Source organism: Rhincodon typus, chromosome 22 (genome assembly GCF_021869965.1).
Source record: "Rhincodon typus isolate 14 chromosome 22, sRhiTyp1.1, whole genome shotgun sequence".
Taxonomy (NCBI): domain Eukaryota; kingdom Metazoa; phylum Chordata; class Chondrichthyes; order Orectolobiformes; family Rhincodontidae; genus Rhincodon; species Rhincodon typus.
Window position 1 is genome coordinate 35,221,999 of NC_063353.1, and position 63,502 is coordinate 35,285,500.

Sequence of the window (63,502 nt, forward strand, 5' to 3'; positions counted from 1 at the left end):
CCTCACTTGATCTGGCTTAAACATGACTCCAGACCCACAGCAATGTGGTTAACTCTCTGGAATCGCCTAGCAAGCCACTCGTTTTATCAATTGCTACAAAGTCTCAAAAACGAAATTAAACACGATGAACCACTTGGCATCAACCTAGGCACCAGAGATGACAATGGCAAAATCAGGCTTGACAACTCTGCAAAGTTCTTATTAACACTTGGGAGCTAATGCCAGAGGTGGAAGAAATGACTCACAGATTAATTAAACAACAGCCTGACATAATTATATGCCTGAAAAAGTTATAACCTTTGCTTTACTTCTTTCAGATGACGAAACAACAGTAGAAACTGAGCTGGATCTTGCTGAACTGACCTTGGATGAGGCAAATCAACAAAGGTTTAAAAATATTAATATTTTGACTGAAGGCAACATGATAATTGATTACCAAAATCAAGCAGAAATATTAGAGAAGCAAGTTGAATTACTGGACTTTGCTTCAAATATAGAAGCCTCTCTACAGTTAATTCAGCCTGCTGCCTCAATAGCCAATTTTATTTTTTCCTTCATTTTGCCAAGTGATTTGGTTTTAATTACAAATCTAATGCAATTAAGGTTAAATCAGATCAATGGGAAATTGGATAAATTGTTAAATAATTTAAACCTCATGGAAACAAGCATCAAATCTTCGATTGCATTTAACACATTCATCTCAACCTACATGGATTGGGAGTATGCCATTAGGAATGGAGCAGTGAAACTGAGAGATATCAGACACCAAATGGGACTAACACGAGACAAGAGGAGGCACAGGAACCTTGCTCTAGATTATATAACATACTACAACAGCAATCGACTAGAAAGAAAAATGATCAACTTATACCGTGTCTCAGTTACAGCAAACAACCCAACCAACCGAAACCTGTTTGATCTCTTCATTGAGCACCAATCTTGTGATGTCACTCAATTATCAGGTACACAGTATCATTCCTATTCTTTGTTTAAGTGAATATTCATCGCAACATATGAGCACAGAAATGTAGGAATATCAGAACACAGGAACATAGTGACATGGAAAATAGAAAATAGGAAGGCAGGAATATAAGAATATAGGAACACAGAAACATAGGAACACAGAAACATAGGAACATAGGAACACAAGAATATGGGAACATAGGAAATGGGAGCAGGAATAGATCATTTGGCCCCTTGAGACAGGAACATAGAAAATAAAAGCAGGAGTCGAAGTGTTTGCCACTTGAGTTTGCCCTGGCTGATCTTCTACATCAACACAACATTCTTACACAAACTCCATGTCCCTTGCTATCTCTAGTAGCTAGAACTGTTTTACTCTAGCTGTTGCATTTACACAATGACAATGACAATTCAGCAATTGTTGAGGGTAACGAATTTGAAGACCATTATGTAATATTTAAAGTCAAAAGAGTTTAGATAGGGCAACGAGAAAGAAATTTAAGGCAACTGTAGTGTCAATAACTGAGCAGAACATGTTTAAGTTGTTTGGTAAAATAACCAGAGGCATTTTGAAGAAAGGCTTTTTGATGTGACGACTGTATAAGAATATACTACCTGATAGGGTAGTAGTATATGAGTTATGGTAAGTGCTCATGCTTTGAAGGAGAAAAGTGACTTTCAATCAAACTCCTCCAAACTCGGTCTGATCCAGGCTAATGGTTGGAGACTGATTGTTACGATTAGTCAACAATTCCACTATTGTTGTATTGTACAGGGACATGTATAGTAGAAGGTAAACTGGATGGCTTTTCTCTATCTATTAATTCTTATGTTCTTTCAGAGTAAATACAGCTAGATTTTGTTAAAAGTTTTAGAGATGTCTACTGTTGAACTGTGTCAGTAGAGTTGTGTAAACAAGCTAAGAATATTATTCATGAAGTAGACATATTGACAGCTGTTTAGTAGAAGATCATGGATTCCATTTGAATTTGTGTCCTTTCAGACATGCTGGGCTTAATCTAATAGGGAGAGTGGGTCTTGAAATCCATGGAAAATGGGGTAGATGCATCAAGGCTCCTGATTCACTATCATCTGTTTTAGACTGTCATAAAAATCAAATACCACCCTAGTATCACATTGAACAATTGATTTTGTTAATCTGCATCAGTCATTGATTAGTGCTGTTCGAGAATTATAATAAATTATAATAATCATAATTAAAATGGAAATAAGTCTGTTATAAATAGAGAAATAGTGGAGAGCAGGATTATAAGAGAGTTTCTTTCCATGAAGGATTAGGATGGATCTTGTTTTCCTAACTTATTCCCTTTGTTCACATTAATCTCATCTTTTCTAGGCCTAATGATCATTCTTAAAAACCTGATGACAAGTGCTGCCCAGCAGACCATGACTTACTACTACTTCAGGGGTGAGAAAACTCGCAGCCAGAGCTGGTATGAGAACATAAAGGTGTATCTCTTCCAAATGCGCCAAGAGTTTCAAAAACGTGTCTATTTTTGTATGAGAAACACAATTGACAATGCAAAGAAAGAAGTGGAACAGAGCCTGGGAAGACCAACTGTCCCCTTGCCTGAGCTCTTTGTACAGTTTATATTAAAGAAGCTGTCGGTCCTGTTTCCGTGGTATGCTTGGGGAGTTGCTGAGTTTGAGCAGATTTTTGGTTCGTCTTGTAATTCTGAATTGATGAGGAAAGGCACCAACTACTTCTTTAAGAATGATGGACAGCAGAAGCGAAACATCCTGGTAGTATGGCAGGATGCCAATCAAATCTCAAACTGCATTGACATTAGTCGCATGAAAACACTAGTCCCCTACTTGCGCTGTGATAAGTGTAATAATAATCACATCCAAGCTTCACAAAATGTCCTGACCAAGACATGCTGTCCAGAGGCTTTAAACCTAAGATGTTATAGGAATAATATAAACCTGACAAAGGGGTTGCAATGGGACTGGATTGCAGTTGATACTGATGCACACAGCAATAGGTGCCAGGAACCAGAGGCCTGTAATAATCATGGCAGTTGTCACTCTGTCCCTGATACAAGCCAGTTCGTGTGTATCTGTTATCCAATGTATGAAGGTAAGACATGTGATAAAAGAATTGTTTCCAACTATGACATTTTAAGTCACTTGGCCACATTACGTAAAGAATTCATGGTTGCTAATGGGTTTCCCACTGTAGTGGACATCTACTTGGAACTACAGAATGGATTGAAAGCTAATTTGAACGAGATAAAAGATGCTCTTCAATACACACAGGACTTGGTTAAACACTCAGAGATAGTGTATCAGGCCAGCTACATTGTAAAACTTTACCTTGACTTAAAACAAAGAAAGGTGAGTCTTGTTAAATTTGGAGAGTTGCTGGAAAAATTCTTGCAGATTAATTCAGTGCATTATATTACTTTCAGACTGAAAGGAATTATACTTGGTGAAGGAATAGCAGATGTAAAAGGAGAGGACATTTTTAATGCCTTCAAGAAAAACTATGTCTCTAAATTTAAGAATGCATGTACAAAAACATATTCTACTGTTGTAAACAATTTGAAAACAAATCTAGTTTATCTTGATGAAGCCATTGGTGAGGCATTGTTAATGTTCAAAAAATGGAAGATTCAAAAAGGACAATCATTTTCATTTAAGAGTCTTGGCTCATTTGTTGATGAATTCAAGACTCGGCAGAATAGCTATCATACCTATTGGAAGAATACAAGCTGCCCTTCACTAATAGTTCCAGATTTAATTGAAAACTTCTGTAATGAGAAACTTAGTTATGAAAATATGAGTGTCCAACTTAGTTGCTCAGATCACAAAGTCCCATCCTCTAGTTCTGTGCAGTGTGTCAGGAGGGAAGGTCAACTTGTGTGGAGTACAGTTCCAAAGTGCAACTACCAATGGGCTGCATGGGGAAGCTGGAGTGCCTGTTCTGTTACCTGCGGGCGTGGTAAAAGGTATCGTACACGTGAGTGTATGGGCCACGAGACAAGCCGCTGTGGTTCAGCATCCAGGCAGGAAATGGTCTGCAATGAGAAGAAATGTTGTCTGTCAAAGGATGGAAATTATGAATGTTCGATTGGACAATGTATCCGTCAGTCACAATTGTGTGATGGAATAAAGAACTGTTGGAATGGGGAGGATGAATCCAGTTTGATATGTTCTAAAATAATCCAATCTGGTGACACCATAGCTCTCAAAAGCTCCTGTACAAAAAACCATTGGCTGAGTTGCCACTGCCATGTTTGTCCCATTTGGTATAAATGTAAGGTCCGCCCTTGTCCAGGATATGAAATGAACCCAAATGAGTGGAGTCATGAATGTTCACATGAGATTTTTACCATAAAGTCAGTGACAGGTGGTTTCATTCGCCATGGTGATGAGATTGCTATTTATTCGCAACAAATGGCTGAGTGGTTGAGCTGTGAACCTGGAGAGTGGTGGTGTAAAACAAGTCCTTGTCTAGGCAGTATTGACAGACCAAATTTGAATTCTTGCACTTGGGACAGATTTTATATTTTCTCAGCTATGAGAAAAAGTAATTGTTCATTAGATACATCCTCCTTATGTATTGGGAACAATATTCAACATGGGGATACTGTATTCATAAAGCCCATTATTGATGACAAACAATGGCTCACTGATGACTCCAAATTCATTACGACTGATACGTGTCCCGGGAAAGATATTTTTGCTGGATCATGTTCTTGTAGGAGCTGGACAATCTACAAAAAGTATTAAAGAACATGCTTCATGTCCAGCTTTCCTCCACTTTGTTGGTAACCAATCTGTTATTTAAACTCTTTGAAATTTCACAAGGGTTCTCCAGTTTCCTACTGTATGCTTAGATGCCTTCTATCTCTATAGTTTCTGATTTATCCCAGGCAAGGAAGAAACATTTTCACATTCCTTGCTCTTCACACCCCACGTCACAACCGCAGGAGATTAAGGATAAGCAGGAATTGCAACTCCTGGTCTTAGTGTTGTATGTGTTGGCCAATAGGCTGATACACAGGAGGTGCACCTCATGTATTTGTTGGGGATGATAAATTACCAGGGATAGAAAGGAACATAAAATTAATTCAAGGAAAGAAATTGATTGATTTAACTTGATTCAAAATAGTAATGTGGAAAATTCTAGGACTTCAGGTTGACAAATCTCTAGTACCTAATAATTTCTGGATGAACCAATTAAAAGAAACAAATAAGCATATTGCCAACATGTTGCAAATCTCCCTAATTCCTGAATTCCACCCTCAGATCTAAAAATTGCAATTAACATTCCACAATTTCGCCAAGGGAGAGAAACCATAAAACCACAGACCTGTCAGATCTTTGGGGACAGAGTGATGGAACCTTTGAATAAGTGCCAACTGACCAATGAGATTTAGCACAGACTTGTGAAGTATCCATTATCTCTGATTAATCTGGTTGAATTATCTAAGTAGGTGTCACTTACAAAGCAGATTGTGAAGTATCAAAATATGTCCATGTAGAGCTGTTAAAAATGTTCGATAAAATTCGGTACAGAGCTTTTTTATTACAATATAGAATGGAATAAGGACAACTGTAGGACCTTAAGATATAACAAGAATTAAGCCATTCAGCCCATCGAGTCTGCTGCACTATTCAATCATGGCTGATATATTACTCAACCACATTCTCTTGCTTTCACCCCATAACCTTTGATCCCCTTGCTAATCAAGAGCCTATCTACCTCTGTCTTACATATACTTAATGACTTGGCCTCCACAACCTTCTGTGGCAATGAGTTCCATAGATTTACCACCCTCCAGCTGAAGAAATTCCTCCTCATCTCAGTTCTAAAAGGTGAGGCTATGCCCTCGGGTCCTAGTCTCTCCTAATAGTGGAAACATCTTCTCCACACCCATGCTATCCAGGACCTGGATTCGTAATTAGTTGGAGGCAAGAGATATGGATAAAGGCAATATTATTTGATCAAAGATGTGACAAACCACATTCCCCAGGGGCTGAATTTTATGTTCTATTGAAGTCTATTGAAGCATGCAGATAGATTAAGGGAGTGGGCAAAATCATGGCAAATGGAATATAATCTGGGAAAATGTGAGGTTATGCACATTGGCAGGAAGAATAGAAGAGCTGAATATTATTTGAATGGAGAAAGACTGCAGAAATCAGAGAGAAATAGTGTCATCATGCATAAATCACAAAAAGCTAACATTCAAGTTCAGCAGATAATAGGGAAGGTACATAGAATGTTGGCCTTTATTTCAAAGGAAATGAAGTGAAAAAATATGGAAGTCTTGCTGAAAGTATACAAAGTATTAGTCAAACTATACCTACAGAATGAACAGTTTTGTGCCCCTCAACTAAGGAAAGATATTCCGGCATTGGAGGTAGTCCAGAGAAAGTTTGCTTGGTTGATATAGACTATGGAGAAATTTTCTTATGAGGAGACATTGAATATATTGGTCCTGTACTCACTCAAGTTTAGAAGAATGGGAGGCAACCTTATTGAAACATTTCAGGGTAGATGTTGAGAGGTTGTTTCCCCTTGTGCAAGAGTCTAGGACCAGAGGCATAATCTCAGAGTACAGACTGCCCATTTAAATCAGAAATGAGGAGGAATTCCTTCTCTTAGAGGGTCATGAATCTATAGAATTCTGCACTGCAGAGGTCTGTACAGACTAGGTCATTATGAATATTTAGACTTTTAATCAGTAAGGAAATCAAGGGTTGTGGGGAAAGGCAGGAAAGTGGAGTTGAAGATGATCAGATCAGTCATGAACTCAATAAATGGCTGAGCAGACTCATTGAACTGAATGGCCTACTTCTGCTCATATATTTTATGGTCTAATAGTATTATAAGGAACTTAAAGCAATTACAATCACCAATGAAAGGTTACTGAGAAAATTATTAAACTAAAAGCTGTCAAGTCCCCAGATCCTGACAGAGTTTATCTCAGGATCTTAAAAGAAGTGACTTTCTGACATAGTAGATGCATTTAATTTTCCAAAACTCCCTAGATTTTAGAATAGTCCCAATCAGGAATGTCATAACACTCAAAGCTATGAGCCACGTGCTGGAATGTGGGACTATTTTAGATTTAGAATCGTTTTTGTCAGTACAGGCTAGATGGGCGGAAGGGCCTATTCTGTACTATATAATTCTATTAAGTTAGAAAATGGCAAATGTAATTCCTCTATTTAAGAAAGTAGGGAGACAGAAAGTGGGATATTAGAGGCTAACTGGCTTATTATAAAATGCTGGGATCTATTACCAAAAAGGTTACAGCAGAGAACTTAAAAATTCTCAAGGTGATCAGTCAGAGACAATGTGAATTTGTGAAAGAGATTCATCCTTAACTAATTTACTGGAATTCTTTGAGGAAATAACAACCAACATTGGTAAAAGGGAACCTGTGGATATGGTGTACTTGGATTTCCATGAGGCACTTGACAATGTACTACACTTAAGATTATTACATACAACGAAAATACCTGGTGCAGAGGGTAGCATATTGGCTTGGATAGAAGATAGGCTGGACAACAAGAAATAGAGAGTAGGCATAAATGGGTCATTTTCAGGTTGGCAAAATGCAACAAGTGATGTGTCATAGAATTAGTGCTAGGACCTTAACTTTTACAACTTATATTACGACTTGGATGAAACCATCAAAGATATGGTTGCTAAAATTTGCTGATGTCACAAACCTTGGTAGGAAAGGAAGTTGTAAAGAGGATATTGGAGTTCCCAAAGGGATATAGGTAGGTTAGATAAGTGGGCAAAGATTTGGCAGATGCAGTATAATGTGGGAAAGTGTGAACTTGTTCATTTTTGCAGGAAGAATGGAAAAGCAGTATATTACTACAATGGAGATAGAGTGCAGAACTCTGACGTAAAGAGGGTTCTGGGTGTCTGGTAAATGAATCACATAAAATTAATGTGCAGGTATGGCAAGTGATTAGGAAGGCAATTGAAATGCAGTTGTTTATCGCAAGAGGAATGGAATATAAAAACAGATGTTTTGCTAAAATTCTACAGTGAGACCACACCTAGAGTATTATGTACAGTTGTAGTCTCCATATTTAAGAAAGGACATTATTGCTTTCAAAGTCATTCAGAGAAAATTCACTCAACTAATTTTGTTATGAGGAAAGATTGGACAGTTTGGATCTGCACCTAATGAAGATTAGGCAAATGAAAAGTGATGGTTATTCAAACATGTAAAGAGACTGGACAGGATGATTGCTGAAAGGATGTTTCCCCTTGTGGGAGGGACTAGAATTAGGAGACCCAGTTTAAAAATTAAAGAGACAGATGAGGATTTTCAGAGGATTGTGAATCTGTGAACTTTCTTCTCCAGAAAGTGTGGAGACAAGGTCATTGGGTATTTTAAGGCATAGTTAGATAGTCATTTGATTAACAAGAGAGTCAAAGGACAGTAGGGCCAAGCAGGAAAGTGGTGTTAAGGACACAGTGGTCTTAGGATCAGCAATGGTCTTATCAAATGATGTGCAGGCTCAAGGGACCAAATGGCCTGCTGTCTCTCCTAATTTGTATGTTTATATGTTCCATTGGCAGCAATACATTCAAGACCCCATGGATTGGAATTCCCTCCCTAAACAGTCCCATAACTCATTCTTCCTTTAAGATGTTCGTTAAAACCTACCTCTTAGACCAAGTTGTTGATTAGATTGTTCTTGTATCTTCTTTTGTGGCGCTATATGAAATATGGTTTAATAAACCTCCTTCGAAGCGCCTTGAGATATTTTACTACAGCAAAAGCATTATGTAAATGTAAGTTGCTGTTGATTTTATTTAAAACATCATGGACATCCTGAAGAGTGATAAAGTACTTTATTCATAGAATTTACTTTTCCATTAGAGTTATACAAGTGACTTTTCTTATGATTGTATGTGATTGATTTAAAATGGATCAACATACCAAGTCCATTTCCATTGCCTTTGCTAGGATTTATAGAAGGTCATTAATAATCATTTTGGCTTAGATGTGCAATCATTTTTGATGCTGGATTTTAACAATAATCAGTAGTTCAATTATTTATTCAAGAGTTTGTAAATTCAAAGTCCTGAACATGGTTGAAGTGTCCTAGTTTTTCCAGTGGGCATCATTTAAACAGAAATCAAAGAGGTTAATTGTGGACATAAAGTAATTCATCTATGTGATAAAAAATTCTGTACCAAGGTTGTACGTGGATGAAGAGGGCTCTTGTGGTGCAGTGGTTGGGTGTCCGTACCTTTGAGCCAGAAGGCCCAAATTAATATCCCATCTGCTCTATAAGTGTGTCAAAATGCATCTGAACAAATTAATTAAAAGTGTCCACAAAATACACAGCCACAGTGAATAGCTGAGGCAAATAGAAAAATGTATTTATTTGAGCTCTTGAGGTGCTGTGGTAGTGTCCCAATCTTTGAATTAGGAGGCCCAGGTTCAAGTCCCACGTGCTCCAGAAATGTGTAATTGCATCTCTGAACAGATTATTTAGAACATATCTATCAATGGAATAAGGAATATTGATATGCATGGTGATTAACTGGCAAACTTTGATTTTAAAAATCCTCAAATTAGTGCTTTGTCCTTTTTTTGTAAAGTGTTCAAAAAAATTTTAAATAATGACAAATACCTATTGCCACAATAAAACTACAATTGTAGCTGACAATAAAATGTCTCCTATTTTTCTTTGTAAGACCACAATTATTCAACTGAAGTTCTCTTCAACACACAGCTAGCTGAACTGTGTTCAACATCAACTATCAGTCCTCCTGTTGTTCACAGCAAATTACTTCAAGCAAACCTGAGACACTGGAAGGTGGAATGTTAGACCTCACCTGTGTACAGTTCAGTGCACCATACTATAGGAAGGATGTGAATGCATTGGAGAGTGTACAATCAGGGGAGGCTATGGCCTAGTGGTATTATCGCTGGACTGTTAATCCAAAGACCCAGATAATGTTCTGGGGGACTCGGGTTCAAATCCTGCCATGGCAGGTGGTGGAATTTGAATTCAATAAATATCTGAAGTTTAGAATCCATTGTCCATTGTCCATTGTCAGGAAAAAACCCATCTGGTTCACTAATGTCCTTTAGGGAAGGAAACTGCCATCCTTACCTGGTCTGGTCTATATGTGACTCCAGACCCACAGCAATGTGATTGACTCTTAACTGCCCTCTGGGCAATTAGAGATGGGCAATAAATGCTGCCTAGCCAGCAATGCCCTCATCCTGTGAATGAATAAAAGAAACATGGAAATGTGGGTGAGGCAGGTTCAATTGAGGCATTCAAGAAGGTATTGGATGATTATTTGAATAGAAATAATGTGCAAGGTTTGGACAAAGCAAGAAATTGGCACGAGGTAGTGATGCTCATTTGAAGATCCATTGCAGACATGATGGGTTTAAAAGCCTCTTCCCATGCCATTAACAAATCTGTGATATATGATCAGTCTCCGTGTTCCAGGAAAAGTAAATACTGAGATGTTGCAGCTGCTAAATTAGGTGATACTGGTAGCAGTTGATAGGTAAGCGGTTGATTTTGAAATGATTGGCTTTGCAGGTCAGCTGCCAGATCTTTTTGCTGTTTCCTTTTGACTGTGCTTTTACTAGGTTTCTGAGCTGAGCAAAGAAAAAGATTTCCTTTCTTTTTACTTGAAATTCACGGTGTTTAATGGTTGTCCTCAAGCTGTTGTCTTCAAACCACACTAGTCCATAGATCAAGGTTGAAAATGACTTTTAACCCATGTTCTGATATAATGTTGAAAGATGTTGATACAAACATGCAGTTTGTGACATGGCACACAGGAGATGGCTTTCTGCTGAGAGAGGTGGTAGCCACAAGAGATCACAGGGCAGTTTTTTTTATCGACTTGCCTCTTTCCCTTTGAATGGTTGTCATTTGAAATTCCCTTGACTCTTGTAGGTGTGACATTTCAGGGTTTCTTTGTAGACAGCCAATAAATTTATGTTTGCAGTCATCCTTAGGCTGTATGTTCTCCTCTTAAAAAGCACAGATTGCAATTAAAAATTAAATAAATCTGTAAGTACTTTGGGATATCCTTTGTCATGGCAATTATTATTGCCTCCTCCAGTGCTTTCCAGCATCACAGATACCTGTCTTCAGCCAATTCGACTCACTCCACATGACATCAAGAAATAGTTGGAGGCACTGATTACTGGAAAGGCTATGGGCCCTGACAACATTCCAGCAACAATAGTGAAGACTTGTGTTACAGAATTGCCACACCTCTAGCCAAATGTTCCAGTACAGTTACAACACTGCCTTCTACCTGATAACTTGAAAAATTGCCCAGATATATCCTGTAGACAAAAAGCAGGACAAATCCAACACGGCCAATTACCGTTCCATTAGTCTACTATCGATCATCAGTAAAGTGATGGAAGGTGTCATCAATAGTGCTATCAAGCAGCACCTGCTCAGCAATAACTTGCTCAGTGACGCCCAGTTTGGGTTCTGCCAGGGTCACTCAGCTCCTGACCTCATTACAGCCTTGGTTCAAACATGAAAAAAAGAGCTGAATTCCAGAGGTGAGGTAAGAGTGATAGCCCTCAAAATCAAGCCTGCATACGAGCGAGTGTGGCATCAAGGAGCCCTAGCAAAACTAAAATCAAAGGGAATCGGGGGCAAACTCTCCACTGATTGGAGTCATACCTGAGGTGTAGGAAGATGGTTGTAGTTGTTGGATTTCAGTCATCTGAGCTCCAGGACATCTCTGCATTGTTTTCCCAGGAACATTTTCAAGGCAGCATTTTCTCAGATGACTAACACTAGTTAAAACCAATTGTCTTTGCCTATGACAAGCTAAAGCAAATCCAATAACTTGAACACTTGTACCAATCCAGAGATCCCAAATGGAACTTCATCAATATTTCTGACAATTAGTTAAAGTCCATGAAACATTCTTTCACGTATTGAGCATCAGTTTTCTGAAATATATCAAATTCTGACCATTCATCATAGGCATTTAATAGATCATCCTTCAAGTGGATTTCATTCAGAAACTCTAATATAAGGTTAAAACTTTACCACTAAACAACTGGTGGGAATCCATCTATCAAAATATTTCATTCCTGATTTTATTTCTTGTACGAAGTAATAGCACTGAGGCCATACATTTTTCTGTTTGGTAAAATTGTAACTTATGTAACAAATGGGGAGTGGGGGAGCATTTTGTGGCTGGTGACCGTAATACTGTGAGTTTTAAGATATTCATGGATAGGGATAACAGCAGTCCTTAGATGAAGGTGTTAAAGTGGGGGAAGTAGGAACTGGAGAATGTTGATTAGAGGCAGCTGTTTGAGGGTAAATCTACATCAGACATGTGGAAGTATTTCAAATGACAGTTGGAGCAGCACATTCCTGCAAGAATGAAGAATACGTGTGGCAAGTTACACGAACCTTGGATGACCAGGGATGTTATGTCCTTGGTCAAAAAGCAAAAGGAAGCATACATAAGGTCTAGGAGGATGGGGACTGATGAAGTTTTTTTAAGCATAAAAATAGGAAAGAACTTAAACAAGGAATTAGAAGGGCTAAAAGTCATTAGCAAACAGGATTAAGGAGAATCCCAAGGCTTTTAATACAAATATAAAAAGCAAGAGGATAGCCAGGGAAAGGGTTGGCCCACTCAAGGACAAAGGAAGACATGTATGTGGGGAGCCAGAACAGGAAGGTGAGATCCTAAATGAATACTTTGTGTCGGTATTCACCAAAGAGAAGGAATTGGTGGAGGATAATCTCAGGGAAGGGAGTGTCGAATTTCTAAACCAATTTGTTTTTAAAGAGGAAGAGGTATTGTGTGTCTTAAAAAGTATTAAGATAGATAAGTCCCTGGATCCTGATGGGATCTACCCCAGAATATTGAAGGAGAAAAGAGGACAAATTGCTGGAACATTGATGGACATCTTTATATTCTCTTTGGCCACAGGTGAGGTCCCAGAGGACTGGAGAATAGCTCATGTTGTCCCATTGTTTAAGAAGGGTAAAAGGGATAATCCAGGAAATTACAGGCCTGTGAGCCTGATGTTGGTGGTTGGGAAATTATTGGAAAAGATTCTCAGGGACAATATGTACATGCAATTAGAAGCAAATGGACTGATTAGCGATGAACATCATGGTTTTGTGCGGCAGAGGTCGTGCTTGATCTAGTTTTTTGAGGAGGTGACGAAGATGATTGATGAGGTTAAAGCAGTTAATGTTGTCTACATGGACTTCAGTAAAGCCTTTGACAAGGTCCCTCATAGCAGACTGGTACAAATGATGAAGTCGCATGGTATTGGGGTGAACTGGCAAGATGGATACAGAACTGGCTTAGTCACAGGAGACAGAGGGTAGCGGTAGAAGGATGCTGTTTGCAATGGAGGGTTGTGAGTCGTGGTGTTCCACAGGGATCAGTGCTAGTGCCTCTGCTGTTCGTGATCTACATAAATGATTTGGAGGAAAAAGTAGCTGGTGTAATTAGTAAGTTTGCAGACAATACAAAGATTGGAGGAGTTGCGGATAGTGAGGAGAATTGTCAGAGGATAGAGCAGTATATAGGTCAATTGGAGGCATGGGCAGAAAAATGCAGATGGAATTTAATCCGAACAAATGTGAAGTGATGCATTTTGGAAGGTCAGGTACAGGTGGAAATTATACAGTGAATGGCAGAACCCTTTGGAGTATTGATTTGCAGAGGGATCTGTGTGTGCAGGTCCACAGATCACTGAAGGTGGCAGCCCAGGTAGATAAGGTAGTGTAAAAGGCTTATGGCATGTTAGCCATCATTGGAAGGGGCATTGAGTATATGGATAGACAAGTTAAGCTGCAGCTTTATAGAACTTTAGTTAGGCCACACTTGGAATATTGCACACAGTTCGGTCACCAAACTTAAAGAAGGATGCGGATGCTTTGGAGAGGGTACAGAAAAGGCTTACCCAGATGTTGCCTGGAATGAGGGACTTAGCTATGAAGAAAGGTTGGATAGGCTGGGTTTGTTTTCACCAGAACGCAGGAGTTTGAGGGACCACCTGATAGAAGTTTATAAGATTGTGAATGGCATGGATAGAGTGGAAAGTATGAGGCTTTTTCCCAGCGTGGAGGGGTCAATTACTAGGGGACACAGGTTCAAGGTGTGAGGGATAAAGTTTAAAAGGGATGTGCATGGAAATTTTTCACACAAAGGGTGGTGAGTGCCTGGGAATGCATTGCCAGAGGAGTTGATGGAATCAGACACAATAGCAACATTCAGGGAGCACCTGGATGTATACATAAATAGGAAGGGAATAGAGGGATACTGATCCTGTAAGTGAAACAGTTTCAGTATGGAAGAGCAAACTGTGTCAGTGCAGGCTTGGATGGCCGAAGGGCCTGTTCCTGTGCTGTTCTTTGTTCTAAATCTAATGATTATACCATTTGGACTCCAAGAACATTGGAGGAAATCATTTCCCAACAATTTAAACTTGCTTTCTGTCATTTCCTATAATGACCATTCAGGTTTCATTGGGAATTCATATTTATGCCCAAGCGGAAAAAAAAAATGGAAAATATAGAACTGCTTGGACATCTTCCAGATTGAAAAGATTTATTTTTCAAGGAATGAGGTCAACAGTTTGACATGGGCTGTAAGCCATTTGCTGTTTATAGAAAATCAAGTGATTTTGGAGAAACACGAGTAAAGCTTTCAAGGAGGCAAGACGTATAGTTTGTGGCCCTTACTGGAAAACCTGGTTTTGAAAAGAGTCTTTATGAGCTAACAGTGGCTTCACAGTCCTGTCTAGACTTAGTTTTCTGTTTTACAGACCTAAGTAGACAGTAAGAAAAATCTCAGAAGAAGCGACAAGTCCTTCTATCAGTAAGCATTCCTGGGAATCTGGTAAATTCCCAAGTGTCAGTATTACTGACTACCTTTTAAGGCTTGAAAAGCTAAACTTCGTCCACTTTTCAAAAACTTAGATCGATTTTGATTTAAACCAGAACTTCCATGAGTCTACAGCTGTCAATATTCCATCAGCAGGAAATCTGGTTTACTGAGAGGTCATCATATATTTTTTAAAAAGACCAAAGGGAAAAAAAAGAAATACCAGATGGGCCTAGGATCTGAAAACAAAGGATAGAATGTTGAAAAAGAAGTATAGAATCTCTACAGTGCGGAAAGCGGCCATCTGGCCCATTAAGGCTGCTCTTCAGAGGTCAGTGCAGTGGACAGGAGGCACAGAAGATAGTTGCAAAGGAACGTTCATTCTTCATCTAAGCTCCAGAATTTCTTCACCAAAACTCACAACTTCCATGTCCTTTATTAAGAAAACTTTAAAACATACATTTTAATATTTCATGCGATGTGGTAACACAAGATTAAAGACTCAAGTTGTTTGGGAACTCATTAATGAAGAAGTAACATGAAACTTGAAACAGTCTCTCTTTCTCCCTCCATTGATGCTGGTAGATCTGCTGAGTTTCTCCAGAACTTCATTTTTATTTCAGATCTTCAGCATCCACAGTACTTTGCTTTTATTTGAGTATTTAATTCACTGCCATTTGTCTTCCAAGGAATTCTATGATGATTCTATGATTTCTGCTCTTCTCTCCATCACGTTTTCAAGTATCTCGCTAAATACCAAAAAGTCACACAACATACATATAATCTGTTATCCAAAATATTAAGGTTGTGAATATGCAAACCCTACATTCTGGGTAATACAAAAAGCGAGTGAGAAACTTGAACAGATTACTATTTAGTGTCTAGAATGTGATTGAAATTTGTAATGACTGTAAGAGTTTACTGTGAAATTAAATTTGACTGCTTTAATTCAATTGCTGAAAACAAAAAAGTGCTGGAGATCACAGCTGGTCAGGCACTATCCATGGAGAAAAAACAAGCTAATGTTTTGAGACCAGATGACTACAAAACACCCCAAGTCCGTGTGCAAGCATAACCCTGACCTTCCCGTAGCCGGTCATTTTAACACAGTGTCTTGCTCACATGCCCACTTGTCCATCCTCGGCATGGGCCAATGCTCCAACGACTCACAGTGCAAACTGGAGGAGCAACATCTCATCTTCAAACTACATAAATCTTCTGGGCTCCATGTTGAGTTCAACGCCTTCAAATTGTGAACCCATTCTTTCCCTATCTTTTAGCTTTGCTTGTTACATTCTCTGTCACTGTCTCTCCCCTCCCCCCACTCCACTGGGACTGCCTGTTCTTTCCAGTCTGGCAGTTAGACACACCATTGTTCTGCCATTCCTACATTCCGATCACTTAACCTGAACTATCAACATCCTTTCTCCCCCAGCACTCCAAACCCCCCTCCCACTATTTCATCGATGCAGCCCTCTCCACACTTCACTTCAACTTCAATGAAGAGTCATCTAGACTCGGAACGTTAGCTTGCTTTCTCTCTCCATGGATGCTGCCTGACCCACTGTGATCTCCATCATTTTTTGTTTTCAGCTCAGATTACAGCATCTGCAGTAATTTGCACCTGAATTCAATTGCTTTTGGGCCTGAGTTGTCCATAAATAGGTATTAAATTGTAGCACCTAGTACAGGGAATATTCACTTTGCTGAAATTACAACTTCTTTTGGAAATTCCATTTAGTGCTCAAAACCTTATAGGTAGCAGCTCAATCCAGCAGTCCTGCCCACACACCCCTATTTGGGCAGCTACTTCTAGCCAACCATCCAGCTGCAGGATAAAGTGGAACCTGGGACAAAATTTCCCCTCCTAGTGTGGTGCTGGTAACAGTGAGAAAAGTGGAAAAATACATGGAGAACGAAAAAATCAGTTCCTTGACATCAAAAGAAGTTTCCCATTTTCCCTTCAAGCTGTACATGGCAACTCCAGAATCTCTCCATTGAGTGGTGACTATCTTACTACTGTATGTAACAATTAGTACATGGGTGAGGTTCCCCAATTTATCACAGTTCTGTTGGAATACTCCAAACTAACAAGTGCCTGGGTGAGAAGGGTGAACTGGCCCCCCATTCTTAATTCATTCATCAACATGTTTAGCCCTAGAAAGCTAATTTAACATGTACCCCTTCCCTTGTAAATGCCTTTCTTCCAGGCCAAGTGAATTTATGTTTGCAACAGGAGCCAATTTAACCAAGTTTTCCTAAGTTAATAGGAGTGAGTTTATTAGCTACTAAATGCAAGAATTGATAACACAACACACATGCGTACACATTAGAAATGACAGGTGAGTCCAAACAAAAGACAGAAGTTAAAAAGGTATATGGATTAGCCTCTGAGTTCTGTGAAGTGCTGATGATGATGTCATTGCTGCCATTATATTGGGTAATGCTGGTAGTATTGATGTTGAAAGGTAAGCAGTTGATTTTGAGATGTAGTAAGAACTGCAGCTGCTGGAGTCAGAGGTAACACAATGTGGAGCTGGAGGAACACAGCAGGCCAGGCAGCATCAGAAGAGCAGAAAAGTTGGGTTGGACATGGGATGAGGCCGGGGGTGGGGAGATTTTGAAACTGGTAAAATCCACATTTAGGCCATTGGGCTGTAGGCTCCCGAGGCGAAATATGAGATGCTGCTCCTCCGGTTTGCGTATGGCGCTATTGTGACACTGGAGGAGACCCAGGATGGACATGTCACCCAGGGAGTGAGAGGGGGAGTTGAAGTGGTTCGTGACTGGAAGGTATTGTCATTTGCCGTGAACAAAGCACAGGTGTTCTACAAAATGGTCTCCGAGCCTCTGCTTGGTCTCACCAATGCAGAGGAGGCCACATCGGGAGCAGCAGATGCAGTAGACCACATTGACAGATGTGCGGGTGAACCCCTGTCTGACATGGAACGTTTGTTTGGTGCCTTGAATGGAGGTGAGTGGAGGTGTAGGGGCAGGTGTAGCACTTCCTGCAGTTGCAGGGAAAGGTGCCGGGAGTGGTAGGGCTAGTGGGGAGTGTGGAGTGGACGAGGGAGTCGCGGAGACAGCGGTCCCTATGAAAGGCAGATGGGGTGGGAAGGGAAGTATATCTTTGGTTGTGGGGTCAGATACCCCAGCATCATCCCATGACCAACCCTTCCTCTCATCCCTGCCTCGTTGACCTGACACAACCTGTCCATCTTCTCTCCCACCTCACTGACCAATCCCCACCACTCCCACCTGCGCTCACCTATCACCATCCCAACTAACTTCCCCAGCCCCATCCCTCCTCTATTTATTTCTGAGCTCCCTTCCCCCTCCCCATTTCTGAAGAAGGGTTCTGACCCGAAACATCAACTTTCCTGCTCCTCTGATGCTGCCTGGCCTGCTGTGTTCCTTCAGCTCCACACTGATTTTGAGATGCTTGGTTTTGCATGGCAGCTGAAAGGCCTTTGTACCATTTCATTTCAAGTATGGTTTTGTTTGTTTTCTGACTTGCAGCAAGAGAGGCAGAGAAAATCTTTTATATATCATGTGCAGTGCTGGGGTATCTAATGACCATTCTCGAGCTCTGACTATCATAGCACACTAGTCCAGTCAATTCATGAACACAAAAAGACCAGGGTTGCAGTTGGGTTTTAAGCCCTGTTTTATAGATTCCTGGAAGAGTCTTTCAATTCATCCCAGGTCTGGAATATAATCCACAGGAGATGTTTTCCTGTTGAGAAGAGGTAAATAGATTGAAATATTCAAAATACATTTTGAAATAGCTCTTTTTGAAACTTCTTTGGCACCCTAAAATGTGTGACATTATCAGCCAGGTTTGGCTTTCAGTCCCTGTGTAAAAAAAAAACTCATCCAAAAATTCACTATGTCAATAAGTAATTTATGGTTCTGATCAACTGTCACAACATATGTATATTAGATTTGCATTTCATTAATGCCCCAACTCACTTTATTTATATGCCATGCCCAATACGCCCTTTCTTCACCAAGAAGCTAGATGGCATAAACTCCCAGCATGTGAATCAGAATGGGTACCTGGCCCCAGATCTCACTGACGCTTGTCCTGGGGTGGCGCAGTGGCTCAGTGGTTAGCACTGCTGCCTACCAGCAGCAGGGACCTGGGTTTGATTCAAGCTTCGGGTGACTCCTCTGTGTGGAGTTTGCACATTCTCTCTGTGGCTGCACGGGTTTCCTTGAGGTGCTCCGGTTTTCTCCCACAGTCCAAAGATGTGCAGGTTGGGTAGATTGGCCATGCTAAATTGCCCATAGTGTCCAAGGATGTGCAGGCAAGGTGGGTTAGCCAGGAAACGTGGGGTTACAGGGATAAGGTGGGATGATCCTTGGAGGGTCAGGGTGGACTTCATGGGTCAAATAGCCCGCTTCCACACTTTAGGGATTCAAGTACTTCTTTACAACAACATTTCTGCATGTTCTTTTGGCGACTATCCTCCATGATCTTTTATCCATGCAAGTTGGAATTGGCAAACCACTGGCCCCACTATCACCAAGTCTACTCTCAGATGAACTCAGATACCGTTTTAACCCTATTAACTCTTTACCTTGGAGTTCAGGGATACTAAAGATATCCATGCTTTTGCTAGGTCACTTTGCATTCAGGGACACACATCTACACAGGATGTTTTTATGCTCACATGAACACATATCTGGCTGTTAGCTTACTTAGCACTCAATCACTTTACTGCTTACTTGGAAGTTGTATTACGTGAGAAACAGACTGTATGCTTCAAGCAAATGTTGTTCATAAGTTAAAGGCCAATAGTGCTTTGTGGAGTGAAGGGGGACTATAGACAGTCTCATGGGCAAATGCATCTTATGGCTGTTAGCTTGCTTTCTTAGTGCTCACTCATTTTATCACTTAAATGGCAACCACCAGCCTCTATAATTCACATAGTGTGCAATAAGAAAACAAACTTCAGCAGTGACTTACAGACTGCCAGCATCTGTGTGGTTTGCATTACTTTATTAACACATAGGGTCTTTAGTGCTCAGTTACAGGCAGTGTATAAAGTAGTGTGCAGCTGGGCTTTAAATATGGCACCAAAGGCACGAAATCCAAGAGATTCCAGCAATGGCGAGTACTTCCACTTCCCCATCTGCACAATTCCCCACAAAAGGTTCCAAAAAGCCTGGTTGCAAAATTACACAGTTAATAGTAGGGCCCTGGGAAGTGTTGTCAAATTTAGAGGCCAAGGGTTTCAGGTACATTGTTCTTTGAATGTGGCCTCACAGGTAGACAGGGTGATGGTGGTGTTTGGCATAGAACAAAAGAACAAAGAAAATTACAGCACAGGAACAGGCCCTTCGGCCCTCCAAGCCTGCACTGATCCAGATCCTCTATCTAAACCTGTCGCCTATTTTCCAAGGATCTGTATCCCTCTGCTCCCTGCCCATTCATGTATCTGTCTAGATACATCTTAAATGATGCTATCATGCCCGCCTCTACCACCTCCGCTGGCAACGCATTCCAGGCACCCACCACCCTCTGCGTAAAGAACTTTCCACGCATATCTCCCTTAAACTTTTCCCCTCTCAACTTGAAATCATGACCCCTAGTAATTGAGTCCCCCACTCTGGGAAAAAGCTTCTTGCTATCCACCCTGTCTATACCTCTCATGATCTTGTAGACCTCAATCAGGTCCCCCCTCAACCTCCGTCTTTCCAATATAAATAATCCTAATCTACACAACCTTTCTTCATAGCTAGCGCCCTCCATACCAGGCAACATCCTGATGAACCTCCTCTGCACCCTCTCCAAAGCATCCACATCCTTTTGGTAATGTGGCGACCAGAACTGTACGCAGTATTGCAAATGTGGTCAAACCAAAGTCCTATACAACTGTAACATGACCTGCCAACTCTTCTACTCAATACCCCGTCCGATGAATGAAAGGATGCCGTATGCCTTCTTGACCACTCTATCGATCTGCATTGCCACTTTCAGGATACAATGGACATGAACACCCAGATCTCTCTGCATCAATTTTCCCCAGGGCTTTTCCATTTACTGTATAGTTCGCTTTTGAATTGGATCTTCCAAAATGCATCACCTCGCATTTGCCTGGATTGAACTCCATCTGCCATTTCTCCGCCCAACTCTCCAATCTATCTATATTCTGCTGCATTCTCCAACAGTCCCCTTCACTATCTGCTACTCCACCAATCTTAGTGTCATCTGCAAACTTGCTAATCATACCATCTATACCTTCCTCCAGATCATTTATGTATATCACAAACGACAGTGGTCCCAATACTGATCCCTGTGGAACACCACTGGTCACAGTTCTCCATTTTGAGAAACTCCTTTCCACTACAACTCTCTGTCTCGTTGCCCAGCCAGTTCTCTATCCATCTAGCTAGTACACCCTGGACCCCATGCGACTTCACTTTCTCCATCAGCCTACCACTGGGAACCTTATCAAACACCTTACTGATGTCCATGTACATGATATCTACAGCCCTTCCCTCATCTATCAACTTTGTCACTTCCTCAAAGAATTCTACCAAGTTGGTAAGACATGACCTTCGCTGCACAAAACCATGCTGACTACCACTAATAAGCCCTTTTTCTTTCAAATGTAAATAGATCTTATCCCTCAGTATCTTCTCCAGCAGCTTCCCCACCACTGATGTCAGGCTCACTGGTCTATAATTTCCTGGATTATCCTTGCTACCCTTCTTAAACAAGGGGACAACATTTGCAATTCTCCAGTCCTCCGGGACCTCACCCGTGCTCAAGGATGCTGCAAAGGTATCTGTTAAGGCCCCAGCTATTTCCTCTCTTGCTTCCCTCAGTAACCTGGGATAGATCCCATCCTGACCTGGGGACTTGTCCACCCTAATGCCTTTTAGAATACCCAATACTTCCCCCCCCCTCCTGATGCTGACTTGACCTAGATAATCAAACATCTATCCTTTAACCTCAACATCCATCATGTCCCTCTCCTCAGTGAATACCGATGCAAAGTACTCATTAAGAATCTCACTCATTTTCTAGGACTCCTCGCATAACTTCCCTCCTTTGTCCTTGAGTGGGCCAACCCTTTCTCTAGTTACCCTCTTGTTCCTTATGTATCAATAAAAGGCTTTGGGATTTTCCTTAAGCCTGTTTGCTTAAGATATTTCATGACCCCTTTTAGCCCTCTTAATTCCTCGTTTCAGATTGGTCCTACTTTCCCGATATCCCAAAGTTTCGTCTGTTTTCAGTTGCCTAGACCTTATGTATGCTTCCTTTTTCCTCTTTGCTAGTCTCAAAATTTCACTTGTCATCCATGGTTCCCTAATCTTGCCCTTTCTATCCCTCATTTTCACAGGGACATGTCTGTCCTGCACTCTAATCAACCTCTCTTTAAAAGCCTCCCACATATCAAATGTGGATTTACCCTCAAACAGCTGCTCCCAATCCACATTCCCCAGCTCCTGTCGAATTTTGCTATAGTTGGCCTTTCCCCAATTCAACACTCTTCCTTTAGGACCACTCTCGTCTTTTGTCCATCAGTATTCTAAAACTTATGGAATTGTGATCACTATTCCCAAAGTAATCCCCTACTGAAACTTCAACCACCTGGCCGGGCTCATTCCCCAACACCAGGTCCAGTATCGCCCCTTCCCGAGTTGGACTATTTACATACTGCTCTAGAAAACCGTCCTGGATGCTCCTTACAAACTCTGCTGCATCTAAACCCCTAACACTAAGTGAATCCCAGTCAATGTTGGGAAAATTAAAATCTCCCATCACCACCACCCTGTTGCTCCTACATTTTTCCATAGCTGTTTACATATTTATGCCCCTATCTCACGCTCACTGTTGGGAGGCCTGTAGTACAGCCCCAACATTGTTATCGCACCCTTCCTATTTCTGAGCTCTGCCCATATTGCCTCACTGCTTGAGTTCTCCATAATGCCCTCCTTCAGCACAGCTGTGATATCCTCTTTGACCAGTAATGCAACTCCTCCACCCCTTTTACCTCCCTCTCTATCCCGCCTGAAGCATCTATATCCTGGGATATTTAGTTGCCAATCTTGCCCTTCCCTCAACCAAGTCTCAGTAATAGCAATAACATCATACTCCCACTTACTAATTCAAGTCCTAAGTTCATCTGCCTTACCTACTACACTTCTTGCATTAAAACAAATGCACCTCAGACCACCTGTCCCTCTGTGTTCATCATCTGCTCTCTGCCTACTCTTCCCCTTAGTCACACTGACTTCATTATCTAGTTCCTTACAGGCTTTAGTTACTACCTCCTTACTGTCCACTAACCTCCTCATTTGGTTCCCATCTGCCTGCCACTTAGTTTAAACCCTCCCCAGGAGCGCTAGCAAAAGCAGCCCCTGGGACATTGGTTCCAGTCCTGCCCAGGTGTAGACTGTCTGATTTGTAATAGTCCCACCTCCCCCAGAACCGGTCCCAATATCCCAAAAATCTGAACCCCTCCCTCCTGCACCATCTCTCAAGCCACTCGTTTATCCTGCCTATTCTTTCATTTCTACTCTGACTTGCACATGGCACTGGTAGCAATCCTGAGATTACTACCTCCGAGGTCCTACTTTTTCAGTTGGCTCCTAACTCCCTAAATTCTGCTTGTAGGACCTCATCCCATTTTTTACCTATATCATTGGTGCCTATGCACACCACAACAGCTGGCTGTTCACCCTCCCCCTTCTACAGTCATGTTTGCCTTCATTGGTAAGAGCATTCAATATAGGAATCGGGACATCACATTGCAGCTGTACAGCACATTGGTGAGGTCACTTTTGGAGTACTGGTACAGTTCTGTTTGCCCTGCTGTAGGAAGGATATTATTAAATTGGAAAGGGTGCAGAAAAGTTTTACAAGGATGTTACTGGGACTGGAGAGCTCAAGTTACAAGAAGCTGGATAGGCTAGGGCTTTTTTTCCCCTGGAGCATAGGAGGTTGAGGGGTGTCCTTGTGGAAGTTTATAAAATCATGAGAGGCACAGATAAGATAAATAGCAGAAATCTTTTCCACAGGATAAGGGAGTTCAAAACTAAAGGGCATAGATTTAAGGTGAGAGGGGAACGATTTAAAAGGGACCTGATGGACAACGTTTTTCACACAGAGGGTAATGCATAAATGGAATGAACTGCCAGATGAAGTGGCTGATGCAGGTAACGATGCACCATTTAAAAAATATTTGGACGGGTACATGAAGAATAGAAAAGGTTTCAAAGAATGGGCCAAACATAGGCAAATGGGACCATAGTTTAGGAAACCTAGTCAGCATGGACAGGTTGGACTGAAGGATCTGTTTCCATGCTGTATGACTGTAAGAGCAGACGAATGCGTGAGCAAAGTCGACGTAGCCTATGAGTGATCTAACCCCATGAAATTCACTCAACAAAACACTACGTGAAATACGAAAATTCTGCTTGGATAATTTCCACTCCATCTTGCCTTTATCACAGACATCACTGTAATAGGCCTCTTCAACAGCCTGTTATAGTAGTAAATGCAATAAAGATTTAAAGTAAGACGATGATGTCTATTTAAAAAGTCTATTGTTAGCAGCAGTAAACAATTCTAAGCAATCACAAAAATTGGCAAAACTGCAAATCCTCAAAATAAATGCATTCAAATTGATCTGTGCTTTATTTAGCATTTTACTGTACTGAAATCCAAAATTTCATTTAGATGTCAATACAGAATATGAAAAACACCTTCATTCAAGTTATAATACAATTAAAGTGTCTATTTCTAGCATTTAAAATTGCATAATCCAACATGCCCCTTGTGCAATCATATCACATTCATAATAATGGGTGACTTGCTGGAAAATAAATTCTGAAATTAAATGTATCTTTCAGAAAAAATGCACAAAATATTGAATTTTTATCTGAAAGATATTCACAACTGAAACAGTGTAGCTTTGAAGTAATTTTACACAAGTGGATTTCATAATTACTTCCAAACAAGATCACAAGTGTCTTACATCCATCAAAATACTTAGAAATGCAATTCCCGCAAACAATTTATTCAGCAATAGAGTTTAATAAGTGAACCAAGTTTGGGAACTGAATATTTATGGGTCACAACATTTAAGAATGATAAGCAAAAAGGTAAAGAAGGTCAGGTAGCGCTCTTAATAAGTGATGAGATCAGTACATTAGTGAGACATCTTAGATCAAAAGATCAAGATGTAGAATCTGTTTGGGTGAAGTCGAGTGACTGCAAAGGACAGCAAACATTGGTGGAAATTGTTTTATAGGCCACCAAACAATAATCATGTTTGGGCATTATCAGAATTAGGAAATTAGGAATGCATGTAATGCAGGTAATACATTCAATTTACTTATGGACTGGATCAACTTATTCTGTGTTGTGGCATGGGATAAATTTCTGGAGTATGCATGAGATGGGTTTCTGGAACAGTATGTTCAAGAATCAACTAGGGATCAGGCTATTTTAGCCCGAGTATTAATCAGAACTTGAGAAAATAGTGACCATCGTATGATAGAATTTCATCAAATTTGAATGTAATATAGTTCACTTTGAAAGTAGGGTCTTAAATCTGAATGAGAGAATTTGATGGTATAGGAGGCAAGTTGGCAATGGTAGATTGAAGAAAACACACCAAAAGATTTGACAATAGACCTGCTATCATCAGTACTTAAAAGAAGTACAACATGATTAAGGAAAAAGAAAATATAAAACTAGCGAGAAACAAAGGAAGCTATAAAAGCCTCTTTAGTTATGTGGAAAGGCAAAGACTTGCAGGCCAAATATGGGTCCATTACAGTTGGAGACAGAATTTATAATGGACAAAACAGAAATGGAGGAGAAACTACAGTTACTTAGGGTATCTTCACAGAGAAGGGTACCTAAAATCTCCTAATGTTATAAGGCAAACAAGTCGGAAAATAAAAAGCAGAAAGGCAGAATATTTCCTACTTGGAGACAATAAAAACTGCAGATGCTGGTAGCCAGAGTCTATAGGTAGGAGGCTGGAAAAGCACAGCAGGCCAGACAACATCAAAGGAGCAGGAAAGTCAATGTTTCAGGCCAAAAGTCTTTGTCACCTACATGATAAGAAGTTCGGATGTCTGGTGTTCAAAAGGATGTCCTTGATTATGAGTCACTAAACACTAGCATGCAGATGCAACAAGATAAGGAAAGCAAATGGTATGTATTTGAGTCCAGAAGTAAAAGTGCCTTGTTGCAATTGTATAGAACCTTGGGGAGACCACACCTGGCACACTATGCAGAGTTTTGGTCGATACGGGTTCACCAGACTAATCCTGGGCTGGTGGGATTGCCTTGAGGACAGATTGAGAAAACCAAGCCTGTATTCTCTACAGTTTGAAGAATGAGAGGTGGCCTAATTGAAACTTACAAAACCTTTACAGGGCCTGACAGGCGAGATGTAGATCAGGTGTTACCCCTGGCTCAAAATAAGTGGTAGGCCATTTAAGACAGAGATGAGGAAGCATTTCTTCACTCAGACGGTGGTGAACATTTGGAATTTCCTAATTCAGAGTGATGTGGAAGCTCAATCATGGAGCACAGTCAAAACAGAAATTGCTGGACTGCTGATGATATCAAGGAATATGAAGATAATATGGGGAAAGTGGCATTAAGATGATTAACCATGCTCTATTTGAACGTCTGAATAATCTCACAGGGCTGAGTGACCTACTCATGCTCAGATAAACCACACAGTTACCCTCATGAGAAAGGGGAAAAAAAAAGGTACATTTGTGCAAAGATTTTGTTGGTTGAATTTGTGGGGACTTCTCCAGATTTGATTCCTGTCATTTGTATGTTGTACGTCATTAATGCCTGTTTAAATTATCACAAAAATACACCTCACTGTGGATGCAGAACTAATGACACATATTCTAGTTAAAACACTAGCAAATATCATTTGAGACCCTCAATGTAAAATTCTGGTTTCATTGTTATCTTGATCTCTATGAACATAGTTAGTCTTAATCAGAGATCTGATGGTGATTTTAAAGGTGCCAGGATAAATTTCCTCTGGGTGCTCCAGTTTCCTCCTACAGTCCAAAGACGTGCAGGTTAGGCTAAATTACCTATAGTGTGTAGGTTGGATGCATTACCTGTGGGAAATGCAAGGATAGGGTAGGAAGGTGGGTCTGGGTGGGATGCTCTTCAGAGAGTTGGTGTGGACTTCTTGGGCCAAATGGCCTATTTCCACACTGTAGGGATTCTACAAAAAGGCAATCTTTCATACAGGATCTTTGTTTATATGAATAGACACAGACAGCAAAAACAAGTAAATTCTGCTAAACCATTACAAAACATTGGTTAGGCACCAGCTTTGTGGCCATTTCTAGGCACCACACATTCTGCTTAATGTTGAGGCCTTAGAGAACAGGCAGAATGCCAACTGGGTTGAAAGGCTTTGGTTATAAGGAAAGAGCAGAGCAAGCAGGATCGTTCTCCTCCTAGCTGAGAAAGTTAAGGGGACATATGAAACAGGTGATTAAAATCATGAAGATCATGACCATGTAAATATGATTTCCAATGGAAGATGGGTTAACAACCAAAGGACAGAGATTTAAGCTAACTGCCAAAAATAACAAAATGATTTAGATGAGAATGTAGGAGACATGGTTAGTAGGTTTGTGGATGACACCAAGATTGGACATTGAAAAAGGTTATCTGAGATTACGAAGAGATCTTGATCAATTGGGTCAATGGCTGAAGAGTGACAGATGGAACTTAAATTGGATAAATGTGAGGCATTACATTTTGGTAAAACAAACAAAAGCAACGACTGACTAAAGACAGTCAACATGGCTTTGTGCACGGGAAATGATGCCTCACTAACTTGATTGAGTTTTTCGAAGTAATGAGGAGGATTGACGAGTGCAGAGTGCTGGGCATGATCTAAATGGACTTCAGTAAGGTGCTCGACAAAGTTCCTCATGGGAGACTGGTTAGCAACGTTAGATCACATGGAATACAGAAAGAACTGGCCATTTGGATACAGAACTAGCTTGAAGGAAGAAAATAGAGGCTGGTGGTGGAGGGTTGCTTTTCAGACTGGAGGCTTGTGACCAGCAGTGTGCCACAAGGATCGGTGCTAATAATTTATATAAATTATTTGGATATGAACATAGGAGGTACGATTAGCAAGTTTGCAGATGACACCAAAAATAGTGGAGTAGTGGACAGCGAAGAAGGTTACCTCAGAGTACAATGGGATCTTGATCAGATGGGCCAGTGGGCTGTGAAGTGGCAGATGGAGTTTAATTTAGATAAATGTGAGGTGCTGCATTTTGGAAAGGCAAATCAGGGCAGGACTAATAAATTTAATGGTAAAGTCCTGGGGAGTGTTGCTGACCAAAAAGATCTTTGAGTGCAGGTTCTTAGTTCCTTCTTCTCAGGTAGACAGGATAGCGAAGGCAGCGTTTGGTATGCTTGCCTTCAATGGCATTGAGTAGAAGAGTTGGGAGCTCATGTTGCAGCTATATAGAACATTGGTTCGGCTATTTCTGAAATACTGCACGCATTTCTGGTCTCCCTACTATAGGAAGGATGTCGTGAAACTTGAAAGGGTTCAGAAAAGATTTACAAGGATATTACCAGGGTTGGCAGGTTTGAGCTACAGAGAGGCTGAATAGGCTGAGGCTATTTTCCCTGGAGTATCAGGCGCTGATAGGTCACCTTATAGAAATTTATAAAATCATAAAGGGGCATAGATAGGGTAAATAGACAAGATCTTTTCACCGAGTTGAGGGGAGTCCAAAACTAAAGGGCATAGGTTTAAGGTGAGAGGGGAAAGATTTAAAAAGAACCTAAGGGGTAACTTTTTCCACAGAGGGTGGAATGAACTGCCAGTGGAAGTGGTGTAGAGTGGTACAATTACAACATTTAAAAGGCATCTGGATGGGTATACAAATAGTAAGGGCTTATAGGGATATGGGCCAAATGCTGGCAAATGGGATTAGATTTATTTAGGATATCTGTGCAGCTGTACAGCTCTACGATTCTAAGACTTATACAATTAAAAATAGGGCCTTGGATAGAATTGTAGAACAGTGAGACCTAGGGGTTCAGGTACATAATTCTTTGAAGTTTGCATCACAACAAAAGGGTGGTTAAGGCATTTAGCATGTTTGCCTTCATTGTTCAGACCTTTGAGTATAGGAGTTGGGATGTCATGTTGAGGTTTTTGGACAGGACATTGGCGAGACCGCTTCTGGAACTGTGTTCCCAGTTCTGGTCTTCCGGTCATCGGAAAGATATTATTAAGCCAGAGAGGGCTCAGAAGAGGTTTACCAGGATGTTGCCAGGAATGGAGGGTTTGAATTATAAGGAGAGGCTGGATAAGCTTGGACTTTTTTCACTGAAGTGTAGGAGGTTAAGAGGAGTACAGACGAGGTGAATGGCAGGTGTCTTTTCCCTAGGGTGGGGGATTTCAAGACTAGGGGGCATACTTTTAAGGCGAGAAGAGCACAGAGTGGTTCCTGTGTGGAATAAACATACAGAAGATGTGGTAGATGCGGGTACAGTTACAATGTTTAAAAGACATTTGAATAAGTACATGAATAAGAAATGTTTAAAGGGATATGAGCCAAGCACAGCCAGGTGGGACTACTTTGTTTTGGGATTATGGTTGGTATGGACTGGTTGGACCGAAGCACCTGTTTCCGTGCTGTGTGACTCTATGACTTTATAACTGGTGATAATGCGAATTTTTTTTTTTAAAAAAAAGACATAGTGAATTGCATTCATTTGGAATATTCTGTCTTTCTAAAAGGGTGGTGGAACTGGATTTCACAATTGCTTTCAAACAGAAATGTTGGCTCTCGAGAGAAAGAAGGTTGGAGGGATTATTTAAATAATTCTTTCAAAGAACCTACACAGTCTCCTTCTGTGCTGTACAGAGTCCATGATTCTGAAGCACAAAAGGATGGAATAGAATATCCTTTATTGCCACATGCACTCCAGTACAGAAGTACAGCAGTGCAGTGAAAAGTTTTTATAATGGCTGCCTTTAAATGGCACCATCTTAGGTACAAATCATACAGGGCTGTTACAGAGTGAAAAAGAATATAAAATTAACATGCAACAGTGGCAGGTTTCATTGAGAAAACCACCCTGGAAAAATAAATCAGACCAACAGTCACCTAACAGACAAGAAGTTTCGGAATTTTTTTTTTGATCAACAGAAGACAACAGATAAATTCTCTTGGTACTGATGGAATAAAAGAAAATCAAACAGTGTATCATCTCTTCCTCATAGGTTGGATTGAACGACAGCAGCTGGGTGTTGAAACACTAGGTGCTCTTCTAGAAATACTAGGATCTTCTTCCAGGAATCCTCTTGAGCATCCGAGTGAGGTTTTGCTTGTCCTCCCCACAAAATTGTCACTATAGAAAGTGTAAAATGAGGAACCAATAGTTAGCAGATTTGATGTTAGTATAATGTTTTAATCTATACTATGGTTGGGAGGTGAATAACTAAACAAATTCTTACAACTACGGCTTAACTGTTATTTTTGTTAAATCCTTGTTGTAGAAAGACCTGCAATTTGGATCCTGGAAGAGATTATTGCAAAACATTGAACTTCACAGAATTGAAAGTAAACGCTTTTGGAATTTCTGTAGTGCCCTTCGATATAGAGAGCTCGAGATATATTTCTGGCTTTGTTTCAAAAAGCTGTTTTGTTCTGAGTAACAATGATTTCTACAATAAGTGGAACAAGTGGATCCTCTCCTAAGTTTTTCGTTAATTAATAGTCGCGCATTTCCATTACCTTCCAAATTGCTTCTAAAACAAGTGAGTCCAAAACATTTGGTTGTTTGAATGTATGCGTAGATTTTTAGATCAAGCAAATTCAAAGGAAGTCACTATTGAATACATCAGGGGCCTTCAGCAAATTGTTTTAAATCCATATAGAACTCTTCAGTTGGGAGGACACAGATCATTCCACACCCTGGACTATGAGGAACTGGAAAATGAAAGTGTTTGGACATTCTGGGAAAAGGGATTTTTAAGCGTGTGATTTCTGGGAGCTGTGTTCAACAGTAATTGCTAAAAAGTCAAAAGTTGGACACGTGTTGTGGTTCACAGTGCTAACGAAGTCAACTGATTTTTTTTTGGAAAAAATGCAAGCCAAAACTCTAAAAGGGAGGCAAGGGCCGGTTTTACGGCCCATTATTGCTGGACAGAGTTTATTGAAATAATCTGATGAAAGTCTCATTTGTTCTGGATAACAGTAATAAAAAAGAAGCAAATTGATCATTTTGGTGATTAAATTAAACATTTACACTTTTGGAACAGTTCATGGACTAGTGGGGCTTGACTCCCTCTTGACGGAGTTGTTACAATACTCATGAAATAAACTGGTGCACAATCAATTAAATTTATATTTAATCGCAGAAGGGAATAAAAAGCTCAAATTTTTTGCCAAAACAAAATTGGATGGATTGGAGGGAAAAAGTATCAGGGCTTCATAGATAGATGGGATAACAAGACTAAATTAATTGCTTAAACAGAGAATTGGCATAGACTTAAGAACCAAATGGCCTCCTGTGTCATGACCATACTATTGTGTAATGTGCAGAATATCATCTTAGGATCTAACAAATGATGATAGCACCACCTAAAATTGTTTGAATTATTAAATTGTTTGGACTATAAAGGTGGTGTATCAGTAGTCAGAGTGTTATTCTGCTTTAGGTACAGACTCACCCGGTTTATCTGCAGAAGGCACCCTAAACTTGGATTCTCTGAAGTGGGGGCTATATGGAGGCTCAATCAGATGTCCAGTCTGAGGGTATGACAGTGTTGTGAGCAAGTGTTCCTTCCCTGCAGCTTTCAACATCTTCCAGATCTGAAATGGAAAAGTAACCAAACGTACACTTGTAATACTCAGCATTCACCAGAAATCACATACACAAACCAATTAATTAACTTTGAAACAAAGTATAATACCCATCTACCTCCACGGCTGATTCAGGTGCAGGCCAGTTCTGATCATCATCTCCAAAAATAAGCATCAAGGGGCATCTGATTTTATCAACCTGTCAACAAAGCACAATAGGTAATGAGTGAAGAGTTAACAGTTTATTCGGGAGTATGAACTGTTGTAATAAGAGCTGAGAGGTGTAAAAGAAAGAAGTACACAAATCCTTTGTGTAACTGAGAAATATGTCTGCAAGGTAATACCTTGGAAGCTATCTCATTTCAGAAATTTCTCTACATTTGTTTCCCTTAAAAATATTTTCAAAATGCAAAAATTTGTTTAAGCATGGATCTTTAAACATGAATTTATGCATCAAATGCCATTAAAATCTGTGCTCCAATAGACAAAATTCACTCGAAAATTTGATTCTTCAAATATGTAATTGAGTGCTATAAATGAAAATTATATTATGTTGTTTCCATCTTTGATTTTAGTTCATAATAGACTGGTAGCCAATTTACAGATTTACAACAAGTACCCTGTGCAGTTGGAGGTTCCTTCAAGAAACGTTTTACTTTGTTAAATACCTGCCAGAAGCTGGTGAAGGAGACCAGAAGTCTATCTTTAATCAGTTTGAGTTATTTATTCCTAAGTGAATCTTTTTAAATGCATAGCTCCTAAGTCTACAATCCAACAATGGTATTCTTACGTGTATTTTTAAGATTTAGATTTTTAAAAAATTAATGTGTTTGGATGGGCCATGACACACCTCCATGGCCAAGGGATCCGGAAGTGGGACTTGAACCTGGACCATCTGGTCGAAGGACAGTACCACTACGACACAGGACTCATTATTGTTTCTTTATACTTTTGATAAATTGTTTGGACATGATATAACATAACTTCATGGTCATCATGTCATGTGCTAAAGAAGTCATCTAATTACTGTCCTCCACCTGCATATCTTAACCTTATTTCTAAAATACACTGTTCATTGTATAAATTATCTTTGATCCATTATGCTATAGTTGCACTTCCACAAACAATATATTTTTTTCCTGTATTCATAATCTGACAAATTTTTTTGAGCAGATTAAGGTTCTTATTAGTCAGAATCTACATTCATATATTCACATCTAATGCAACATATTCTTTTCAAGAGATAATTACTGATGTGCAGCAAATGACGGTTAGCCTCTGAACTGATATCCTCTGAATGAATGTTTAAATAAAACAAAAAAAAAAGTTGTGATTTAACAATGAATTCCAAAAATCACAATATCCATTGGCCAGAAGGCGGAGGAGCAGAAGAGTTAGCCAATCAGCCTAACAGCTGATTTGATAATCCTCAACTCACCTTCCTGCCTTTTCCCCACTAATTAAAAAATCTATCTCAGCCATGAATATTCTTAAAGATCCAGCATCAACAACTTTTTGTGGTAAAGAATTACATAGATTTACTACCCTTTGATAGAAGAAATTTCTACTCATCTCTATTCTAAATGGGTGACACTTTACTCAGATATGCCCTCTGGTCCTAGACTTTCCCAGATATAACAATCTCTCCACATCTACTGTGTGAAGCCCTCTAAAAATCCTTCATGTTTAAATAAGGTCGCCTCTCGTACTTGTAAACTCCAATGAGTACAGGCCCAACCTACTGTACACCGCTTCATAAGACAATCTTACTCTACTAGTATCATCCTAGTGACTTTTCTAAGGATTCCCTCCAATTGTAGTACATCCTTCATTAGCTAAGGGGAAAGATGAATGTCAAGAGTGGGATTTGAATCCATACCTCAAGAAATGGATTAGAATTCACTAAGCTTCAGCAAGGCATGGAACAACACCTTTTGAACCTGATACCTTAGACCTTTGCCATCCTGACAACAACAATAGTATTTCCAGTGTTTGCATTCATACATATCATTAATATAATAATTTTTTAAAATTGCTAAGGAGAATTGCAAAGCAGAATTTGACATTAAGGAAATTTGGGGAAGATGACCAAAATCTTGGTTAAAGAGGCAGGTTATGAGAAATGGCTTAAAGAAGAATAGAGAGGTATACGGTTGGAGAGGCTTAAGGAGGGAATGCCAGAGTTTAGAGCCAAGGAAGCTGACAGGACTGATGAGCTGAAAAGGAATGGAGTCAGGAAATATTATACAGGTGGACAAAGCTGATTTTTTTTGTATATTTTCTAATCAACCTGTTCAGAAATGTTACAACATACCTCTGGAGCAGGTGGGACTTGAACATGGGCCTCGTGGATCAGAGGCAGGGACAGTACCACTGCACAAGAGCCCCACAAAGCTAATTGGAAGTTCAATGTCAAATAAGGGAGTTATTTATCATTCTGAATTCATCATTAACATTCTGGGAATCCAAATTGACCACAAATGGAAATCAGAGGCCAGAAACCACATGGAAAGTAACTCACTTCCCAGCTCCAGCAAGTTACGAATCAGGAATGTAATGGAATGCTCTCCATTTGCCTACAGTGGTGTGGCTCCAACAACACTCAAGATGCTCAACAATATGGAATGCAAAGCAACCAGGCTCATCTGGTGGGTGTGGTGCCAGACAAACATCCAACCATCTTCTAACCTCTACTCTTCATCACTTACAAGGTGCTCAACATAAACTTACTAAGGTTCCTTCAACAGCATGTTCCATTACCACCCAGAGCAAAAAAAAAAGTAGAAAATACATGGAAGACCATCAGCTACACATCCATCTCAGGGTCACATTTCATCCTGGCTTGGAACTTCTTTGCCATTGCTTTAAGGAAAGATTGTGCAGCTGGAGTAATGTCACTGGACTAGCAACTTAGAAGCCCAGGCTAATGCTCTGGGGATTATGGACTCAAACTGATCACAACATTATCAATGAATAGAACCTGGAGTTGAAAGTTAGTGCCATAATGGTGACCATAAAACCATTGATTATTATGAAAACATGACTGGTTCATTAATCTCCTTTAAGGAAGGAAATCTGCTGTCTTTACCTGGTATAGCTTATGTGTAAATCCAGACCCACAGCAGTGTGACTGACTCTTAACTGTCCTTGAAATGCAAGCCACTCAGTTCAAGGGCAATTAGGGATGGAGAACAAATATAGGCTGTGCCAATAACATCTACATACCATGAAAGTATTAGGATGTAACTTCAATTACATGTCTTGCAGAGGTTCAAGCAGATGGTTCACCACCACCCTCTCAATAATTAAGGTTGGACAATAAGTGCTACCCTTGCCAATGACACTCCAAAGAATGAACAAAATATGCCTTTAGCATTTTGTTTTTACTGCATTATTTACAAGCTAGATTAATTGATCAAAACAAAAACAACTCCAAAATTCTTCTAGCTCCTGTCAATAAGTACCTTGAATAATCTCTTGAAATCATTTTCTTACATGGCATAGCTGAGAAGTAGTAGGTAAAACATGTCGTCACAAAATTTCTCAGATGACAATTCATTTAATTATACTGGGATCAGGGTGAAGTGTGTGCTCTATGAATGACAGCTTGCACTGTCATTGGGAACTCATCTCAATGAGTTGGCAAGCAGGCATAAGTTCCATATCTCATGTCTTCTTGTCCCACATCCTTGGAAACTCTACTTTTCTTATGCCCAGTGGATGGAGGTTAGGGAGATTAATATTGCAAAGGTCTTATCTCATGACTTCAGTCTGTTTGGTTGCGAGAAAGATGCTTGATCTGAAATTCACTTTCTAATTTGTATATGTTTGACAGTCATATGGTATTACAGAGTAGTACAGTGGAGATCACTTAGGCGTAGACCAGTATTGCACCAACAACTTAGCCTACATGCTGCTACAATAAATGACAGGTCCCAATAAGAAGTAGAATCAGAAACTTTGACTTAATGAATCCACTATCTCCTGCTTCTCACCACTTTCGCATCATTGATGAGACACAAGTTTTACCCGTTACAAGACCTGAAGGAATCAGCTGTTTTCTTATCCTTAATTCCAGGACCATGTATTCTCAAGTCAACTAAATTTAGGGACATTAGATACTGAAGTTTATGAGAAAATCTCTGGTTTAGAAAAACAATAGGGCCACTGACAGTCAATGTTAACAATGTGGGACGAAAACAGAAATTGTTGGAAAAGCTCAGGAGGTCTGTTAGCATCTACGGAGAGAAATCAGAGATAATGTTTTGGGTTGGCACTCAGTCATTTTTGCTCTTGGAGTAAGAACGGGAGAACATTTTGGTTGCTTTCTTCATTACTGAGCGGCCCTCTTCACAATGTTCTGAGGAAGGGTCACTCGACTGAAACATCAACTCCCGATTTCTCTTCAGATGCTGCCAGATCTGTTGAGCTTTTTCCAGCAATTTCTGTTTGTTTCTGATTTACAGCATCTGCAGTTCTTTCAGTTTTTAAATTGAATTATGTGGGAGATATACTTCTTCCACATTCACAGATTTTCAATTAGTTTAGGTCTAGAATACAATTCCAGTTGAAATTGCATCTTCAATCAATTATGCGAAAGATTAATTCACAAAAGTAGTAACGCTGAAAACAGCCAATGGCCTATCTTTTTGTTTCAATCTATATCTGTTTGACCATGTATTAGGAATAGAAGTTCACACTGAATACAGTAACAAGCATATCTGTGATGTGGACAGTCAAAGGAATTGGTCAGCTTAGACTAACTTTGCTACATTGAAGATCTTCAATAGAATAAATATTCTATAGGACAGTCAGCATTGTCACTTTGATACCTCGACAAATTGTTGTCATCCAAATCATACAGAAATCAATATTTTCCATTCCATTTTGTTCTGCATTTCCTATTGAACTATAACTCTTCTTATTATTCCAAAACTAGCAGAATCTTTTACCTGAATCATCTGCTTTGGATCATCTGGGAATGGCAAAGGGATATTTCTCCATATCATACTACCATCTTCCGTAAACTTAATTTTACGTTGATCCCTAGGTGGGAGGCAAAAAAAAAAAGGTCAATGACTGTACAATGTGGACCGATATTGGAGCAATGCATTGCTTCGTTCTAGCTCCACAACTCCACTGGTCACAAAGTTTAATTACCATTACAATCAATTATGCTTAGCCCCTTTCTGTAGATTACCACCTTGCTGAGATGGAGAGGCTGAGTGTTCCATTGATTCTGAAAGTAATGTCAGGAGTTCTCAACTCCTGACTGGGGCACTCACAACAATAAGGTTGGAGGGGAGGAACCAGATAAAGTGCAATCCAAAGCACTAAATAACAATCCAGGTGGAGGATATTCTTGTGAGCAGCTGCAATGGTGAATGAAGGCTGCAGCAGTAGGGGTATCTCCAGTCAAGGTTTCCTTGCCACTGGAACTGGATCTACCTTCTGTCAATGACTGCATGTCTGCTTAAGTGTAACAGCATTCCCACATTAAAAGATGCCCTGCCCAATGTGTCTACCTAGAGGAATTCAAACCCCCAACTCAATAAACAGCAATTGGCAAGCGGTAACGAGGACAGGATTGTGAAACCTTGAAGTCCCTAGTTTTGAACTGGCACGCAGTCATTTTTGCTCTTGGAGTAAGAGCAGGAGAACATTTTGGTTGCTTTCTTCATTACTGAACAGCCCTCTTCACATTCCATTCACCCTCCAAGGTGCAGGGAGAGAAAAGCCACCCAAAAAAATTGTCTGTTCTGTGGAAAACCACATCCAGTGGGCTTATCTACCTACAGTCTGAAAACCAAAGTCAAACTCAGTCTCAGAACCTGGAATGTACGAATACTCATGGGTAATAAGCAAAACAATTGTGTCATGAACTCAAACACTTTGACTTTGATATCACTGCCCAGCAGCAGACTTGAAGAGTAGGCAAGGGCAGTTGAGGGAAGAAGGTGGTGGTTACACTGGAGAGGAAAATCCAAAGATCAACCCAGGACACATGGAATTGCATTTGCTAAACAGAACAATTTCAAACAACTCTAAAGCTCCTTGTTGACATCAACTATCAGCTCATGACTTTCCATCTACAATTTGCCAAGAACCAGCAGGTAAAGGTCGTGACTGATTATGTTCCAACCCTTGTTGCCATAGACAAGTCCAAAGGAGGACTCTACTGCGCCTTGGACATCATAGTCACCAATATTCATAAGGAAGGTAAAGTCCTCATCCTTTGGGACTCTAATACCAGGGTTGGAAAGGATGTCCAACTCTGGAAAGGAACCATCACAGAAGGAAGGATCAGGAATTGCAACTTCAATTGCAACAGGATTCTCCAAATGTGCAGAATACAAGCTGGTCACCACTAACATACTGTTCAGCCAAAATAGGCAAGTTCAAGACTTCTTGGAGGTATCCACGATCAAAGCAGTGATACATGGTCAACTATGTAATTGTTCAATCCTGGGATCAGTATGCAGATCATAATGTCATCTCTGCTCTCCCTGAAGAGAAGCCTCGCTCAATCCCTTTGAGGAAGTATACTGAAGAATTTGACTCAGCCTCAACCTGAAGAATCAAATCCTTTACAAACCTGTCCCAGGTCAAGTTCCAGTCCAACCCTTCATTAAGATCAACAGAAAATCCTCCCAAAATTTGAATATTTCCCTTACCTGGAAAACTACCTTTCATCTCAGGTGACATCAATGCAGAGAGTCAATGTTGTATCAAACCCACAAGCACTGCCTATGGACGCTTAAGGTTGAGAGTCATCAATGACTGTAACATCCATGCTGATACTAAGATCCTTGTGTACAATGCAGTCATCATTCCGATGCTTCTATATGGTTCTGAAATTTGGACTACACACAGATGCCACCTCAAGACCCTTGAGAAGTATTATCAATGCATTAGCTAGGAGGGCAGGTGTATTAATACCAGTATCATTCAAGCAGCTAACAGCACCAGCATCAATGACATGACATCCAAAACCAAATCTGCTGGGCCAGCCACATGCTTAGCATGCCTAAGTTTTGTCTGCCAAAGCAAAGTCCATCATGCAAGCCAACCTTGCATTCACTGACTCCATCTATACTTCACACTGCCTTGGGAAGGCAGCCAATATAATCAAAGACCTCTCCCACTCCGGTTATAATCTCTTCTAACCTCTTCTGTAAGGCAGAGGATACAAAAGCTCAAACACATGTACCAACAGATTCAAGAACAGCTTCTTCCCTGCTGTTATTAGACTGCTGAATGGACCGCTTTAAAAATTTAACTTTAGTGTTGAACTCACACTTTGTATTCCTTGCTCTGTTCAATTACCCTTAAGCATTTCGTATGGTAAAATCTGCCTGTACTGCATGCAAAACAAAAAATAAAATTACTGTACTAGGTACATGTAATAATAATAATAATAATAATAATAATAATAATAAAGCATATCAAATCAGAACTTCTTCTTCCAGCTGAAGGAAGGCTCTTGAATAAGAGGAAGACAAAGGAAGCGTTGAGGATTCCCTGAAGGCTTCCCTCAAGAAATGCAACATAGATGTCAATGCATGGGAGGGAGACCTCATTCAGAAGAAACCAACTTGGAAGAAACTCCAGTATGAAGGGGCATAATTTTTTTGAGAACATCCACCAGCAGGAGGAAGTACAGAAAAGGAACCGGAGAAAGGATTGCCAATGGTCTCAAATTCCACCTCCTGGAAACACCTGCCAACTGTTGAATCAGAAGTGTGGCTCTCAGATCAGGCTCATCAGCTACACAAGATCCCACATGAGAATTTCCTACGTGGATAACCACACTGGTTAGCAATTGATTGCCAATGACAATATTTAGCTATACTAAGTTTAGAATAAAAAGATCCAGCAGCCAGGTTGTGTAAAAAAACAAAATAATCCAATTATTACAATCAAGACTTATTCTACAAAGGTGTAAGGCTAATTAACACAGTTTGAAATATAAAAGTATAAATATCTACATTTCTAAACACTCTCACATACACTCACACACAAAACCTCTTAACAAAAGCCGCTGTTCTAGGATTTCAAAATGTAGTTGGCTCAGTAAACAAAGAGAACAACTCTTTCAGAGGCTTGTTAGGAGAACAGCTGAAACAGTGCTTTAGCTCTCGCACTGGATCATCAGCAGAATTGTATTCAGTCAGCAGCTACAATTTCAGAGATTTTTCAAGGGGGTAGGAAAAGGTTAATTGAATATCTTCTCTCTCTCTCTCTCTCTCTAGGATATAATCCGAACTGAGATCCAATCTATACCCAAACAAAAATTGAAACTCTTGACAGCCATGAGTTGAGGCATGAAATTTTTGGTAAACAAGACCAGCAGTTAGCTTAGGACACATGACTATCAAATCCAGCAGATACCTGTTGTTATCTTCGAGCCTTTCAAATGAATCGGAAAAGGTTTTCACAACCTTTAGTCGAAAGCCTTATAAATGAATCTACATAACAAAAGAACCTCAATAGCAGAATATATTTTCTGTCAAGTTCATGAGCTAACCCAATTTTTTGATTTGCTATCAATTCTACAATAGTGGAAGAAATATTTAGACTTTTTAACAAGACCTTTCACTTTTATGCACTTAGTTCAGATCAGCAATTGCACCAGCCTCACTCACCTTAAATGTACAGTAACCCATGAAAAGAAAACTTAATTGTTCCCATGTAAAAGCAGCAGACATGCATAGTATGAAATACCACAAAATTACATCAACTTACTTGTGAAGATCAGGAAAGCCCTTTGTTCCTCCTTTCTGAAGAATGTTATAATGACTTCCGCTGATGCAGACTAAGCACTTTGGCTAAGGGAAAAAAATCAAGATCATTTTTAAAAAGTGAATAAATTAACTGCAGTAGATAAGTGGAAAAAACTTAGCATTAGTGGTAAAAATAAATTGATGGATAAAGCTAGGTAACAGAATATCAATGTTTTGCAAATAATCCATCACAAAGATCAAAACACTAATTGTATATGACAAAAAAAAACACGACTGGGAAACTCACTCTTAGATTGTCCACCAGAGGTTTAGTTATTTACTGCACAAGGGCAAGACTTGCTGAATACATCTTCACTACAAAGCATGGGTTCCCAAGCTGGTTTGAAGCTGCAAGTAATTAAGCAGTGATGGTACATTTATGGGTAATCAATTTTCCTTTTGACTCATTACTGTAATTTTTCTTTCAAGCTTCCTTTAGCAATCTGATGTTACAAAAAAATAAACTTCAGTTGCTCTGTAGATACTGAATTGTTAGAGCACACACAATCAGTAAATCCAAACCCAGTTGAAATCTCAAATTGTTTTTTTTTTAATTTGGCTAATTCCTCACCTGCCCTCTGAGCGTCAACTACACTGGAGTCACACTAGGATGATATACTTCCTTCCCTAAAGAGCATTAGTGAACCAGATGCGTTTTTACGAAAAAAAAATAGGCAAAAGGTTACACAGTCGCCATTAGACAAGCTTTATATTCCACTTTTTTTTTCTAATTGATTTTAAATTTCACGTTCTGTCATGACACAATTTGAATCCATGGCCTTAGAACATTAATCTGCTGTTTTGGATTACTAGTCTCGTGACGTTACCACAATGCCACTGCCTCTCCAAGATAAATGAGGCAGATATAGTATGGTATTCTTTTACTTAGCCACCTTTATGTAACAAGCGCCATATTCTTCAATTAAATATGTTTCACAGCTGGTCAACTTACATGAATATTTGGGACCTCTGTTGCCATCAGGAGTGCCAGTGTAAATCCAAGTGAGAGTCCCAAAATGGCAACACTGCCTTTTGAGACCTTTGCATGGTTATTCAGGGTTTTGAAGGCCTCCTGTGAATCAGTAATACAATGCCATATGATCTTTGAGATTTAACAGAAACATTGATATGAATCTGGCAATACAAACGCCAAACATTTGAATTGTCTTTGCTGCAATGGTAGTGGATCTTTAGCATTCCCAAACGTCTGCTGGCCTTTGGCCGAGCCTCATTTGGTCCCTTTTCCTGGGACAGGGTCACTTATAGATATTTTCTAATGAAACTGTCCAGAGATATTATTACACACCTCTGGAGCAGGTGGGTCTTGAAATCAGGCCTAGCTCAGAGGCAGGGACACTACCACTGCAATACAACAGCACTTTCAGAGTTATTTACATAGTGAATGCAGGCACTTGAGCATTTTACAGCACCACTGGAATGCCTGCCTAGAGCATGCAAAGAAAGGGAAGTACCTTCCTGGTATTTTCTTTTTACAAAAAAACTTTTAGAATTTGACAATTACTTAACATAGATGTTTGAAGAGCAAATTGATCAAGTATTTATCATCCATCCACACACTTCCAAATCTGATACGTCACAAATAACAGGAAACACAAATACAACACTGTCATTAACTATCTGTTTGATTGGAACACAAATATGTTGGCATATATGTTTCCTCTAATAGATAAGATCTAAAATTAGACAATTCCTTGCTTTCCCAACTTTAGGCATAACCAGAGAGGAAATTCAAGGTAAAAAAGTCCCAAACTCAAGAACAGTGAACATACGTTAGATGTAGCATAAGAAATCATCTAGAACTGTTAACATTACAAACTGAACAAATCCAAATTCTAGATATCAAGAATTATTTGCTGCTCCCTTATAATATTAATATGCCCACAAACACACACAAATCACACAGGTAGCTGCATGCGGTCAAAATGGGACAGTGAATATACATTGTGCTGCTTTCTGTACAGGTATGCCCATTTCAAGTGCATTTTCATGTTGCTTTCATTTTCATGCAGTTTTAAAGTTTACATGATGGCGAGGCTTCCGTTTTCACTTTAGCAGTTATTGTGCGCACTCAGTCTTTGAAAGCAAGCCAATATTTTGCCAAGTCCCCACCTGCTCACCACCCCTCCTGTTTACCGCACTGTCCTGAACCTCCCATTTGCCAGCACTAATGTGATCCTGCCACTAGTCATTGATCTTTTCCAAACCTCACTATCTCACCACTGTGCTTGCCAACCCTCCTCCTGAACCTTTCTTATGAACAAGGGTGAAGGAGAGAGATGGAAAGGAGGAGGAAGCAAATCAAGTGACACGAAACTGCATGGTCCGGTGACAGAGAAGAGGTGTCGGGGGAAGGAGCGAGGGTTGGAAAACAGAGGATGGGTTGGGAAAGTTTTAAGAACTACAGATCATCACATTGCGCATTCCCATTTATTCTTCAATTACAATGACTCAGTTACTTAAGTTATTAATCTCACTCAATCTATACCCAGGCAAAGAAGTGACAAAGATAGTTGCAGTCTATTACCATCAAAACAGAAGAGAAAAGTCTTCTTTTGGACTTTAATGAAATATATTCCAAAGCAACTGAAACTAACAGACAAGAACATGAGCAAAGTCTGATCCATAACAGCACCCACTGAAAGGGGTTCACTTGGTGTGGACATGGCAGTCTGAGCCAGCATTTACTGCCCATCCCCAGATCCCCCTGAGAAGTTGGTGGTACTACAGCAATTATTTGATATAGGTCAACACAATGTCATTAGGGAAGAAGTTCCAGGATCTTGACCCAGCAACACTGAAGGAATGCCAATATATTTCCAAATCTGGAGGGTAAGTGGCTTAGAGGGGAATTTCTAAGTGATGGTGTTCTCATGTATCTGGTGGTCTTGTGATCACAGTTTGGAAGGTTATCTATTCAGCCTTGGTGAATTTCTGCAGTGGATCCTGTAGACATTACACACTACTGCTTCTGAATATCAGTGATGGAGGGAGTGAAAGCTTGTTGATGTTATGCCATCAAACTGGTTGCTTTGCCCTGGATGGTGTTAAATTTCATTAATGTTGTTGGCCCTGCACTCATCCAGGCAAGTCAGGTGTATGTCATCACAGGCCTGACTTGTGTCTTGTAGATGGTGGAGAGGCTTTGGGTGGTCAGGAGGTGAGTTACTTGCAGCAGAATACCTAACCTCAGACTTGCTCTTGTATGGTTAATGCAGTTTAGTGTCGGTTCAATGATAATCTCTAGGATGTTGATTGTGGACAATTCAACAATGGTAATAGCACTCAATGTCAAGGAACGATGGTTAGATTCTTCCTTGTTGGATGCTGTCATAGCATGGCACTAGTGTGGCATGAATGTTACTTGCCCTTGCCAGCCAAAGCCTCAAACAGGATCTTGCTGCATTTGGACATGAACTGTTTCAGTATCTGAGAAGTTGCTAATGGTGATGAACATTGTTCACTAATGATTGCACAATCCCAATCCAAATTTATGATGAAGGGAATGTCATTGATTAAGCAGTTGAACATGCCTGGAGCCAAGATGATTCATGGTAGACAACAGAGGCCCAAAACATTCCACGGCCTAGAAGAGTAAAGAAAGTACAGGGACTAGCTTAAAATCAACAGATTTAGGAGAATTGAGAGGGGATGTGAAGACGACACTGGAGTGTAACATTAAAAGAATATCCAAAAGGCATTTTACAGATATATTAGGGGCAACAGAACAACCACAAAAAGAGTAGGGCCCATTAGGAACCAAAGTGGCAGTGTGTGTGTGGAGTTGGAAGACACACTTGCGTTTTTAAGTAAGCACTTTCCAACTATATTCACCATGGTAGTGATTGCTGACACCACAACTGCGGATCAACTGCACCTACATGTTTAATTGGAAACGCACAAGTGCATGGTTCCAGACCCTCTATGCTGCTGCATCATGCATGAAGTGCACACTGTACACATGCACAGAATTGGTGCAACATTGATACAGGGTTTGGCAGCAGAAAAGACTTCCAGGATCTGTCCAGGGCTGGGGGTGCAGAATCGGACAGGAGGGTGGGGAAAGACTGGATTTGGGCAGCAAGGGTTTCTCCTGTTCATCTCCATGACAACATCCGCTCCAACCATTATCTCAACTCCTCCAGGGACCAATGCTGCCACCCCTCCTGGTTCCCAATCTCCATGCAGCCCACCCCTGCCCCAAATTCTCTTGTATGCACAAGCACCTCCCTACAGCACACTGCCCATGCTCTTCATTGGCTGCATTTGCTGACAATCACTATAGAGAGAAAGGTGAGATAACAAGGTGTAGAGCTGGATGAACACAGCAGGCCAACCAGCATCAGAGGTGCAGAAAGGCTGACCTTTTGGGCCTAGACCCTTCTTCAGAAACCCTTCTTCATTTCTGAAGAAGGGTCTAGGCCCAAAACGTCAGCCTTCCTGCTCCTCTGATGCTGCTTGGCCTGCTGTGTTCATCCAGCTCTACACCTTGTTATCACAATTCCTGCTATCTCAGAGAGAAAAGTGATGTTGGTTTATAAATCAGAAAGGGGGTTACTTGAACAAATTAGAATTGAGAGGGAGGAGATATTAACAATTTTCGCAGGTTGGAAGTGAATAAATCCCCAGGCCCAGATGAAATATACCCAAGGCTGCTCCTGCAGGCAAGGGCTCAACCATTAATTTTCAAACCCTCTCTGGCCACAGAAGGGGTGCCAAAGGACTAAAGGATGGCTAATGAGGTGTTATTATTCAAGAACGGTGTTCAGGATAACCCAGGAAATTACAGGTGAGGGAGTATAATATTTGTGATAGGGAAACCATTGGAAATAATTCTGAGGGACAGAATTAATTTCTACTGGGCAAGGAGAGGATTAATCAAAGATAGTCAGTGTGACTTTGCAAAATGGAGATCACATCTAAAAATTGATCGAGTTGTTCGAGGTGGTGACTCGGTGCATGAATGAGGTTAGTGCATTAATCTGGTATACATGGACTTTAGTGAGGCCTTTGACAAGGCCGTGCATGGCAGCCCGATTAAGAAACTAAGAGCCCATGGGACCCAAGGTAATTTGGCAAATTGAATGCAAGATTGGGTTAGTGGCAGGAAGCAGAGGGCGATGGCTGAAGAGTATGTGTGTGTCTGGAAGCTTGCGTCCAGTGGCATGCCACAGGTGTCAATGCTGGGTCTCTTGTTATTTGTGCACATTAATGATCTACACAATAATAAAAAGAAGTATAATCAGTAAGTTCGCAAATGAAATGAAAATTGGTGGTGTGATAAACGGTGAAGGGGAAAAGCCTTGGACTACAGGTTGATATAGGTGGGCTGGTCAGATGGGCCAAATGGTGACAAATAAAATTTAATCCTGAAAACTGACAGATGATGTATTTGGGGAAATTTTTCAAAGCTGTACACATTGAATTGTAGGATCTTAGGAAGTACAGAGGATTACAGGGACCTGGGTGCGCATGTTCATAAACCATCGAAGGCAGCAGATAAGGTAGATAATATGGTAAGAAGGTATATGAGATACTTGCCTTTATTAGACAAAGCTTTGACACCAACTGCAAGGAGGTTATGCTGGAGCTGTATATCATGTTAGTTATGCCACTACTTGAAGTACTTTGAGAAGTTCTGGTGCCACACCATAGGAAGGATGTGATTGTGTTAGAGAGAGAGCAGAAGAGATTCACCAGGATGTTGCTGGACTAATTCAACTGTGACGAGAACCTAGATAGACTGGGTTGTTTTCCTTAGAGCAGAGAACAATGAGTGGGGAAGTGTATAAAATTTTGAGGAGACACAGACATAGTGGATATGGAGAAACCTTTCCCCTTAGAGAGAGAGGTCAATAACCAGATAGTACAGTTTTAAGACAAGAAGCATGAGGTTTAAAAGGGATTTGTGGAAAATCTTTCACCCAGAGGGTTGTGGATATCTGTAACTCACTGCCTGAAAAATTGGTAGAGGCAGGAACTCCCAAGACATTTAAGAAATATTTAAAGAGCGCTTGAAGTGTGTTGCGTGGAAGGCTAAGGGCCAACGCTGGAAAACAGGATTAGAATAGACGGATGTTTGATGAACAACATAGACACAACAGGCTGTATGGCCTTTTTCCCTGCTTTAAAAACTCTATGAACATTGCACTGCAAAAATTCAAAGGCAATTTATACAGCAACTTCCAAACCCACAACACCCCTTCCACCTAGAAGAAGAGCAGCAGATCCACAGGAACATAACCACTTGCAACCACTCAAGAATTCAGTGATCAGTGACGTTATGCATGTGACAATCAAAATTTAACAATACTTTGGTATATTTGTACTTTTGGTATTGGTGTGCTCCTTTCAGTAGTGTACTATAACAAATGTGTCAACTATCACGTTTGTAAATCCAAAGTAGTGAAACATCGCAACTCATGAAAATGTTCATTACCTTGAAGTAAGAGAGCTCTGGGTCAAATGTTTGCAGTGACTGTGGGATGTTCTTATGTCCCAAGTAAGCCAAAGCTAAGGCAGCAAATCCTCGTGATGCAAGAAGCGCTGCACGGTATTCAACAAGACCTCCACCACCACCCCACATATCTAAAACTGCAGGAAATGGTCCAGGTCCTAATTAAGAAAGCAGTTAAAAATAATTCTAAATCAATAAAACCAAAGAACTGCAGATGCTGAAAATTAGAAACAAAAACAGAAATTGGAAAAAAACTTAGCAGGTCTGGCAGCATCTGTGGGGAGAAAGCAGAGTTAATGTGGACTCCAAGAATATTTCTAAACTGCAGATAACAGCTTGCTGTAAATCCATATGACATTGTGCATTACAGATCAATAATATGCATATAGAAGGTCTACATATAGAGCAGCTTTAAATCTTCCCCAAATAGAAGGAATACAGATTTTATATAGCACATTACACAACTGCAGTGCAATCCAAAGCACTTCTGAAGTGCTATAATGTGTGAAATCTGGCATCCAGTTTGGGGTGAATGAATAAATGCTGGGAGCGCAGTGATGAGTATTTTTGTTTAAATTTCATTGTCTTTTTTTAGAAATAAAAACAAATTTCAAGCACCTCTATCATAGCACATTTGATCAAGTAACTTTGTTACTGGACTCTTCAGATATTCTAATTACCTTAGTAATGTTTCCGAGCAGCATTCCCAAAAGTAAAAAGGGTCTTTGCTAATTTGGTCATACCCAGAAATATGTGCACTATATTTCTTTTAACACAACTCGGAGAATATCTTGAATGGAATGTACTCTTCTTTTTAATATCTTCAAAGGTAATTAACCTTATAAATACTATTCTTATACTTTATGATACTCAGCCAATAGCAAAGGTGTAGTTATTTAAACTACTCCACTATTTTCAACAGCAACGAAATAATCTCACCACAGTCTACAGAAATACAATTCTGCTCACTTAATCTACAATCCCCAGTATAATTTGACTATTCCATTTGGTGATCACATTCTGCTGCTTTGAAATATTGCTCTTTCAATACTTTGAAAGGCTTGAGATGGTGGAACTCAGAAATAAGAAGGGGGTGATCACGTTACTGGGATTGTACTGTAGGATCCCCAATCGTAAGGTGGAAATTGAGGAACAAATATGTAGAGAGATCTCAGAAATATGTAAGAATAAACTATTACATAAAATGTAATAGTAGGGGATTTTAACTTTCCAAACGTAGACAGAGATTGCCATAGTGTTAAGGGCTTGAATGGTGAGGAATTGGCTAAATGTATTCAAGAAAATCAATATGTAGATTTACCTACTAGAGAAGGAACAAATCTTGACTTTCTCTTGGTAAATAAGGCACAGCAAATGGCTGAAGTGTCAGTGGGGGAGTACTTTTGGGCAAGTGATCATAATTCTATTAGTTTTAAAATAGCTATGGAAAAGGATAGGCCTTGTATAAAAGTTAAAATTTTTAATTGGAACAAGAGAATTCTGATCATACAAGACGGGAACTTTCAAGAGTAGACTGGAGTAGATAAAGGGATGACAAGCAAGTGCAAGGCTTTCAAAAGTGAGATAATGGGAGTTCAGAGGCCTTATGTTCCTGTTAGAGTGAAGGGTAAGGCTGGTAAGAGTAGGGAACCCTGGATGAAAAGTCATTGAGGCGCTAGTCAAAAATAAGAAGTTATATTAGGTACAGACAACTGGGATCAAGTGAATCTCTTGGACAGGTATAGACAGAGTTGATGGTAGTTGTCTTTTCCCGGAGATGGGGAATCTCAAGACTAGGGGGCACATTTTTAGGGTGAGAGGAGAGAGATTTAAAAAAGTACATGAGGCAAATTGTTAACAGAGGGTGGTTTGCGTGTGGAATCAACTTCCTGCCGAAATGGTGAATGTGGATACAGTTAGTGTTTAAAGGACATTTGGATGGGTACATGAATAGGAAAGGTTTGGAGGGATATGGGCTAGGAGAAGGCAGGTGGGACTAGTTTAGTTTGGGATTATGTTCAACAATGGACTGGTTAGACCGAAGAGTCTGTTTCCGTGCTATATGACCCTATAACTATGATTCTATATTCAAGGCAAAGTTTACCACGGTGTACTAAACACGATAACAGATTTAAGCCAAAGTAACTCTATGCTCTTGAATACAGAACTTCCTCTCAAATCAATATTAGTGTTGTTTCTCGCAGCTCATGACCCCACTATATTTTTCCCAATAATTTAGGAGCTTTCCAGTGCTCCGTTCCCTCTTTAACAATATGCATTGATATACAACCTTTAAACATCCCAAAGAAATTTACAGGAGCATTATCAAACAAAATTTGATGCAGAAACAAAGGACAAATTGCTTAAAGAAGTAGTTTTTAAGAGACAGCATAAAGGAAGAAACAAGTAGAAGGCCACAGAAGTTTATGGAAAGAATATCAGGGTTTGTATCATGGTAGCTGAAAGCATTAGTGCCAATGGTACAGCAATTAATTAGGATGCACAAGAGAGCATACTTAGAGCAGTGCAGATACTGTTGGAAGATCGCAGAGCTGCAGGATAGTAAAGGAAAACAGGAGGGACCACAGAGAGATTTGAAAACAAATAAGAAGTTTAAAACTGAAATACTTCTTAACCTGCAGTCAAATCAGCAAACACAAGGATGCTTGTTCAATGGGGCTTGATAGGAGTTGGGACATAGGTAAGAGTTGTGGTTTATGGAGGGTTGAAGATGGGACACTAGCCAGCACTGCTTTGCAATACTCAAGACTAAAGGTAACAAAGACTGAGGTTTCTGCCACAGATGACCTGAGGCAAGACTAGAGTCAGGCAATACTGTAGGGTATGGACAGAGATGGATACAGTGATGCTGCAGATATATGAATGGAAGGATTTACAATTGAACGCTATTCTCAAGAACACCAGTAATAGCAACTGGAGTAGACCTTAAGGCCTGTCAATCCTCCTCTGCCATTCGGTGCAATCATGGCTAATCTCAGGGTGGAGTCTCACTTGCCTACTTGCTCCCTTGATTACTGAGAACAAAATCCAAGCATCCCAACCTTGCAATGCATGTATTCAACAATGGAGCTCTCCAGGACAGAAGATACTAAAGATTCACAAACATTTCAGTGAAAAAAAATTCTCGAGTCCTAAACCATTTTATCATGAGATCTTACTCACATTTTAGATTCTCCAATCAATAAGAACAATCTCTCAGCATCTCCAGTATGAAACCACTTTAAAATTTGCGCCTGAGATCACCTCTCATTCTTCTAAAGTCCAGAGAATATATGCTCAAATTTATTCAATGAGTCACCCCAAGGAGTAATTTAAATGAACATTCACTATACTGCCTCCAAAACAAAATATCCTTTTTAATATGTGAACATCACACATGTGCCTAAGTATTCCAGGTGTGATTTCACCAAGGCTCTGTACAACTATAGCATGATGTCTTCATTCATGTACTCCATTCTTCTTTTAATAAAGGCCAACACACCATATTGCTTGATTTGCCTGCATACTAACATTTTGCATTCCTTCTAAAGACAAACTCAAGTCCTTATGAACATCAATATTTACAAGCTTCACATCTTTCAAAAATATTCCTCTTTTCTTTTAGAAATACTCCTGGATTGGAGGAGGTAGCAAGCGAAGGAAATCTGTTTTCCTGAATTTGCTAAGGGTGCATTTATGAAATGCTGCTATCTTGAAACATTTGATAATAAAATAACATATTCTTTTATTAAGTATTTCAATAGTTAAAGTTATGCCAATTTCTTTTATTACTATTTTAACAATGGTGCAAGAATAAAGAATGTTTTGCATAAAGCCTCGCAGTTGACCAATCAAACCTCATTTGGATCACAGCACCTCACACATGCCTTTAAGTAAAAGTTAGGGTCTAGGCTATCTTGATATATTTTGGACAGGTTTGGTCTGGTCCATGACATTTGGAAGTCTATCATACCTTCCCAAATGCTTTCTTCCTTTGATAATCCAACCAAAAACTTTTAAAAGCTCAAACTTGGCACATCCAATCATTTCATTCTGACTTACTTTGCATTTATTCTTTTTAACCTCAAGGTACTGGTCTTTTTACCTCAGTTGTTCGATCTTTTCATTTGGTTTATGCAAATATTTCAGGTATTTTAACACAACGGGGATCCAATAAGATCACTAAAAAGGATTATCAACATATTTCAAAGTGGGCTACTTCCATCAGCACTGCCGCCATTGCATCCTCAAAATCCACTTCTGCTGACAGGACCACAACAAAATCATTGAATCCCAGAGACTGCCAACATCACCAAGCAATTGAGGTCATCTTCCTACTAAGCCAATAGTATTGTGCAGGTCACGTTGCCTAGATAGACAACAATCACCAGGCCGACAACATGTTGTCTGGGGAGCTATCCACTGGCAAACTGAAACATGCAAATATTTCAAGTACTAGCTGAAGAAGCTCTTCTGTATGCTACATCAACGATTGACAATGGAAAGTTCAGGCTGTAGATCGTGATGCCTGAAGACACTACACTATACTGAGGAAAAAACCATCATGAAAGAGAAAAGAAGAAAGCTAATTTTACTGAGTAGTGACTACACCTTCACTTGTGCCCACTGTGGAAGAATCCGCCAGTCACGGATAGGCCTGATTAGCAACCAGCAGGTCTGCAACTGATACTTTCCTAAATTATTTGTCTAAGATGAAACACCCAGAGGGAGAATTTTGATATGTACGTTAATGATACCAGTACAATCTCTTGACTCTTCCACTATTGCTAAAATTATCAGGTTGCTTGTCTGACACCGGTCCTGGATGAGCAGAAACGTTTCCTTTTAAACAATGGGAAGGCTGAAGCCGTGGTTTTTGGTTCCAGCTCCAGGCTCTACTTCCTTCCTACAGACTCCATCCCACTTCCTGGTAATAATCTGTAATTAAGCCTGTCTGACTAGTATCACATTTGATCCCGGGAGGACTTTCTGCCTTCCTTTTGTAAGAAGAAAATCACTAAAACTGGCTACATCCACCTACTTACTTTACCTGATGTCTTTGTTATCTTGAGAGTTGGCTATACCAATACAGTCCTGGCTGGTTTCTTACAATGAGCATCCTCCCACTACCCTGCAACCCAAAGATTTTCCAAACTCAGCGTCTGGTATTTCACTTCATACCAAGTTCTGCTCCCCGACTTGCACTGGCAGATAAGTCAAGCAAGGTCTTAACTTAAAAATACTCACTTATTTTCCAAGTCCATCCATAGCTGCACTCCTCCCTTTCTTTGTTATCTTCCCCAGCATTGCTACCCTCTGAGATGTCTGTCTGTCCTCCTTAAATTCTGCCCTCATGAACATCGTAAATTTAATCATTCTACCAACAGTGGTCATTCCTTCATTTGCCCATGCCCATAACACTGGATTCCGTTTTTTTTGTTCATTCACAGGATGAGGGTGTCACTGGCTAGGCCAGCATTTATTGACCATCCTTAATTGACCAGAAGGCAGTTATGAGTCAACTACATTGCTGTGGGTCTAGAATCACGAGTAGGCCAGTCAGGTAAGGATGACAGTTTCCTTCCCTAAAGGACATTAGTGAACCAGATGGATTTTTCCAACAGCAATGGATTCACGATTCTCATTAGACTCTTTTAATTCCAGATATTCATTGAATTCAAATTCCATCATCAACTACGGTGGGATTCGAACCCAGATCCCTAGATCATTACCTGGGTCTCTGGATTAACAGTCCAGCAATAATACCACTAGGCCATTGTCTCCCTCATACCTCTTCGTCTAGCTTCCTTTCTTAAAGACATTTCTTAAAATTTATATCTCTGACAATCTTTTAGTCATTTGACTTAAAACTTTCATATGGCTCAGTATCATACTTTGCAAGTTATGTCCATTAATCACCAGATATGGATAACCACTGAGAAAAGATTGAAGTAAAAGTATCCAATGCATGCTGGATACAAACAAAGATAAATCATGAAACATTGCCATTTTGTAACAGTTTCCATTACCTGGTGGAAAGAATATTGTCCCAAAAACAGGACCCTCTTTGAGCTCTAACCGAGTAATGCCTGGTGCCATGTAAGAACGTTCTAATACAACTGATGCCAATACTGCCTCTTTGTTAAAATTCCCGGAAATCCATCCATCATACATAGAGACGGTTATCAAATATGGAACTGTCACATCCTTCTTCCTCAGCCTGAAAGGTAAATTGAATATGTTGCAATTATAACTTGCAGCTACAAGTCAAAATAAAAAATGTGATGCCATATAGTTTCCTGTTTAAAACAATACATCCCTTGACTGTCTTCAAGTGATTTTTAGATTTTTTTTAATCAATCAATCTGTTCAGAGATGTTATAACACAACTCTGGAGCAGGTGGGACTTGAATGAAGACCTCCTGGATCAGAGGTAGGGACACTACCACTGCACCATCGGACCTGATGTGATCAAGGTTTATTTCATCTGCATAGATATTTTATAATCAAACCCTTCAGGGATGCTACTGCACACCCTTAGAGCAGTGGGACTTGAAAGCAGACCTCCTGGTTCAGAAGTAGAGATTCTACCACTAAGCCAGAGTCTGGTGATTTTTTTTTATTATCCTGGGGTTATTTCTAGAACCCAGGCAGACTCACCAGTCACACAGTCGCCATGCTAATGTTGTAACTAGAAACATGTAGTTTTATACAAACTTTCCATTGCTATCCATTGCTCCTGATAACCTTGATACAAACTATTACACAATTACATTCTGTAATGATCAAATTCACTTGCTTCAACTTGTACAACATTTCTTCACATAATAACACAATGCACACACTACTTCACTATGGGTCATTTTACTTGACTTAAAAGGAAGTTTCTAACTTTGGCCCTGTTATCTCTTTCTCTGCACAAACTATTGATGCTTGACTGCCTGTTCCAAAAGCTCGAATTGATCCTACTTTATTTCAGGCTGTTCACAAACAATATTGCTAATGGACCTGTTGTCTTTCTGATCCCTTCATGCATGGTTTTAGCATCGTGTTGAAAATTCGTCATTCCCTGTGTTGAAATCAATCTGAATATTCTGGCAAAGCTGTAACTGTTAGTCACAGGTGCACCTTCCAGCAGTATGATGAACCTTAGTTCGAGCATCTCTTAGGACATTCAGAATTTTCTTGCTCAGACGTTTCTAGTATTTAATGAGAGCATAATGAATGCAAGGTAATTTTAGATCACCAAGACTAACCAACAAATTGATTCCTACTTATAAATTGACTGAACACAAAGATAACTTTTCAATAATTTAATTTCTTACTGTCTCAGACTCTATTCATCTTGCAGGAACAAAGAATAAAAACACTAAATGTAAAATAGCTGCCACTTCATCTCTGGTTCTTTAAAAAGGAATGTCCAAAAACTACAAACTATGCTAATAAAGAACTTTTATCTCTTGTATCATTACTTAAATCGAACCTAGACCAATGGAATGAAAGTCTCCAATCTGTTGACTGCCCTAAATGAAGAGAGCTTAAGCTGACTCAAACACGTTGAGTGGGGATGGGTCCATAACACGGAATGCATAGCAAGTTCACTTCAGTAAGCCCATATAATGAGTGCTGTGAGAAATCAAAATAGATCATAATAGTCCAGAAGGGGATATTGTAGGGGTTATGATTGAAGTACAATATTTAGGTTTGATAAAGCAAGCTTCAAATTGATTTCCAAGTTTACTAAGAAGTGGTTATGTCCAAATGTACAAAAACAGCATTCATTTTTGTTATATGAGGATTACCAGTGAAAGTGAAAATGAAACGAGGACAACAGAAGAAAGCAGGGAGGGAACACATCTTCTTCAATTTCTAGAAACGATCACAAGTTTTTAAAAGAAAAACAAACAGAAAAATAAGGAGCCCCCATTTTAAAAAAAAAGACAGATCCATGTGGTTTAATGTCGATAGAATATTTAAGAATACCGCATGCCAGGGCGACTGCCGGGTGCAAGCTTCATACTCCATATTAAGCCCATTGGTTCCTGGCCTGTGTAAGTGCCTCCACATGACTTGTCTCTGGCAACTGAACAATGCCATTAGAAGTTATTTATTATAGGTTCCTGATAGCAACACTTCTATCTAGAAGAAAATGTAGATATTTTAACAAAATAACAACATTCCAGTAATAAGACATATACTAAATTTTATAAAACTTTAAAGTTATGTGAATAAGTTTGGAATCAATTTGATAGACAAATTCAATGAAAATCTTCTGTTTCAGTGTAGATTCATTAAAAGGCTCCAATAGGCAAGATATTAGGTTGTGTAATTTGTAGTCCCAACTATTGCCTAACTTCCCCATGCTCTACACTTGCAGCTTATAATATCAATGAATGATATTATGTAGAAAATGTCTGCACAGAATCTGCTGGTAAGAATCAACTAACTGAAGGATGGAAGAGAGAATGCAGATAATTTGTTATTTTCTAAATTCTAATTTCCTAAATTTCCAAGGGGTCTTTTTCTGTTTGGCTGCAGATAACTTGCAGAGAGGGAGGTGCCAGGGGGTTCCATCCTCAGGGCCCCAATTATTTATAATCTATATTAACGACTTGGATGCAGGGATAGAAAGTACTATAGCCAAATTTGCAGATAACACTATAATAGATGGGAAAGTAAATTGCAATGAAGAAATAAGACATTTACACATGGATATGGATATCTTAGGTGAAATGGCCAAAATTTGGCAGGTGAAGTTTAACCTGGATAAGTGTGAGCTTATTCATTTTTGTCAGAGGAATAGAAAAGCAATTTATCTAAACAGACCAAAACTTCAGAGTGCTATGGTGCAGAGGGATCTGGATGTTTTCGCACATCAATCGCAGAAAACTAGCATGCAGATACGGTAAGTAATAAAGGAAGGCAAATAGAATTTTGTCATTCACTGCTATAGGAAGAGAGTATAAAACTAGGGAGGTGTTGCTGCACCAAGGCATTAGTGAGACCACACCTGGAGCACTGCATACAAATTTGTTCCCCTTACTTGAGGAGGATGTAGTTGTATTGGAGGAAGCTCAGAGAAGGTTCACTAGATTGTTTGTGAAAAAATGGGGTTTTTCTTATAAAGACAGATTGAGCAGTTTAAGACTCTACTCACAAAGAAGAATGAGACAAAATCTAATAATACAAGATACTAAATGGGGTGGGGGGGGGTCTGCTATTGTCAGAGGCAGCTGCTCTTGAGAGTTAAAGGTTGTCCTTAATGTTTCAACAACATGAAATCACTTTTTATGGGTAAAAGTAACAGCACAACATAATTGCTCAAACCTTGAACAATTCCTTCTGAATTACTGACATAATGGCCATATGCCTCCCACCAATCAGCGTCCTCAGACAGCAATCTTGACTGTAAAGTGACTTGTTGGTTGGGCCTTAAATGTCTAATCTCAAGTTTGACTGGTTCATCCATAAGTCCCCTTGTTGGTTCTGCCATGATCATGGGTGCCACGCAGTAACTGTATCTTCTCTGAGCACCTAGATTTAAAAGAAGAGTACATAGACTATTTATGGAATGGAAACAACTTTTAGAAAATGTTACACATCTCCTGATATAAACAAAAATTAAAACAATTCCACTCCCACCTAAAGAATCTGATCATGCAGAATGACAATATGCATGTTTGGCAATGAACAAATCAGCAACAAGAAGTTACATTTAATAAAGGACACAATGTAATAAAATTTGCCAATGTGGTTCCGAAGAATTTTATTAAAAAAAGCAAAATTTGACATCAAACCATAAAATGAGATATTAGCCCAGGTGACCAAAAACAGGAGGTAAATTTTAAGAGGATTTTAGAGAGGTTAGAGATTGGATGCGCCAAAGGAGTTCTGGGTGGGAATTCCAGATACTGGGCCCCAGGCAACTAAAGGCATGGCCACTAAAGAAAGAGCAGTTAAAATCAGGCGTGTAGAAAAGGCTGGAATTGGAGAAGCATACAGCTTCGTAAGGCAGTACAGAGATGGGATTTTGGAATACCAGAAAGTAAGATATTGCCAGATCTGTAGGTCAACAATCAAACAGATAATAGATGAACAGTACATGGTGAGAGTTAGGATATGGCAGAAATTTGGACAGGTTCAGGTTTATGGTGACAGAGAATGGAATAGTGGACAGGAGATAAGTGAAATAATTAAGTTTAGTCAACTCAAGGTTGAGTGGCTCAGCAGCAGATGAGCTAAGGCATGTATCAAGATGAATAAAGTTATGGAGATAGAAGATGCAAATATAGTAGGAAACTCAGCTCAGTTGCAAATGGTCTAGTTCAGCCTTGGACAGTGAATGCTGAGAACAGAATATGTGGTAGGGACAATGGCTTATGTCCTCCCAATACTTAGCTGCACGGTATCCTTATTTTTCATCCACATACTCCCCGCTGTCTGGCTGCCTGTCTGACATACGTTCCTGAAAGAGCAGAAATACCCTGCAGCTAAGTATTGAGAGGACATAAGCCATATGAATGGGATACTTTTGTTTCCACTAATTTGACTTATTTACATGAGTGAGAGTTATTAAATGGTTCCTTAACCATCAGTGGTCGTGATAGAACCCCCACATTATGATTTCAGCACAATGGGATCTCAAACAGATATATTTTGCAATATTCAGTCATTATACAAAATAATTAGTGAGTAGACCAGACTTAATAACAAAATGAAGATATCATCCAAAATTTTGGATTTAATTGAAAAGGTTACTTTAGAGTATTATACTATACCTGAAGGGAAGCATTTTTGAATAGACATTTTCTTGTTGTTATTATTAAGATGGTTGTATTTATAGAATCCTAGTCTCCAGAGGGATTTCATAACCTAGTAAAGTAACAAGTGAAACAACAGTGAAAATGTTACAATTGGGATTAACATATCTATCAACGATGATTAAAATTACCATTGCTGCAGCTCTATAAGTTGGCTTGCTATAATTATAATTTGTTTTTGACCAATTACACAATATCATATAATTTGAATAAGTAAATGAATAACTCCAAACGTGTAACCTACGTATATGCTTCTTTGTCACATTTTAAACAGAACTAACAGAGCAGAAAAATGTGACATAAGTAACTTAAGTGTTTTTAAAAAGTAGTAACAGATATCAAAACTCTGATTATAAGCTCAGATAGAGAAAAATTGCAGAAATCTATGGAAGAGGGATTTCGAAGTCCTTGTGCATGAACCACAATAGCCAGTATACAAGTTCAGTGGGTAATTGAGATGGCACATGGAATTTTGACAGTCATTTCAAAGAGAATGGAGTTTAAAAGTAGGGAAATTTTACTAAAACTATACAAGGCACTAGTCAGATCACGATTGGAATACCACGAAGAACTGTGGGCCCATTATCAAAGCAACAGGCAGTCTAAAGAAGTTTCACTAGCCTTATATGGACGGACAAACTTATGAAGAGAGGTGAAGTAGGTTGGGCCTGTACACACTGGAATTTAGAAGAATGAGTGGTGACTTTATTGAAAGACAAGATTATTAGGGTATTGACAGGGTAGATGAGTAGAGATTACTTCCCCATGTTAAACAGTCTAAGATCAGAGAACATAATCTCAGGATGGAGCAGGGGTGGGGTGTCACACATTTAAGACAGAGATGAGGACAAATTTCAGAGGGTAGAAAATTCATGGAATTCTTTACCACAGAGCGTGGTCAAGGCTAGATCATTAAGTCCATTCAAGGCTGAGATGCAGATTTCTTTTTTAAAATCAGTCAGGGGATCAGGGTTACAAGGAAAAGGCTGCAAAGTAGAGATGATGGTCATCATATCAGCCATGACCTCACTGAATTCAAAGCAGGCTCAATGAACTGAATAGCCTACTTCTGCTCCTACATCTACCTGCAACTGGCATTAATCACAGTGACCTGCCTCCATGAGCCAATTAAGCATTAACAAACTTCATCATTAAAACTAAACTGCTAACAAGTGTTTGAAAACATTTTTATTGTTTAGAATCAATAACATCCTTGAGCAACAGTCTTTTGTCACCTGTTTCTGGATGGCACGAGCAGAACATTTCGTTTAAACTATTGTGTATCCAATGATACATCTGTCTTATCACAAATGCGATGACTCCAAATAATTTTAAAAAACACAAAATAAACAAAAACAGATCTTGTAGCCAAATGAAACATTTGTCTCAGACCTGTTGTGCCACCAGTCAGAGGCAGCAGAAAGCTCCAGAGAGATGAAAGTACGTGGTGTGAATAGCCATCAAATGTAACCCAAAAATACTTCTAAAAAGCTGGCTGTGGGCAGGGGAAAATGGACCGTGTAAACTCTATATAAAATATATCTGTAACTAGAGTTGCCATAAAATTGATAGAAATATGTAGAGAATTGTCTGCAACATAGAATCACAGAAACAGAGACACTGAAGTAAGGGAAAGAAAATGCTGAGTAATTGCTTCAAACCTACTGTGGAGGTAACTCCAGAGTTGTCAGGATGTTTGAATACTGTCTGCTCTCTTAACCGATCAAAGTCACTTTGTAGGCTCTTTATGTGTCTTCATAACTTAGTCTTTGTATCATAGCTAATTATGATTCATTTACCCCTACACCATGAGCTCTTATTTGCCATGGTAACCTTTGATATGGCACTTTATTGGATATCCAAGTGTATCATACCTACAAGTTTCTCTTGCATCCACTTTACTGGTTACTTCTTCAAACAACTCTAATAAACATTATTCAAACATGATTTGTCTTAAACAAAATACACCTACTCTGCCTAATCGTAAGATTTTCTGAACATCCTATTAACTCCTTAATCTGTTCTACAACAGATCTTAGGTTTACCGACCTATAGTTTATAATTTTGTCTTCTTTCCTGTATCGAGACATTACATTAGTGATTTTCCAATCAGGTGCTAACTTCCCAGAATCCACAGCATTTCAGATCAAAATCAACGTATATACTATCAATGCTACCACTTCTTTTATAATCTAGGATTGCAAGTTATGAAGTCAAGCTAACTTTCTCTCATTTTCCAGTCTCCTTCATTTTTAAGTACGCCTGATTGGTTTCTAAATCTGCCAACCTTCTATCTACCAAATCTTCCCAGTATTGTACTTGAAAGTGCGAGCATTGGTTGCGATGGGAAATTGCGGAGGACAAGAGAACACTTTCCACTATTATTTAGGCCGCGCCCAAAAACTGTTGACTTCCGAATTACATCCGTGACTACATTTCAAAAAACTATAACACTGACTGTGAAGGTACCGAGTCGTGAAAATTTAAAAAAAGCTGCCGAGTGAAAATCTCATCCTTCGACGCCGAGCTCTGCTGCTCGGGGTGGGGAAAGAGGTGAGGGCAAAAGGAAGTCCTTACCTGTAACTGAACACAACAAAATGAGCTGGTGTTTTTATTAAAACGAAAGGTGAAAAGTGGGGTCAATGAAAAAAAAATTCCAAAAGAAAAAGTTTGGAAACAGAAACTGAGCCAAAAACCGCTTCACTCCCCACTGCGATTTCTACACGTAGCTGCAGACGGAATTTAATTTCACGGCCGCCTCCGTGATGCATACGCGCTGCTCACCGGCGCGAAATTTGAACCAAAGCGCGAGCAGCGACCGTTAGACGACGCCGATTCTGTGTTACTGTTTGACGGGAGAGAGGACAGTCATAGCATCCCTACCGCGTGGAAGCAAGCCATTCGGCCCATCGAGTCCACACCGACCCTCTGAAGAGCATCCCACCCCCATCCTTGTAACCCTGCATTTCCCATGGCCAATCCCCATAGCCTGCACATCCCTGGACACTATGGACGATTTAGTATGGCCAATCCACCTAACCTGCATAAAAACCAAAAGAACTGCGGATGCTGTAAATCAGGAACAAAAACAAAGTTGCTGGAAAAGCTCAGCAGGTCTGGCAGCATCTGTGGAGGAGAAAACAGAGTTAACGTTTCGGGTCCGGTGACCCTTCCTCAGAACTTCCACCTAACCTGCACATCCCTGGACACTATGAGCAATTTAGCATGGCCAGTCCACCGAACCTGCACATCTTTGGACTGTGGGAGAAAACCGGAGCACCCAGAAGAACCCCACGCAGACACGGGGAGAATATGCAAACTCCACACAAACAGTCACCCAAGGGTAGAGTCGAACCCTGGGTCCCCTGGTGCAGTAAAGCAGCAGTGCTGACCACAGAGCCACCATGCTACCTTAAGAGGTTTGGCAGCTGGACCGAAGGTGGAGAAATTTTAAATTTCATTGTGTCCTAATTATATTTGCACACAGGACATTCCGAGCTGGTACTTCCTCGTATTTTTCATCCATCTCTGTTGGCATATCTGCTTTTCTCATTCAGCACTGGACCAGCTTCCCCTAAAATGCATCTATGCTATTTGTCTTCTGTGGAAGCAAGCTCCGCTCTCTGAGCAAAGTGGAGTCTTTTACAGAATTTCCTATCAGACTTAATAAAACTATGTACAGATTTAATCTCATTTATCCTAGCGCTGACACGCAGCAGCTGCAGTCACTGAGATGTATGACAACAACTGGCCAAGGATCCTTCAATAGCACCATCCAAGCTCATGATTACGATCTGGAAGGACAGTGGCAGCTGATGCATGGTAACTGTAGCAATTCAAAAATATTTATGGCCCTAAGTTCTGGACTTGCCTAGATTGAAACATCTGTGCACTTAGTCTGTCAAATGTGTTTTTGATTTTAAAGATGAGCTTCTGGTGAAAGAACGACTTAATTGAGCTGAATCAAGTTGAAACTGGATCCTCATTAAGTGAATTAGATAAGCCTTTTATAAGTCTATAAGAAATAGGAACAGAAGCATGCCGTTTAGCCTCTCGGGCCTGCTCAGCTATTCCATTGGATCATGGCCTGATCCAACATTCTTCACATCCACTTTCCTACCCTTTCCCTGTAACTGTTGATTCCCCTATTGATCAAAAATCCATTTATCTATCTCAGCCTTGAATATACACATGGACTGACCTGCAAGTTTTACTCCCTTCACAACTGACTCTCAGTGACAAGAGTATGTACCATCTACAAGATGCATGGCAATAATTCACCAAGGATCCTTTGACAGCACCTTCCAAGCCTGCTACCACTACTACTTAGAAGGACAAAGGCAGCAGAAGCATGAGAACATCACCATCTACAAGTTCCCCTCCAAGTCACACACCATCCTGACTTAGAACTTTGTCACCATTCCTTCTCTGTTATTGGGTCAGAATCCTAGAACACCCTTCCTAACAGCTCAATGGGTGTCTATACACCCCAGGTACTATAGTGATTTAAGAAAGCAGTTCACTGCCACCTTTTCAAAGCCAGTTAGGAATGAGCAATAAATGCCATCCTAGGCAGCTGTACCCACATCCCACGAACGAATAAAAGAACAGTCTTTTAGAAAACCGGGGGATAGAATCTCAGCATCAACCCTGTCAAACTTTCTCTGAGACTTAAATGTTTCAATCAGATTACCTTTCATTCTTCTAATCTTCTGAGAATATAACCTCGTTCCACTTTTCATTCTTTTCATCGGATAACCCTTTCATCCCTGGAATCAATTTAGTGAACCCCATTGCATCCCTTTTAGGTAAATATATCTTTACATAGGTAGGGAAACTAAAAAAAAACAATTGTAGTCTCATCAAATCTGTGTACGATTGCAGCAAGACTTGCGTACTCCTCTCACAAATGACATGCTATGCAACTGAACAGGGTCCTGCAATGGTAGTGCCATTAAATATCAGGTGGTTAGATTGCTACTTGTTGGAGGTGGTCTTGTTTGACACTTGTGTGAGGTAAGTGTACTTGCCATTTATCAACCCGTTGTTGTGTCAAGCGTGATTAACTGAAATTAAAAAAAATAAAAATAGAAACCTGGAAAAACACATCCATCAGAATTTGAAAAGCGTAAAGATAGTTTTAGATTTTAAGTATAAATTCTTCTTCAGAATGGATCTTTGAGTGAAACATTAATCAGTTTCTTCCCATCAGCTGCTCGTGTCCATATGAGTATTTCCAATATTATATATGTCTATTACAAATATATGAATGTGTGGACATAAGAAAACAGGAATAAGAAAATCAAGGATCATAAAAATAAGTTACACTAAATCATAATTAATTAAAAAAAGAGAGAAAGAGAAATATTAAGAAAGTAAAAACAGCTGACGAAAATAAAATGGGCAAATTCGGGATGTTCATGATTAGTGTAACACAGCAGGTGGTGTGTTCAGAAGCGACACAAAAACTGTAATAAATAATTAGTAACAAATTCAAGGCTCTTGAAGAAAAGTGTAACTCTTTTCTATATATTAACCACATCAATTGATTTTATCTAATTGTAGTAATGGTAAGAAAGATGAGAAGCTGAAGTTCAATACAAGACAACAAGGTGCAGGGCTGGATGAACACAGCAGGCCAAGCAGCATCATAGGAGCAGAGAGGCTGACGTTTCGGGCCTCGACCCTTCATCAGAAAAGGGGGAGGGGAAGGGGGTTTTGA

The 63,502-nt window shown here is 39.8% G+C and overlaps 1 protein-coding gene across 1 annotated transcript; it reads right to left on the bottom strand.

Moving 5' to 3' along the window:
* Window positions 1-29,538: 29,538 nt before the first annotated feature.
* LOC109937268 (peroxisomal succinyl-coenzyme A thioesterase-like) lies at window positions 29,539-60,526 on the bottom strand. Its single transcript, XM_048610487.1, has 12 exons — window positions 60,358-60,526; window positions 57,739-57,832; window positions 56,288-56,494; window positions 54,944-55,043; window positions 52,990-53,180; window positions 46,943-47,118; window positions 41,438-41,557; window positions 40,448-40,530; window positions 36,655-36,748; window positions 31,821-31,901; window positions 31,570-31,711; window positions 29,539-30,245 (listed from the first exon to the last, which is right to left on the bottom strand). Exons 2-12 carry the CDS (start codon window positions 57,827-57,829, stop codon window positions 30,112-30,114), a joined length of 1,419 nt encoding a protein of 472 aa, XP_048466444.1. The 5' UTR covers window positions 57,830-57,832; window positions 60,358-60,526; the 3' UTR covers window positions 29,539-30,111.
* Window positions 60,527-63,502: the final 2,976 nt, after the last annotated feature.

Excerpts from the sequence above, each read along its gene's own strand:
- LOC109937268 (XM_048610487.1), bottom strand. The coding sequence starts at position 57,829 with ATGAAATCCCTCTGGAGACTAGGATTCTATAAATACAACCATCTTAAT. Across the intron at positions 56,495-57,738 it reads TCAAAAATGCTTCCCTTCAG|GTGCTCAGAGAAGATACAGT; the intron begins GTATAGTATAAT and ends TTTTAAATCTAG. Across the intron at positions 36,749-40,447 it reads GGCTTTCCTGATCTTCACAA|GGATCAACGTAAAATTAAGT; the intron begins GTAAGTTGATGT and ends CCTCCCACCTAG.